General features: G+C 42.0%; 1 protein-coding gene across 1 annotated transcript; it reads right to left on the minus strand.

Moving 5' to 3' along the window:
• Positions 1-7,589: 7,589 nt before the first annotated feature.
• Positions 7,590-50,803, minus strand: LOC102097842 (Golgi phosphoprotein 3). The gene is made up of 4 exons (XM_065044899.1): positions 50,313-50,803; positions 32,483-32,614; positions 17,147-17,261; positions 7,590-11,348 (listed from the first exon to the last, which is right to left on the minus strand). Exons 1-4 carry the CDS (start codon positions 50,523-50,525, stop codon positions 10,924-10,926), a joined length of 885 nt encoding a protein of 294 aa, XP_064900971.1. The 5' UTR covers positions 50,526-50,803; the 3' UTR covers positions 7,590-10,923.
• Between the last annotated feature and the right edge of the window lie 21,286 nt (positions 50,804-72,089).

The raw sequence follows: 72,089 nt of genomic DNA on the forward strand, positions 1-72,089 counted from the left end.
AGGTTTAACAAGGCCAAGTGCCGGGTCCTGCACTTGGGTCATAACAACCCCAGGCAGCACTACAGGCTCGGGGAACAGTGGCTGGAAAGCTGCCTAGCAGAAAAGGATCTGGGGGTGTTGATTGACAACCAGCTGAATATGAGCCAGCAGTGTGCCCAGGTGGCCAAAAAGGCCAACAGCATCCTGGATTGTATCAGGCATAGTGTGGCCAGCAGGACTAGGGAAGTGATTGTGGCACTGTATTCGGCACTGGTGAGGCCCCACCTTGAATACTGTGTTCAGTTTTGGTCCCCTCATCATAAGAAGGACATTGAAATACTAGAGAGAGTGCAGAGGAGGGCGATGAAGCTGGTGAGGGGCCTGGAGCACAAGTGATATGAGGAGCGGTTGAGGGAACTGGGGATGTTTAGCCTGGAGAAAAGGAGGCTGAGGGGAGACCTTATTCCTGTCTACAGCTACCTGAAAGGAGGTGTTGGTGTCTTTTCCTGAGTAGCAAGTGATAGGAAGAGAGGAAATGACCTTACGTTGTGCCAGGGGAGGTTCAGATTAGGAAACTTTTCTTCAGGGAAAGGGTCGTGAAGCAGTGGAACAGGCTGCCCAGGGAAGTGGTGGAGTCAACACCCTGGTGATGTTTAAAAGGCATATACATTAGGTTCTTAGGGACATGATTAGTGCTAGATTTAGGTCTTGATGGGACTCGATGATCCTGAGGGTCTCTTCCAACTAAAATGATTCTATGATTCTATGATTCTACTAATCATCAGCATTTCTTTCCCTAGTCTTTTCTGCTGTTTTAGGAACCAGCTTTTCTTGTTACTGTTTCCGCAGAAGCTCTTTCTCCTTCTGAGTCAGAAGGCATTTCTTACCATCAGATTTTCACAGGCTTTGTGCTGCTGCTTTGTAGGTAGGAGAAAAAAAAGACCCAATGGGGTCTGCACATCTTATTCAGGGATTAAAATGGGCTGTAGCTCTGATCATATGTTACCATTTAGAGCAGTGCCAGATGCTCTCTATGTAACCCCCTGCCTTCCCATGGAAGAGAAAGGGAGGACAAGGAAGAGAGACTTATGAGTTGGAAAATTAAAACTAATAATACTAAGAGGAAATGCAAAATATACAAAACCAATATTGAATCTCGCAGATGATCACAGAATTGGATGATCACAGAACTGCATGCTGCAGGGACTGCAAAATAGACACCAGGAAGTCCTGGACTGGACTCAGCAGTAGACAGGAACTGGATTCAAGAACGCACAGACTGGACTGGGGAAATCAGATCGCAGGCAGGACAACAGGCAGGATCCCCTTCAGAAGCCATCCATAGACCAAGAGAGTGAGACCCTCACTGTTGTCATTACCACTTAAAAGAATGAATCCTGTCTGCAATTGCTAACCTAAAGATATGTAAATCCTTTCAGTTTTAGGTTAGTCTGACAAAGTTAAGAGTGACTTGCAAAACATCTAGTCAGAGAGACTGACCTTGGAGTTTTAGACATTTTGAAGTCTGCACAATTAGTTGAGTCTTGCTTTAACATGTATCTTGAGACTGTTGGATAAAGTGTCCTCTAGCTGAACATTGCTCATTATATGATAAAAGGATTATGTAATGCAATATGCAAATGCCTAACCAATTGGCTCCCCAAGTAGTGATAAAATTTTGTATATAATGGCTGTTACTTTTCTTTCTGGTATGCTGGCTTTATTCCAGCATCCAGGTTTGCACAACTCTGTAATAATATCTCATCTCTGTGTGCTACAATTTGGGTTTTTTTGCACACCAGGTGACAAAACCCTGTTTTTGGAACAGCATAATGATCCCCTAGCTTTAAAGTGAGTATGATGTGTATGGCATGGAATACCTCATTGGTCAATTTGGCTGACCTGTTTTATCTGCATCTCCCTGCAAGTACAACCCTTTTACAACCCATCATTTGTGGAACATAAGAGGTTTATCAGTATCACGGAGGCACCCCGAGGTTAGTTTAAGGGACAACAAGGTCCAAAACAACTTTTATTAAACCGGTGAGAAACAGGGTTTTAGCACTCCAAAAGTGACTTAAATACAGGTTCAGATATCAGTTGATGAAAATTATTAAGGGGCAGCAAGTAATACAACAGGCGGCCCACAGAGTGCATGCACGTGGCTTCACCAAAACAATGCCGGAGCCGTCTCTGAGTCCGGGAGGAGTACACACTTGCCTGTACAAGGTGTGGGATTATTTTAAAGAGATACACGTACTCGTAGTGAGCACGGAAAGTGTACACTCGCGATTCTGCGAGGGTAAATTTATAATACACTCACAATCCTGCGAGAAGTTTTACACGTGCAAATGTGCACAGAAAGTTACATGTGCTTATGTGGAAGCACGGGAGGAAATACACCCGCAATTATGCGAGGAAATAATTTATACACGTGCTCATACTGAGCACGAAAAGGTACATGTGAATATGTGCACGGAAAGTATAAATATACTCGCAAACCTGCGAGGAAATAATTTTACTCACACACGTGTCGGCAAGGCAAGCGGAATCTCCATCCCGGGGAGGGGGGCTCTCGGCGGCAGCATCTTGCTCGTGCTCCGAGAGACCCGTGACAATGGGTGGAGTCTCGACGAGAGTCCCGTTTTTTATTGGCTGATCAGATCTGACTGTAGGCATTCTAGAAGCTTCTCTGCACCCCCACACTGGCTGTGGGGTGCCCCTGAAGCTTCCAAACATCCCCCACACTGGCTGCGGGCGCCCAGCGGCTCCCTGGTGCCTTGGCACTCCCTTCTCCTAATGGCCCTGGCCAGGGTGCTCTGGGGCCAAACAAAAGAAGCTGTTAGCCTCGAACAGCAGAGAGAGAGAGGGAGATGTGTCTACTCCTTCCATATCGAAGGAGGAAGGGGGAGAGAGGGGGGTTTGCATCCTGCCACAATCAGTGACCTTGGCTGCTATGATAATAAGTGTAAACATGCGTCTTTTCTGCATACCATTTCTACCATTAGCTCAGTAAAACTGCAAACAGCAGGTGTTATCAGTCCTGGAAGCAGACACTGTCTGAAAAACATGCAGCCAACTTCAAAAAGGTGGAATTGCTTAGAAGAAACTTAGCTAACAGGAAAGTTCACTAAAATAGAATTGGTCCTGTTTTAGCCCAAACCAGGACACAATGTGTCTTGCTTGTGGCTGGCACAGAGTTAATTTTCTTCCTAGTAGGTGGTATAGTGCTGCATTTTAGATTTAGGATGAGAATACTGTTGATAACACACTGACATTTTAGTTATTGCCAAGCAGTGCTTGCACAGAGTCAAGGCCTTTTCTGCTTCTCACACCATCCCACCAGCAAGTAGGCTGGGAGTGCACGAGAAGATGGGAAGGGACACGGCTGGGACAGCTGACCCCAACTGACAAAAGTGATATTCCATACCATATGATGTCATGAAGGATGATTGTAATAGGAAATTCCCTTCTGAAAGGAACAGAGGGCCCAATATGCAGGGTTGACCCTCATCTTAGGGAAGTTTGTAGTCTACCTGGAGCCCAGATCAAGGATATCGCTAGAGAGCTCCCCAAACTGGTGCACCCGACAGACTACTACCCGCTGCTGGTCTTCCAGACAGATGGGGAGGAAGCTGCTTCCTGTAGTCTGAGGGGAATGAAGAATGATTTCAAGGTCTTGGGAAGGATGGTGAAAGACTCAGGGGCTCAAGTGATCTTCTCTTCACTCCTTCCATCTTCAAGGGATGATGTGGGATGGAATAGGAAAATTCAGTCTCTAAATGGTTGGCTCCAGGACTGGTGCTACAGGCAGGGCTTTGGATTTTTTGATAATGGTTGGTTTTATAAGACTCCAGTCCGGACAGTGTCACGCGGGAAAGGTTTATCTCGCAGGGGCAAAAGTATGCTGGGGCAGGAATTAGCTGGGCTCATTTGGAAAGCTTTAAACTAGGCTCGAAGGGGGATAGGGTTGTAGCTGGGCTTGTCCCAGTGGGGCAGCATTCTAAAACTGATGAGGACCGGGTGGCCTCCTATGCCCCTAGGGAGAAATTGGTGTGCTCTGCTCGCTCCCTGAAATGCCTGTACACCAACGTGCGCAGCATGGGGAATAAGCAGGAGGAGTTAGAATCCTATGTTCGGTCGGGAGATTATGATCTGGTGGCAATTACAGAGACATGGTGGGACAGTTCACATGACTGGAATGTGGTCATGGATGGCTATGCCCTTTTCAGGAAAGACAGGCCAGCCAGGCGTGGTGGTGGAGTTGCTCTCTATGTGAGAGAGCAACTACAATGTACTAAATTCTGCCCAGGAGTGGATGACGAGCGAGTTGAGAGTGTATGGGTCAGGATCAAGGGGCAGGCTGGCAGGAGTGACACTGTTGTGGGCGTCTATTACAGGCCACCAGATCAGGCTGAGGAAGTTGATGAGGTCTTCTATGGGCAGCTGAGAGTGGCCTCACAGTCACAGGCCCTGGTTGTTGTGGGTGATTTTAACTTCCCTGATGTTTGCTGGAAGGACCATTCAGCCAGCCAGCCACAGTCCAGGAGGTTCCTCCAGTGCATTGATGATAACTTCCTCATGCAGATGGTGGAGGAGCCAACTAGGAGAGGTGCACTGCTGGATCTCATCCTCACTAACAAGGAGGGTCTGGTTGAAGCAGTAAAGGTTGAGGGCTGCCTGAGTTGCAGTGACCACGAGATGATGGAGTTCAGCATCTTGTGTGGCAGGAACAGAATAGCAAGTAGTATTGCAACCCTGGACTTTAGCAAGGCTAACTTTGGCCTTTTCAAGCAATTGCTGGGGGAAATCCCATGGGCAAAACTGCTTGAAGGAAAAGGGGCCCAAGATAGCTGGATTGCATTCAGAGATTGCTTCTTCCACGCTCAGGATCAGAGCATCCCCACACGAAGGAAGTCAAGGAAGGGAGCCAGGAGGCCTGCGTGGTTGAATAGGGATCTGTTGGGTATGCTCAAGCAGAAGAGGAGAGTTTACAGGTCATGGAAGCAGGGGCTGGCCACGTGGGAGGAATATAAGGCTGCTGTTAGAGGATGTAGGAAGGCAGCTAGGATAGCCAAGGCCTCATTAGAATTCCACCTGGCGAGGGGGGTCAAGGACAGCAAAAAGAGCTTTTTCAAATACATAGCAGATAAAACTAATACCAGAGGCAATGTAGGCCCACTGATGAATGGGGTGGGTGCCCTGGTGACAGAAGATATAGAGAAGGCAGAATTACTGAATGCCTTCTTTGTCTCTGTCTACTCTGCCGGAGGCTGTCCTGGGGAGCCCTGTACCCCTGAGACCCCAGATGAAGCCAGGTCAATGGAGGAGTTTGCTTTATTTGATGAGGACTGGGTTAGGGAGCAATTAAATAGTCTGGACATCCAAAAATCCATGGGTCCAGATGGGATGCATCCGCGGGTGCTGAGGGAGCTGGCTGAAGTCATTGCTAGACCGCTCTCCATCATCTTTGCCAAGTCTTGGGAAACGGGAGAGGTGCCCAAGGACTGGAGGAAAGCAAATGTCACTCCAGTCTTCAAAAAGGGCAAGAAGAAGGACCCGGGTAATTATAGACCAGTCAGCCTCACCTCTGTTCCTGGGAAAGTAATGGAACAGCTTATCCTTGGTGCCATCTCAAGGCATATCAAGGATAAGAGGGTTATTAGGGGCAGTCAGCATGGATTTACCAAGGGTAAGTCATGCTTGAACCAACCTCATAGCCTTTTATGAGAATGTAACAAGGTGGATGGATGATGGCAGAGTGGTGGATGTGGTCTGCCTTGAGTTCAGTAAAGTCTCCCACATCATCCTCACAGCTAAGTTGAAGAGGTGTGGTCTAGACAATACAGCAGTGAGGTGGGTTGCAAACTGGCTTAAGGAGAGAAGCCAGAGAGTGGTAGTCAATGGTGCGGAGTCTAGTTGGAGGCCAGTATCTAGTGAAGTGCCTCAGGGGTCAGTACTGGGGCCCATATTATTCAATATATCCATTAACAATTTGTGTACTATCAGCAAGTTTGCTGATGACACCAAGCTGGGAGGAGTGGCTAACACGCCAGAAGGCTGTGCTGCCATCCAGCGGGACCTGGACAGGCTGGAGAGTTGGGCAGGGAATAACCTAATGAAATTTAACAAGGGAAAGTGTAGAGTCCTGCATCTGGGCAGGAACAACCCCAGGTTCCAGTATAGGTTGGGAAATTACATATTAGAGAGCAGTGTAGGGGAAAGGGACCTGGGGGTCCTGGTGGACAACAGGATGACCATGAGCCAGCACTGTGCCCTTGTGGCCAGGAAGGCCAATGGCATCCTGGGGTGTATTACAAGGGGGGTGGTTAGTAGATCGAGAGAGGTCCTCCTTCCCCTCTACTCCTCCCTGGTGAGACCCCATCTGGAATATTGTGTCCAGTTCTGGGCCCCTCAGTTCAAGAAGGACAGGGAACTGCTGGAGAGGGTCCAGCGTAGGGCAACAAAGATGATTAAGGGAGTGGAGCACCTCCCTCATGAAGAAAGGCTGAGGGAGCTGGGTCTCTTTAGTTTGGAGATGAGGAGACTGAGGGGTGACCTTATTAATGCTTATAAATATATAAAGGGTGAGTGCCACGAGGACGAAGACAGGCTCTTCTCAGTGGCAAACAATGATAGGACAAGGAGTAATGGGATCAAGCTGGAACACAAGAGGTTCCACTTAAAGTTGAGAAAAAACTTATTTTCAGTGAGGGTGACAGAGCACTGGAACAGGCTGCCCAGGGGGTTTGTGGAGTCGCCTTCGCTGGAGACATTCAAAACTCGCCTGGACATGTTCCTGTGCAACCTCAACTAGGCATTCCTGCTCCAGCAGGGGGATTGGACTAGATGATCTTTTGAGGTCCCTTCCAATCCCAAACATATTGTGATATAAACTAGGGGGAATGCTGGCTGGGAGTGGGGGCCACTGCTCAGGGACAGGCTAGGCATCGGTTGGCAGATGGTAAGCAATTCCATTGTGCATCACTTGTTTTGAATATTATTTTATCATTATCATTATTATTATTATTATTTTCCCTTCCTTTTCTGTCCTATTAAACTGTCTTTATCTCAACCATTAATTTTACCTATTTTTTTTCTCCCCGATTCTCTTCCCCATCCAACTGGCAGGGAGAGTGAATGGCTATGCGGTGGTTTGCTCCCTGCTGGGTTAAACCACACCATGCTTCTTCCCCATCTGAAGATCCTCCCTTCCTGTACAAGAAGGCTACCTCTTACACGCACCTGAAATCACATTTTGTATTTGACACTTAGAAAGCACTTGACAGGAAATAAGATGCTAAGTAATTAAACTGTTGTATACATTAAGTATTACCACAGAATAAATGAGTTACTTTTTCAATAAATTTGTACTTTGCATCTGGAAACCCCCTTCTATATAGAAAAATAGATGGACATAATATAGGAAACTAGGACATAAACAGACTTTGACTACCCAAAGTGCCTGAAGCCCGGTTTAGGCAGAACTGAGGCTTTGATCTTAAAGTTCTGTTTCCCAACCTCAGGAGAAATTGGAAATTACTTAGAAAATGAAAAAAAATCCTTTAAATATTGCATGCATGTGATGCACAGTAACCATTTGCAGCTCATAGCTTGAAAGGGTGCTTTATTTTGTTTCGGTACAGATTAAGTCCAGTTCACAGAGAAAACATTAGTTAATACATATCTTCACTTTGTAGGAGAAATTGGCATGAACACATGAGCACTCAGTCACCAGCCTTTTATAGCTAATTTATGCAAACTTTGCCTCTAAAGCAACATGTATGGCACATAGATTTCACTAACATCCCATATAGGAGCATTGTAACATCATCTCTAGAAACACAGGAGGATGTAAATCTCAAGGACCATAAAATTATATATAGATATTGCTTGTGGATTTATTTTTTAGAATAATATTTTTGACATTAACTTGAAAGTTTATTTTAAAAGAATGAGTCCCTGAATATATGTTCTTCCTTGAGGCACAGGTTCAAGTTCAGCCTATGATAGCAATCTTCACTTTAAGCAGCCATTGAGAACTGAGGATTCAGACCAGCCAAAACTGTCTTAAAACCAGGTCTCCAGGTCTCTGTGAGCTGCAGTAGCAGCTAACAGGAAGAAGGGTACCTGAATCTCAGTAGAACAAAGCAGTCTTTCATGTTTAATCATTTTATTAGAACTTGAAATAGCAATGAAGGCAAGGATATTTTCTAAATAGTCTCAACCTACTAAACTTACCTTCATTGTTAGATATAAGGTCTAGTAGCACTCATGAGGCTTTGGGTTTTTAAAATACAACATAGGAGTTGACTCCAAAAGCTCATCTATCTTCCCCGCACATCCAGTCTTATGCCAGGAGGTCTAGCAAAATATAGTCACTCTTCACAAACCCTTTGTTACTTACATCAAAGTTCTTTGATATACCCAATACAAACTCTCCCCATCACAGAGGTTCTATCTTTAAGTGAAATAAAGGTGATAAATACTGTAGGCAGTACATGAAAAAGAAAAAAACCCCAAAACAAAACCAAAAAACCCCTAAAAAACCCCACAAACAAACAAAAAACCAAAAAAACAAACAACAAACCCTCTCTCTGGAAGGGATTAAAGAAAGCTGACTTATTTTTAAACCATGTTGGCTGCTGTAAGGGTGACAAAAACCCAATATCCTCCTCAGTGTAACATAAGCAGGAACATGAAAAATACTGACTGAATGAAGATGAGAGGACAGTCTGAAGCATGTTTCAAGTAGCTTAAATTTTCAAAGCCATTTTAAAAGTTTAGTGCACTCAACTTGCTCCTGAATACTCCACTATTTTTCTGACTTTTCCACCTAATTACTTTTCTCTCCTCTCAAAGAGCAACAGAAAATTAAAAAACAGATCACAGGAGAGAGTGACAATGAAAGCAGTGAGTTAGCATATACTATCAATTACAGAAAGTATTCTGTAAGCTGTCAAATATAAGAGCAACACAGCAACTTTTATTTTTCCTCCACTTCAAGTAATCACATTTTGAAAATGTTTAAAAGAAAATGTCCAAAGTTCATGCCCAAGTTCCTCAAAGTTTTAAACACAGCATCATACAACTGGGAGAACACCATTTATATTTTTATTTGTAAACCAAAGTTTGAAATACCTTACAATATACTTTTAATCTTTCTAAAGAAACATAATTTAAGAAGAACAGTGTGTCACTAAATGTTAAGGACCATATTTTAAAAATCTTTATTAAAAAAGGTTATATAGGTATGATGAATTTAAGTTGTATTTTAAAGTCAACTACTTAAGCATCGAAATGATTTTAAATGAAGTGCAAAATTGGAAGTTCAGTCACAGATGAGGTTGTAGAGTTGTGCTCAAGATAGAAGAGGTCTATCCATGGCAGGTACAGCTGCAAACTCATAAGCTAACCCAGTCTGTCTCAGCTGTGAATCCTGCAGATCTGAACGACACCACTGATTAGGTCAGTTTGATCTACTTAATATAAACTCTCCCTTTCTAATAAGAAGGATATTAACTAAAGCTTACAGCTAAGCAATAAAACCTTTCTAATTAGCAACAAAAAATAAAAATGACATGCTTGCTCTTTTTCAGGCACTTTTAAGAACATAATTTACTGTAGGTAAAAAGCTAGTATACAGATTAAGAGATCCCTTAAATTTCAACTCTACAGTTATACACCATCTAGTATTCTTGCTCTGAATATTAACCAAAAAAGTTTCTAAACACCTGTAAGCCCCACTTTAAATCTTCATTGTTATAAGGAAAAAAAAATTGTATGTAAATCAATGCTTAATTTGTTCAATGCACAATATTTACACTGTGAAACCAATGAGAGATAACAAGCAATGGCAAAGAGGCAATAAATTTTAAAAAGCCAAAGTTTATACATATATATATATATTCTTTTACAATAGTGTGCTAATCAGCATAATCGTATATAAAAAATAAAACATAACAGAGCATCCAATTACAGAAATTTTAATAATCTAAACTGCAGTCATTACTTGCTAACCATTTACATGCAACACCTGCTAGGACTGACTTAGTTTTTGAAGTGTAAAATAGACTACAAGGCTTAAGAGACAAACATTAATTTGTGTACAAACAAAATTAAAAACTGCACTCAAGAACTGTACTGGTCACGAGCCTCTTCCATACAGGAGGGAGAAAAAAAAAGTACAAACTATGATAGAAACTGGTCTCTTTCTATACACTATCAAAAGCAATGCATAACCTGAGAATATCTAGATGGCAAACTCTGTAGACACTGAAAATAAATAGATTTCACATACATGCTCTTTATAGGAGGCCTTTCCATCAAATGGCAATGAAAAGTAAAATTTAAGGGGCATTTTACAGGAACTATTGACAAAGCTGCTTAAAGTAATTTTAAATTTTAAAGTAATTTTAAAGAGTAATTCTGTTAGATATAATTGAAACAACATCTGTGTATAAAATGTCCTGACAGACACTTCATCGTGGAGCTCTGGTGATTTTAAAAGGCCCTTTTTTGATCTGTTATGAATTGTACTGAAGAGGTATTGATGCATGCACACATCTGTGTCAGCTGAGACTAGTGATCCAACTGCATGCAAATTTCCTCCTTGAGGTACCTTCCATGTTAAACCACTTCAATAACAGTAAGATGAAAAATAGATTAAACAAAGTATTTCAGATAACTCAAACTGAATAGCAAACAGAATGTCAATATGGCAGTAAAACCTTTTTCTGTTGTTTTTAAACAGGAAGGTCTCTTGTACCAGCAGAATCTTGTATACAGATACACAGAGGAGGGAATACGCCACTTATAATTCCCGTTAAACAAGAGCTGATTCATCATGTGAGAAGGTACAAATTACAGAAAACATGAATAGTAGATAGAAGAGAAACAACTGTTTTACATGAAAGAAGAGAGAACACTTCAGTCTGAATGCAGTTATTTTGTGAAAGCTGCTACAACAGCCCACAGAACCTCATTTGTGTTGGCTTTCGTACATTCAACTTCAGGGTCTAAATCCAGAAGCTGCCGTACTCTCTTCGTGGCTAAATCATACTGCTCATCCAAAAGCGGGGCAAAAGCGTTCTCCAGAACATCTGAAGCATGGGCTAAATAAACAAGTGCCAGCAAGCGCTTGTCCATGCGGTGAGGGTCATTCACCCATTTGTCAAGAACTGCTTCTTGAACCTTCTTGATGAGGCGCTGTTTGATATTGTTGTTGGTGAGAGGGTGGGTAGTCATGTCAAAAAGAAGGAAGTTCTGTTTCTCTGTCGTCAGTACACCTTTTTCCACCAGATTTTTAGCTAACCGTTCACGGACATTTCGCAACTGGTAGTGCAACTTCAGTGGGTTCCATGTTTCACCTAAAAAAAACAAGCAAAAAAGCCAAGAGTCAGGGAAAGTTTAAGCTGCACTATTACAGTAATTCTCCCCCCCCCGCTGCAGAATGAGTCATCAAATTCATATAGCTGACTATTACACTAAAATATTGTGTTCGTGTCAGCATTCTCTGATCTTTGACCTACCCAGATATATGCATAGAGACAGAGACCACGAGAGCCTTTTTGAGGAGTTTCAGTATATATTTAAAGTTTGGACAAAATGCTAGCTAAACCATGTCTTGATTAGGGAGATGACAAATAAGCACTCTTATACTGAAGGAAAAGGAAAGAAAAAAAAAAAAAGGGGAAAAAAAACCCACAACAAAACAGCCCCCCAAAAAAACCCCAAAACAAACCACTAAACCAAACTCCACACACAGTCCTCAAGAAAGAGTTAATAAAAATTCTTCCAACCTTTTATCAATTCAGAATCTGGAAGAAGTGTCATTGCCATTTTGCCACAGACAAGCTAATGCACATATAACCTATATGTCCTCCTAATTTCTCTATTTCTTAAGGTTTACATTCTTCTCTCCCTTCCTGCCCCCATCAGGTGAAACAGTGACATGCACTGTATGAGCGTGGGTGTGTGCATTACACAAGGACACATGTTGGGCAGGGGCTTTGATGTTTCTATAAAAATTATTTCCAATGGTTTTTTGTTAAGGCAGGAGAACTGGGCACTTCCGAGTGTGTGTGTATGCACTTAGAGGAGGGAATTTTAAAAGCACAAAATCAGTATCAACAGCTACTGAGAAAACTAAAGTTGCTAAGCGCTGAGAAATCCATCTTTGCTTGAGAGTTTACTTAAGAAGCTAAAAGTTTAGGTCCAGCCTGCCTAAGTATTTATTGTAAGTATTAAAACCCCCTCCTGATATAAAAGAGCCTATGCATTTTGAGAGATGAGGAAAGAAACAGCATAAAGTATTTCTTACACAGATGGGGATTTTCCCAAAAGTGATGCGAGAATTTCTATATCAAAAAGCTTTTTAAAAAATCATTGGTTAAGTAATAGTACTTTAAGGTTTGTCCCATTGTGATGGAAGGTGACGTATACTGTATCCAAGTAACAGACAAGTAAACAAATGAGGTGACACCAACTGCATAGTGAAAAGTACAGATATCACCCAGGCCTGAACTCCACACTTCCCTGGAATAATCACATTCTCACTGAATGTGATTCCCCAGCTTGACTATGAATGAAGCTATCACACACCAAAAAAAAAAAAACAAAACACCCTCACCCGCCAAAAAAACCCAAACCAAAAAGCAAACCAAAACAAACACACACACACACACAAAAAAACACAACAAAAGAAATAAACAACCCAAAACAAACAAAAGAAAACCCCACACCAGAGTCATCTCCTGACAGCGTTTCACATGGAAAAGATAATTTCCTAAGATGTTTCCAAAGCTGTTAGGTGAATGTGGCTATATAATAATAAAAATCAGTACTATGGTGACACAGAATCACAGAATGGTTAGAGTTGGAAGGGACCTCTGGAGATCATCTAGTCCAACTCACCTGCTAAAGCAGGTTCACCTAGAGCAGACTGCACAGCAATGTGTCCAGGCGGGTCTTGAATGTCTCCAGAGAAAGAGACTCCACAACCTCTCTGGACAGCCTATTCCAGTGCTCTGGCAGCCTCAAAGTAAAGTTTTTCCTCACATTCAGATGGAACCTCCTATGCTTCAGTGTGTATCCATTGCCCCTCATCCTATCGGTGGGCACCACTGAAAGGAGTCTGGTCCCATCCTCTTGACATCCACCCTTGAGATATTTATACACAGAAATGAGATCCCCTCTCAGCCTTCTCCAGGCTGAACAGACCCAGTTGTCTCACTCTCTTCACATAAGAAAGGTGCTCTAGGCCCCTAATCATATTCGTAGCCCACCGCTGGACTCTCTCCAGTAATTCCTTATCCTTCTTAAACTGGGGAGCCCAGAGCTGGACACAGTACTCCAGATACAGCCTCACCAGGGCAGAGGGTAACCTCCTTGGACCTGCTGCTCACACTTTTTAATGCACCCCAGGATACTGTTGGCCTTCTTGGCCACAAGGGCACATTGTCGACTCATGGTCAACCTGTTGTTGACCAGAACTCCCAGGTCCTTCTCTGTGGTGCTGCTTTCCAGAAGATCCACCCCTAACCTGTACTGGTGCCTGGGGTTGTTCCTCCCCAGGTGCAGGACCCGACACTTGCCCTTGTTAAACTTCATTAGGATCTTCTATGCCCAGTCATGCAGCCTGTCTAGGTCTCACTGAATGGCAGCACAGTGTTCTGGTGTGTCAGCCCTTCCTCCCACTTTGGTATAATCAGCAAACTTGCTGAGGGTGCACTCAGTCTCTTCATCCAGGTCACTGATGAACAGGTTGAACAGGACTGGACCTAACAATGACCCCTGGGGAACCTCACTAACTACAGGCCTCCAACCAGACACTGCACTGTTGGTCACAACCCTCTGAGCTCTGCCATCCAACCAGTTCATGATCCATCTCACCATGCATACATCCAGCCTGCACTATGTGAGCTTGCTTATAAGGAGATTGTGAGACAGTGTTGAAAGGCCTTGCTGAAGGTAGACAACATCCACTGCTCTCCCCTTGTCTACACAGGCAGTCATACCATCATAGAAGGCTATCAGGTTGGTCAAACATGATTTCCCTTTAGTGAACTCGTGCTGACTACTCCTGATAACCTTCTTTTACTCCACATGCTTGGAGATGAATTCCAGAATGAGCTGTTCCATCACCTTTCCAGGGATGGAGGTGAGGCTGACTGGCTTGTAGTTTCCTGGGTCGTTCTTCTTGCTCTTTTTGAAGTCTGGAGTGACATTGGCTTTCCTCCAGTCCTCAGGCACCTCTCCTGTTCTCTAAGACCTTTCAAAGTTAATGGAGAGTGGCTTAGCAATAACATCTGTCAGCTCTCTCAGCACTCATGGGTGCATCCCATCAGGGCCCATGGATTTGTGGATGTCCAGTTTGTGTAGACAATCTCTAACCTGTTCTTCCTGAACCAAGGGAAAGTCTTCCTTTTGCCAGACTTTCTCTCCTATCTCTAGGGTCTGGAATACCTGAGGGCCAGTTTTAGCAGTAAAGATGGAAGTGAAGGAGGCATTCAGTAACTTTGCCTTCTCTGTATCATCCATCACCAGGGCACTCTCCTTATTCAGCAGCAGACCTACATTTTCCCTAGTCTTCCTTTTGCTGCTGATATACTTGAAGAAGCCCTTCTTGTTGTCTTTGACATCCCTGGCCAGATTTAATTCCAAGTGAAGCTTGGCTTTCCTCACCACATCCTTGCATACTCTAACAGCCTCCTTGTGTTCCTCCCAGGTGGTCTGTCCCTTTTTCCACATTTCATAAACATCCTTCTGCCTGAGATTTGACTGGAGTTCCTTACTCATCCATGCTGGCCTCTTACTCACTTCCTCATAGGGATGCATCGGTCTTGGGCTTGGAAGAAGTGATGTTTGAATATTAGCCAGCTCTCTTGGACTCCCCTAGCTTCTAGAGTCCTAACCCATGGGATTCTTCCAAGCAGGACCCTGAAGAGGCCAAAGTTTGCTCTGCTGAAGTCCATGGTTTTAGTCCTACTTATTTTTCTACTTCCTCCATACAGGTTCCTGAACTCCACTATCTCATGGTCACTACAACCGAGGCCACTCCCTGCTGTGACATCTCCAATGAGTTCTTCTTGGTTTCTTAGGACAAGGTCCAGCAGTACGCCTCTCCTCATTGGCTCCTCCACCATCTGTGTCAAAAAGTTGTCACCAATGATCTATAGGAACCTCCTGGACTGTATGTGCTTAGCTGTGTTGCCCACTCAGCAGATGTCAGGAGGATTGTAGTCTCCCATGAGAACCAGGGCATGTAATAGTCAGGCTACTTCCAGCTGTCTGTAGAAAGCCTCATCAACTTCCTCCTCCTGATCAGGTGGCCTGTAGCAAACACCCACAACAGTGTCACCCTTGTTAAGCTGTCCTTTAATTTTTACCCATAAGGATTCAACTCGCTCGTCATTGCCCCCTAGGCAGGGTACAAGACATTCGAGTTGCTGTCTCACATCAAGTGCAACTCCTCCAGCTTGCCTTGCTGACCTGTCTTTCCTGAAAAGTACATAGCCCTCCATGACAACATTCCAGTCATGTGAGCTGTCCCACCATGTCTCCGTAATAGCAATGAGATCATGGCCCTGAATTACCATTGACAAAACAGTGGGCTTTTTTTCCTGCACTGTTTGCACAACTAAATACAGCTCTGATCTATTCCAGGTGTTGCAGAATAAGTTTAAGCAAATTAACGTTTTAATTGTATTCTATTCTTTTAGCAGTATTATTTTGTTTGAACAACCTGTTTTAGCATGAGTAGCCAAACTTGGCTTGAGTGGCCAGACCTGCTGGAATTCCAGGCTGCATACTGTGAACTTATCTTAACCTGGTTGCTTGGTGATGGGGGAGGATGTGAAAACTGGTACCAGGAGACAGAGGCAACACTGTCAGCAGAGGCTGCAAACCATCAAGATAAGAACAGTAAAAAGCTGCCTAGAAGACCAAGAAAACAGAATCCAATAAGAAACAAAGAAGCCCCAGACCCAGAATTACCATTGAACTAAAAGGCGCCATGGACAGCGTGTAAAGGACATGTGAAGATGGGGTGCATAGATTGTGAGGGTTTAAAAGCCCAAGCCTATTTTGTCTTGGGGTCCCTCCCTTTGAGAGGCACCCAGTCCAGACTGTTTCTTTGCTGTAACTTTCAATTTGTTTATTTATTTATTTTTAAATAAATTATTTTTTTTAGCACAGACATCTGAGACTGCTACAGGAAACCTAGGGTCAAGAACATTTCTTTAACACAGGAAAGCTGCATTTTGTGTATTTTGTAAAAACAAACAAACCGTATTGATGAATTTTAGCTACAAAAAAAACCAAAACAAAATACAACAACAAAAAACAAACAAACAACCCAAAATGCACACACAAAAACAACAAACGAAAAAAAACCCCAAACCAACCAAACAAAACCCAATAAAAGCACTACATATTAAAAGATGGTCATTGTTAATTTCAGTTTAATTTATGCAGTCTGAGAGTACAAATGTTGGCAAGGTATATGAAAAGTGTTAACTGCAATTGTAAAGATGAAATCTAACTGACATTTTATTTTTTTGGCAATAATTTATTAGCTTTACAGGAAGAGCTGTGTGCAAAGTACTCATCTTGAAGACTTTGCTCTGAACAAATAGAAGTAACTAATATTTGAAAATAATTGTTACATTTCTCCAGTTAATGGAAAAATAGAAAGAACTCCTGACTCTCTGTTGTTTCTTTATGATTAATGGCCAAATCACCCTCAGTTTTTACATCTGAACAGTCAGCTCCTTATCTCCTTTCTTTATCAAAAGATCTGAATACTGAATCCATATGGCTATACTCCAAACTTCTGCTAGCCCTCATTTTCAATGACAAAGAAGGGCAGTTATATCTCCAGGGTGAAGTCCTGATTTACTTCAGAGTCAGTGGAAGACACCTCTTCCACAGAGTAGAGATATCCTCTGACACTTCCATCTAGATCCTTTCTGTACCAAGTTAAGTCAAAAGCAACAGTTACTTGTATTTGATTAAAGGCTACAATCAACAAGAACGTACTCTAGAGGACAAATTAACTTTTTTGCATATTATCTCCTCAAAAAACTTACAGTGTAATCTCCAGTGATGCCAGATAATTAGCTTTATTGGGGGGGGGGAAAGCAAATACATTATGTTCAAGGCTTACCACTAAGCAGTTCAATCCAATTTTGAACTGTTTCAGGAGACTGGGTCTCTTTTATGTGTTTCAGAGCTTCATCAAGCAGAACGTCCCCTGTAGGAGCATCTGATTTGCAAATCACCTAGGACAAAATAAAACACAGTCAGTATTTTGACTTAATTCATATATCATAAACATCCAACAATAAAAACTGGAAATATCTACCTTTTATCAGAACCAAGGAAAAATTCAAGGAGTGAGGAATCTCTTAATATGCAAGTTTAAGAAGTACCTAGTTAAAAAAACTATTTAGGATTTTAATTACAAAGCTATGTTAAGTCTTAAGTTATCTATAACCTAAATTAAAATTAACCTTCATTAACTAAAACTATAGTATTAATAAAAAATTAGGTATTAAGTATGTTAAGGAAGATAATCCACTAACCTGGCCAGGTCCTTCGCTTCCTCCTCAAAACAAAGTATACTACAGTGTTAAATTGCTCTCTGATGGCAGTCACTTTTACTGCATCAAGTTAATTTATTCAGAATACTGCAGTTAAACAATTAGGCCACATGAAAATGAGAAGTCAATTAGAAAGTGAAAAAGTAGGAAAGCTGGTTTTCTTCTTCCATATATTAATGGATAAAAATAGGTTCTAGACAACATCTGTAAGTTTTACAGCTCTGAAGAACATGTTGACCAGCAACACTATGTTCCATTCACTAACAGTTAAAATACACATATTAGGCAAAATATGTATGTACCAATAAACCTCTTAATATGCAATAATAAATGCAATATCACTTAAGTTTGTTATTTAATAACTTCTAAAATTATTTGAGTTCTTCACCCAAGAGAACACGGGAGAGAGAAAAAAATCATTCACAGTAACATAACAAAATTTAAGAATGTAATTGCTTGTTTACCAGTATAAGTAATTATATAAACCATGTACAAATATAATTTTTTCTGGTTAGAAGAACATGAGCATCAAATTAAAACATACAGATTTAACTAGCCCAAGTCAATATAATTGGATAAAAACAATAACAAAATGCTGTCTTTCTTTAGGAAAAGAAGAATTACTACTGTTTCAAAGCTATTTATGAAAATAATTATTAAATCTGACAATTTAAATAGTTTTACAAGCGAGCACTTTATAAGTATCAGGTAAAAAGATAACAGGCAATAGACAGAAAAATAACACATCAAAACAATTCCACATATGCAAGAGAAGAATAGGGTGAAAGATTTTATTTTTTAGTAAAGTTTCACAGTAGTCAGAAAGGTGTTCTGGAAAAGTTTTGTGTCCTATTGAAATATATCCCAAGTTCAGTTCTGTTCCATAGTTCTAATAATCCTTACTACAAACAATAGAGGAGTACAATACATTTTCATAGGGTCTGTAGATGACACTGAAATGAGTTGCAATGGTAAGACAGCTTCAATACTGGCAAGATGATCCCAAACTGGAGATGTGTACAAAGTCAATGACATGAAATGAAAAGAAATGCAAAGTAGTATAGTCAGGATGAAAAAACAGATGATAAATATAAAAGATATAATAAATAACTATATAGTTCAGAATGGCAAAAAAAAAATCTATTAATAGTAATTCTAGCAGTAGACTATGAATCAAATTAATCAACAAAAGCCAAGTCTTTTGACAAAGTAAAATTTAATTTTAAGCTGTATTAACAGGAAATTGCTGGAGAGATCTTTGTGAATACCTAACAGGTCATAGCTGGAATAACATGTCAAATTCAGATGGTGTCTATAAAACACAGAAACTAAGATTTTAATAAAAATCAGCAAGAATGAACCAGTCCACAATACCAGGATAAAAAGAATGATCTTTGTATAAATATAAAAAAGAAGCATGTAAGATATTTTTACAAAGAGGGTATCGGTAGTAGTACTAGTACTACTAGTAGTTTAGTGTCTACTTTGGGAAAAATAAAAGATACCACCTTATTCTGGATATATGGAAGATGCAGGATGTATTGTCAAAAACTTCAACAAGCAAATTAAATATCCAGAAAGGATGTTAAATTGCATACAGTGGAAAATTTTAAGACTAAATATCTCCCAGGGAAGGATCAGAGAAACTTGATTTTCTGTTACTGCATCAAGATTAAATGGTCTCTTGAGATACTGTCCAGATCTCCACTTTTGGAAGCTGGAGATCACTCCAACCATAAATCTCAGATATTTGGTTTTAAGAACACAACTATATTTTAATCCAGACAATCTATATTTGAAACTAAACACACAATGCATATTTATATTTCAGATTTACAAGCTTGCACCATAGTGTCACTCAAAAACTTTATTAACCACATATTATATTACATGTTTTCTAGATTTATATCAAGACTAAATTTTTGGAAGTTTCTCTTATTTAATTATACAGGATCATACTTTAAATTGGGTTTTTGAGCTGCTAGATTGTGGCTATTAATAGACAGCCTTCTGATACACCTTTAATAATTAGCCTAAAACCACCCAACTTATTTATCTTTACTTCTTTTAAAAAATTACTTTCCAACAGTATTTTAGTTTATTTGATGTATCCCATATGATTTGTTTCACAGTAACCTTAGTTAGACTAGATCACTCCAGACTGCTGCAGTTGGTAACCTACTACTCACCATCTCACTTTAACAGGTGAGATGTGAAGTCATCTTTTTGACCTGTTTTATTAAACAAACAAACAAAAACAAACCTCACTGAACAGATATATCCCAGACTTTAAAGCATTTTTAAAACTAAGCTGCTTTTTTTTAAAAAAAAAAAAAAGTGTAGAAAACAGCTTTTCTTGCTTATTTGGCGTTAAGACAATTTTTTCTACCGCTGCAAAGAAGTTTAAGAAGCTAGTCTGAATATAAAGGAAATAAAGGAAAAAGCTGTAAGGAGCATAGAATCTCCCATTCAACTCAGTCAGGGTTCCATAAGCTCTTGGGAAGCCACAATACACAGCGATTTTGTTTCTAAGTTGACCGTTCTGCAGCCAGGCATACAGCACTGTTTCTTCTCACTTCTCTGCTACATTACATATTCATGGCACAGATTCTTCTGATTACACTTCTCCTCAAAGAAAAGTATTTTGATGTACAGGTCCACAGTATTTCTCTTCCCCTCCCTTTCCCAGCACATGCAGACAGGCAACAAGGGAAGCCCAGCCACTTCTCTCCTTAAGCAATTGGGACATCAATAAATCCATGGGTTCTGATGGGATACATGTGTGGGTGCTGAGGGAGCTGGCTGAAGTCACTGCTAGGCCACTCTCCATCATCTTTGCTAAATCATAGGAAACAGGAGGACTCCTGAGGACTGGAAGAAAGCAAATGTCACTCCATTCTTCAAAAAGGGCAAGAAGGAGGACCTGGGTAACTATAGACGGGTCAGCCTCACCTCTATCCCAGAAAGGTGATGGAATAACTTATCCTTGGCACCATCTCAAGGCATATCAAGAATAAGAAGATCATTAGGGGCAGTCAACACGGCTTCACCAAGGGGAAGTCATGCTTAACCAACCTCATAGTCTTTTATGAAGACATAACCAGGTGAACAGATGATGGTAAAGCAGTGGATGTGGTCTATCTTGATTTCAGTAAAACATTTGACACAGTCTCCTACAGCATCCTTGCTGCTAAACTGAGGAAGTGTGGTCTGGAGGATCGGGTAGTGAGGTGAACTGGGAACTGGCTGAAGGAAAGAAGCCAGAGAGTTGTGGTCAATGAGGCAGAGTCTAGTTGGAGGCCTGTATCTAATGGAGTCCCTCAAGGGTCAGTACTGGGACCAGTACTATTCAATGTATTTATCAACTATTTGGATGAGGGAATAAAGTGCACTGTCAGCAAGTTTGCTGATGACACCAAACTGGGAGGAGTGGCTGACATGCCAGAAGGCTGTGCTGCCATCCAGTGAGACCTAGACAGGCTGGAGAGCTAGGCAGGGAAAAATGTAATGAAATATAACAAGGACAAGCGTAGAGTCTTGCATTTGGGAAAGAACAACCCCAGGTTCCAGTATAAGTTGGGGAAAGACCTGTTGGAGAGCAGTGTAGGGGAAAGGGACCTGGGGATCCTGGTGGACAGCAGGATGACCATGAGCCAGCACTGTGCCTTTGTGGTCAAGAAAGCCAAGGGCATCCTGGGTGTCCCGGTTCTGTTAAAAACAAGACCAGTTCTCTTTTAGTAATTTTTTCCTTTCAGCTAAGTTCTTCTGGGTGGCTGTACTCTTCTGAGTTTTTGCCTGCATATTTTTCCTTGGATGCTGTACTCGGTGCTGATAAGAAGACCAACAGAATGCAGAAGCAGCTCATGTTTAGATTTATTACTATGGTAGCCAAGAAAGACTGATAAGTTTTCCCATGTTCTGTTGTGAGAGGGGCATATTTAAGGAGGGGTAGATGGAACAGGTGACTTAAACTGACCAACTGAGTATTCCATCCCATAATCGTCATACCCCCTATATAAAAGGGTGATCACAAGGGTCTGTTGGCTCTTTGACCATGCCTGGCATCTAGAGAAGACTTTGTCTATCTGCCTGTGATCTACAGGCCTCAGGCCCTGCATCCCTGCAACCAGTATCTGATTTGCTGTAAAGTCCTGCCCATGACTTCCAGGGGCCTGACCTGCAGCTGCTGGAGCCACGCCAGCCCCACCCACCCAGCTCCTGCTGCTGGAGTGATGCCAACTCCACATCGAGCACTCAAGATTGGTTTTGTATGTTTTGTATATATATATTCTCTATTCATTAGTAGCATTAGTAAAACCCTTTAAAACTCTCCAATTTGAAGTCTAAGTCTCTCTTCCCTCTTATCTTCCCTGTCATCTTTCCGATCTAAAGGAAGGGGGTGGCGGGAGATAGGACGGTAACAGGGAGCGTCTGCCGTGGTTTATTGCCGCCTTGCCGTAAACCTTGACACTGGGGTGTGTTAGAAGGGGTGTAGTTAGTAGGGCGAGAGGGGTTCTCCTCCCCCTCTACTCTGCCCTGGTGAGACTGCATCTGGAATATTGTGTCCAGTTCTGGACCCCTCAGTTCAAGGACAGGGAACTGCTGGAGAGAGTCTAGCACAGAGCCACAAAGACGATCAAGGGAGTGGAGCATCTCCCTTATGAGGAAAGGCTGAGGAAGCTGGGTCTCTTTAGCTTGGAAGAGACTAAGGGGTGACCTCATTAATGTTTATAAATATGTAAAGGGTGAGTGTCACAAGGATGGAGCCAGGCTCTTCTCAGTGACAACCCGTGATAACACAAGGGGCAATGGGTGCAAACAGGAACATAGGAGGTTCCATTTAAATATGAGAAGAAACTTCTTCACAGTGAGGGTGACAGAACAGTGGAACAGGCTGCCCAGGGAGGTTGTGGAGTCTCCTTCTCTGGAGACATTCAAAGCCTGCCTGGACACATTCCTGTGTAGCCTCATCTAGGTGTTCGTACTCTGGCAGGGGCATTGGAGTAGATGATCTTTCGAGGTACCTTCCAATCCCTAACATACTGTGATATAAACTAGGGGGAATGCTGTGATTCCGTGATTGTATGCTCATGAATCTGCTCTTTCTTGAAAGAAGATTTATTTACCAATGCTTCTTGGTTAACTCTCTCCAGAGTCATAACAGCACAAGAACTGTTAGCAGAACTGCTACCTTGGACTTCTGGAGGACAGACTTTGGCCTGTTTAGGAGACTGGTTCACAGAGTCCCTTCAGAGGCAGTCCTGAAGGGCAAAGGAGTCCAGGAAGGCTGAACATTCTCCAAGAAGGAAATCTTAAAGGCACAAGAGCAGGCTGCTCCCATGTGCTGAAAGACTAACTGGTAGGGAAGAAGACCAGCCTAGCTGAACAGTGCTTTGGCTGGAAATCAGGAAAAAAAGAAAAGAGAGTTTATGACCTTTGGAAGAAGGGGCAGACAACTGAAGGACTAGAAGGATGATGTGAGGTTATGCAGGGACAAAATTAGAAGTGTCAAAACCCAACTAGAACTTAATCTGGCTACTAGAGGCCTGTAGTTAGTGAGGTTCCCCAGGGGTCATTGTTAGGTCCAGTCCTGTTCAACCTGTTCATCAGTGACCTGGATGAAGAGACTGAGTGCACCCTCAGCAAGTTTGCTGATTATACCAAAGTGGGAGGAAGGGCTGACACACCAGAACACTGTGCTGCCATTCAGTGAGACCTGGACAGGCTGCATGACTGGGCAGAGAAGGTCCTAATGAAGTTTAACAAGGGCAAGTGTCGGGTCCTGCACCTGGGGAGGAACAACCCCAGGCACCAGTACAGGTTAGGGGAAGACCTGCTGGAAAGCAGCATTGCAGAGAAGGACTTGGGAGTTCTGGTCAACAACAGGTTGACCTTGAGTCAACAATGTGCCCTTGTGGCCAAGAAGGCCAACAGTATCCTGGGGTGCATTAAAAAGTGTGAGCAGCAGGTCCAAGGAGGTTACCCTCTGCCCTGGTGAGGCTGTATCTGGAGTACTGTGTCCAGCTCTGGGCTCCCCAGTTTAAGAAGGATAAGGAATTACTGGAGAGAGTCCAGCGGTGGGCTACGAATATGATTAGGGGCCTAGAGCACCTTTCTTATGTGAAGAGAGTGAGACAACTGGGTCTGTTCAGCCTGGAGAAGGCTGAGAGGGGATCTCATTTCTGTGTATAAATATCTCAAGGGTGGATGTCAAGAGGATGGGACCAGACTCCTTTCAGTGGTGCCCACCGATAGGATGAGGGGCAATGGATACACACTGAAGCATAGGAGGTTCCATCTGAATGTGAGGAAAAACTTCTTTGAGGCTGCCAGAGCACTGGAATAGGCTGCCCAGAGAGGTTGTGGAGTCTCTTTCTCTGGAGACATTCAAGACCTGCCTGGACACATTCCTGTGCTCTAGGTGTAGCTGCTTTAGCAGGTCAGTTGGACTAGATGATCTCCAGAGGTCCTTTCCAACCCTAACCATTCTGTGATTCTGCTATAAAAGACAATAAAAAAATGTTTCTATAAATACATGAGCAACAGAGGAGGGCCAAAGAAAATTTCAATCTGTTTTTGGATGCAGGGAGAAACATAGTAACAAAGGATGAAGAAAAGCCCTTCTTTGCCTCAGTCTTTAGTAGTAAGACCAGTTGTTCTCTGGGTACCCAGCCCCCTGAGCTGGAAGACAGAGACAGGGAGCAGAATAAAGCCCACATAATCCAAGGGGAAATAGTTAGCAACCTGCTACAACACTTAGACACACGCAAGTCCATGGGACTGAATAGGATCCACCCAAGGGCACTGAGGGAGCTAGTGGATGTGCTCACCAAGCCACTTTCCATCATTTATCAGCGTTCCTGGCTAACCAGGGAGGTCCCAGTTGACTGGAGGTTAGCAAATATGACACCCATCTACAACAAGGGAGAGAAGGACGATCCAGGGAATTACAGGTCTGTCAGTCTGACCTTGGTGCTGGGGAAGATTATGGAGCAGATAATCTTGAGTGCCATCATGCAGCATGTACAGGATAGCCAGGTGATCAGCATGGGTTTATGAAAGGCACATCCTGATTGACTAACCTGATCTCCTATGAAAAGGTGACCTGGTTATTCGATGAGGGAAAGGCTGTGGATGTGTTCTACCTGGACTTTACTAAAGCCTTCAACATCATTTCCCACAGCATTCTCCTGGAGAAACTGCCAACTGCTCATGGCTTGAACAGGCATGCTCTTCACTGGATTAAAAACTGGTTGGATGGCTGAGCTCAAAGAGTGGTGGTGAATGGAGTCAAATCCAGTTGGCAGCTGGTCACAAGTGGTGTTCCCCAGGGCTCGGTACTGGAGCCAGTTCTGTTTAATATCTTGTGCTGGGTTAGCTGAATCGAGGTAATTTTCCATGCCTGCTGTTGATCTCTGCCTTTTACCGGACTAGCTGTATTTGCAGTGTCCACCCTATGGTGTTCATTGCTGGGAGCACGTGTTCCAGTGGCTAAGTATTGCCCTTTTCTTTCATTACTGTTCAACTAAATCTGTTTCTATTTGTCCTGCTTTTGTTAAAAAAAAACAAGTTTTTCTTTTAGTGAATTTGCCTGTCAGCTAAAGCCTTCATATTAGCTGCATTTTCCTGGAGAACAAGATACATGTTTTGGTAAACATAGCAATGGAATGCGAAGTTATTGATAAGGACAGATTCACATCTCACGAGAGGGGCAACAAGAAACAAGTGACCAAGAAACTGACCAACTGTGTATAACATTCCATCCACGTGAATACTTCATATAAAAGTGGGAGATCGCGAGGATCTCGGCCCTTCCCTTTTGCTTCCTTTTCCCTTCTGCTTATGGCCGACATTAGAAGAGGACCTTGCTAGTCGTCCCTGCGAACTGAGGCCTAGTGAGAGACTGAATCCAGCTCCGGTTGGCTGCAGAGTCCAATCCAGGACTTTGCGTGCTGGCTCTGCTGTTGCTGAGACTTTCAAGATTGGTTTTGTATATTTTGTATTATTTTCTCTATTCTTATTAGTAGCATTAGTAAAACATTTTTAATTTTTCCACCTCTCTTCTCTCTGTCCTTCTTTCCCTCCCAATCGCCTGTCCTTAGTGGGAAGGAGGGAGAGGGAGGGGCATAAGGGGGAAGTGGGGGAGAGAGGAGGTTAACAATACATCTGCCAGGGTTTTATTGTCACCCCGCAATCTAAACCCTCAACACTATTTCAACTCATGAGTCTTTCTTCCTTTTCCCTTCCCCCTGGGCAAGGAAAGGCAAGAGACAGTGGCTGTTTGCTGTTTGGCTGCTGGCCCAGGGCTAAATGGTAACATATCTTTATCAACACCACCTTCAGTAAGTTTGCAAATGACACCAAGTTGGGTCAGAGTGTTGATCTGCTTGAGGGTAGGAAGGCTCTACAGAGGGATCTGGACAGGCTGGGTCAACGGGCCAAAGCCAATTGTATGAGATTCAACAGGGCTAAGTGCCATGCCCTGCACTTGGATCACAACAACCCCATGCAATGCTACAGGCTCAGGGAACAATGACTGGAAAGCTGCCTGGGGGAAAAGAACCTGGGAGTGTTGATTAACAGCCAACTGAATATGAGACAGCAGTGTGCCCAGGTAGCCAAGAAGGCCAACAGCATCCTGGCTTATATCAGGAATAGTGTAGCCAGCAGGACTAGAGAAGCGATTGCCCCTCTGTATTCAGCACTGGTGAGACTGCATCTCAAATACCGTGTTCACTTTTGGGCCCCTCACTACAAGACAGTGCTGGAGTGTGCCCAAACAAGGGCAATGAAGCTGGTGAAGGGTCTAGACGGCACGTCTTATGAGGAGAGGCTGAGGGAACTGGGGTTGTTTAGCCTGGAAAAAAGGAGGCTCAGGGGAGACCTTACCAGTTGCTACAAATACCTGAAAGGAAGTTGTAGCGAGGAGAGTGTCAATCTCTTCTCCCAAGTAACAAGTGATAGGACAAGAGGAAATGGCCTCAGGTTACACCACGGGAGGTTTAGATTGGATATTAGGAAAAGTTTCTTCACCAAAAGGGTTATCAAGCATTGGAACAGGCTGCCCAGGGAAGTGGTTGATTCACCATCCCTGGAAGTATTTAAAAGACATGTAGACGTGGTGCTTAGGGACATAATTTAGTGGTGGACTCAGCAGCGTTAGGTTTACAGTTGGACTTGATGGTGTTTTCCAGCCTAAATGATTCTATGATTCTAAGAAGAGCGGGAAATCGAGTGGGTTGGGGATCTTGTGAATTGAATCATCACAGAAGATTAATCACCTGCAAGGGGGTATTTTTTCTCTGTCATTAATAAATGAGCTAAGGTCCTGGTTCTTCAGAGACTATGGTCCTTAGCCTTATTGCAAATAATATTTCTTTATTACAGTTTTTCAGTGATTTATCATGTACTAGATTTGCCCTGTATGCAATTGCTGGGGACATTTCTATTATACAGAATATTTATTTTTCATTTTCCACAATGCAGCTTTGCGAATAAGCAATGCTAAAGATGGAGCACCTCTTGCATTGATTTTTACATAAACTTCATTATTTAGTTTTAATACAAAACTTCACTCATGCATTCATCACTTAGAATTGTCAGCTATGAAATACTGAAGGTAATCCACCAAGGATGTGTTGGGATGTCTTTTAAGAACTGTAATTATTTGCTTTGCTTTCAGAGACTGTAAAGCAGCATAGAGTACCATTTTCTATCTTCTATAACCACTAGTCTTAGCAATAACTTTATTTATACATAAACCTCAACATTCACATATTTGTTTTAAAAACAAGTTATACCAGCAGATAGAACTACAAAATTATGCAATGATTATATGCTCTGAAGCTAAATTTACAAGGATGTTGCAACATAGAATCACAGAATGTCAGGGATTGGAAGGGACCTCGAAAGATCAGCTCGTCCAATCCCCCTGCCAGAGCAGAAACACCTAGATGAGGTTACACAGGAAGGCAGCCTTGCCTCCCGGAGGCTTTTTCAAGAGAAGGGGCGGGGGAATGATGGCCCTTGCTGTGGTAATGCCCACTCCACATCAGCTGCTCTCACAAGGGCTGCCAGGAGCTTCCGGGTCTCTCGAGAACGAAAGTGCCCGATTGAGAGAAAAAAAAAACCCAAAAAAGGCTTCTCTGTACCTCGAAGATTTCGCTTAATCAGGACCTGCCAAACTGCCTCCAATTAGCTGATCTCAGGAACTTTCAGAAGTTTTGCTAATGTTCATTGAGTCCTTATCTGCCTGTTTCTCAGTCTCATTTGTCTCTCTATGGCATTCAAGCATGGATTTCATGCATCTTGATCACTTCTGAAGTTGTGTCTTAGAAACTGCAAAAAATAATCAGCCAAGATCCACCTGATTTAATGCTTGAATTAGAAAACTTTGTAGCTAGCAATCTTTTCAGTCAGCTGTGTGACCAAGGCCACCATTAGCTGGTTATAAATCTGTACTACTGCCCAAAGAACTAATTCTACCCTCTTCTTATTTTCATCTTATCTCTTGTGCCAGCAGTCTCACTTGTGCCACATCTGATGACAAGATGAAGAAAGTTATTCAAATACAACCTAAACTGATCAAAGAAGTGAACTAGTTTTCAATCAGAGTGGTTACCTGATAAGGTTGCACAAACACTAGTAACAACCTAAGAGACTCCAATAATAAACCTCTTTGCAAAGACAGGACTACCCTTCTCAGCTGCAGCACAAGTGACTAAAGCCTAAATTCCTCCCTTCAGACCATGGCTTGAAGATACAGGGTTTTGAGTCACAAATCAAAGCTTTAGTTTTAATGAGATTTTACCTTTCCACAAAGTCACAGAATGGGGGAGGGAGAAGGGCTAGCCTGAGAGGCAGAAACTATATAAAAATGGTATTGCCACTGAAACTCCACCTTGCTGAATCACGATCTTGGATGTTCATTCCACTCATTAAGCATAATATTTAATTCACAGAGAAAGCTGAGGGCAAGGGGAGCAAAGCCTGCAAAAGGGAAACAAGGGGGACACTTGGTAGAGTTGAGACAATTAAATCTAGCAAACACAGAAATGAGACCGAAATTTAGTGTTAATGCAAGACTTCAAATATGGTATAAAACAACACAAGTCATTCATGAGAAGGATTTCTAAATTGAGATAACTGGGGCAAGGGGAAAAGAAACATCATATATATCAGTAGTATGGGATTTTATTTGCAAGAAATTCCTTAAGCAGAAATCAATCTTCATTTGAATTTTATATTAAGTCTTTTTCATAGAACCCTCCTGCCTACAAAAATAAATCTCTTAATTGCCCTAAAACAGCAAAAAGAACAAAGCATTTAATATTAGGTAGCTTTTAGCTCTCCTTAAACCATGGGGGAAAAAAAAAAAAAAAAAAAAAAGAAAAAGAAACAAACCCACCAACCCACCACCAAAAATCACATGATATTAGGTTGGTGCAAAAGTAATTGTGGTTTTTGCATTGCTGAAATTTGCCGTTTGATATTGGAATACACTCTTAAATAAATGTGGTTACGTTATACTGATACAGCAATTAGTAATAAAATAAATCTATATGAATAAGGGTCATAGATTTTAGGCATTTATAAGTTAATAAGAATAAGGGTCACAGATGTTAGATTTTAGGCACTTATTAGGCATTCAGTCACAAGAATGGTATTTGTTAAAATAAGCAGGAGAAGGTTAGGAGACAATGCCCTTGCTCTCAGAAGATAAGGTGGCGACACCAGCACTAGCAGGTTACAAGCCGAGTAACAAAGGAATGTAATGCGTGTGCAATGGATTTCTTGGAAATGTAATGGATATGTATGATCTGCGTGGATATAACCTGTGCCTGGAGCTTCTTCTGCCCCCCACTATGAGGATGGATCCCCTGGGGTTGGTCACCCACCAATAAAGGATGGTTGCTTTTAAAACTGCAAATTTTGGGTTTAGAAGATTTTTTTATTACGCCGATTTACAGTAAAACCACATCATTTTAATGCGCTTTTCTTGATTTCTGGTGTTTTGGTTTTTTTTTTTTTTTTTAATACTGGCTTATTACTTGCTGTTGATTTTATATTTTTATTTTATGTTTAAACTATGGAAATCACGTTAGACAAAAAACAAATTCAAGCAATTTTATTATTTGAGTTCAAAATGGGTCATAAAGCAGCACAGACAATGCGCAATATCAACAATGCATTTGGCCCAGGAACTACTAACAAACATACAATGCAGTAGTGGTTCAAGTTTTGCAAGGGAGATGAGAGCCTGGAAGATGAGGAGCATAGTGGCCGGCCATCGGAAGTTGAGAACAACCAATTGAGAGCAATCACAGAAGCTGATCCTCTTACAACTACACAAGAAGTTGCTGAAGAACTCAACGTCAAACATTCTACAGTTGTTCGGCATTTGAAGCAAACTGGAAAGGTGAAAAAGCTCGATAAGCGTGTGCCTCAAGAGCTGACCGAAAATCAAAAAAACCTATCATTTTGAAGTGTTGTCTTCTCTTATTCTACACAAAAACAATGAACCATTTCTTGACTGGATTGTGACATGCGACAAAAAGTGGATTTTACATGACAACCAGCAACAACCAGCTCGGTGGTTGGACCGAGAAGAACCTCCAAAGCACTTCCCAAAGCCAAACTTGCACCAAAAAAAGGTCATGGTCACTGTTTGGTGATCTGCTGCCAGTCTGATCCACTACAGCTTTCTGAATCCCAGCAAAACCATTCCATCTGAGAAGTATGCTCAGCAAATCAATGAGATGCACTGAAAACTGCAATGCCTACAGCCGGCATCGGTCAACAGAAAGGGCCCAATTCTTCTCCAAGACAATGACTGACCACACATCACACAACCAATGCTTCAAAAGTTGAATGAATTGGGCTACAAAGTTTTGCCTCATCTGCCATATTCACATGACCTCTCGCTAACTGACTACCACTTCTTCAAGCATCTTGACAACTTTTTGCAGGGAAAATACTTCCACAACCAGCAGGATGCAGAAAATGCTTTCCAAGAGTTTGTTGAATCCTGAAGCACAGATTTTTATGCCGCAGGAATAAACAAACTTATTTCTCATTGTCAAAACTGTGTTGACTGTAATGATTCTTATTTTGATTAATAAAGATGTGTTTAAAACTAGTTATAATGATTTAAAATCCACGGTCCAAAACCATAATTACTTTTGTATCAACCTAATAAAATTCAATAAAGGAAAACAATAATTTTGCTTCTATTTTTTATTGAAGTTATTTTTCCATTTTCTAAAAAAAATACACAGTTAAAATTTCAGTTAGAGCAAGCTGACAAGGTTTGTGTAGAATGAAAATAACTGCTAAAGAACATTCCTGAATGCCTAAGGAGCCAAAAGCTTTGGAGGACAAAGAAATTTTGCAAACTAATCAATGCTGAATATGCTTAAATGAAGCTGAAAGTAGGACCTGTATGTCTGAACAGAGGTTCAATTCTTCAGAAGAGGAGGAAGCTGGGAGAAGGTTGGGGAATTTGTAAGGTTTCCTTTAAAAAATTTAACAAGCGACAGGGAAATGTGCCATAAAATATAATTTATTTGTGACAGACAACATTTGACCATGTTTTCAATAAACTTATTTTACAAGTCTCCTCTAATGCTGATGAAGTAAAAATTCTTCAGTGTGACTTGCACATTTTCTATTAAGGAAAAAAATCCAGTAGCAAAAGTAATAAATTAAGGCACCTCAAACCTTCAGCCTAATTCCATAAACAACCTTAAAAAATTATCCATCTTAAAGGTCAGTGAGTACAGCTGTTGTCCAAACTTTGTAAAATATGTGCACAGAGTTTGGGTTAAGCTGATCTTGTAGAAGCTGTTAGCCTTAAGAAAAGCAGAACAAGGATAAGAGCGATTGGGGGAACTCCTTATCAGAAATTCCTGTCCTTGTAGCTTAGACATCCTGGAACCTGTAAAATTAGTGGAGTCTTGTTTTAACATACATCTCAAGACTGTTGGATAAAGGCTGTTGAACTTTGCTCATTATAATACTAAAAATCACACCCCCAGGAGGGAAGACCCAGGCCCAGCCTGAGACCCCCTCCTCAGGGAGTATGTATAGTGGTAAAATGATTGTGTAACCAATATGCAAATGTGTAACCAATCAGCCCTTCAGGACTGCCCTGAGGGTGTGTATGTACTGTTAAGATTTTGTATAAAACGACTGTAACATTGTGTTGATGTATGCTGTCTTTGTTCCAGCATCCAGACTTGTGCAACTCTGTAATAAACAATATCTCATCTCTGTGTATAAGATTGGCTCATTGCATACCGGGAATGAACTCACATTTTTAGCAACAACACAACAAATTTAACACACTAGACACATGCTTTAACTAGATACAGTTCTGTGTTCTCAGGGGCCCAAGGTACAAGGATCCTTTCCTTCTCATGCACTGCAAGCACTAACTGCAATACTGTGTACACCAGAACTAAACTGGTGACTTGCAGGATACATCTGGCAGGCCGTCAGTTAGCCATCCCACTCAGCCCCAACTCACATCTCACCAACACTGCAAAACCCATTTCCTTCAGGAGATTACAACTGGTGCTACTGACTCTCAGCAGCAATCGCTGCCACCACATCCTGGTCAGAACCACTGCCAACTGTTTGTGCAAGGTTTCCAACAGCAGCAGGAACACATCACAAGAACAAACAGGAGCAGAAAACAAGTACAGATTTTACAGGACACTTCAGCTCATTGTTTAAACTCTTTGGGTAATAACTCTCTCCATCTTAAGTCACTACTCAGAATCTCTATCCCCATATAAAGAAAAAAAAATGTCTTTTTCTTACAATCAGTTGTAGTTTACAGCTACTGTATTGCCTGAAGCATGACAAAAAAGTAAACGTGACCATTTTCCTTCACTTACCTTTCTCGTTAATAGACTTTTGCGCCTCATTCCATAAGCTTCTAACTGAAGACGCCCTCGCAATGCCAATTCGATTAACATACAGCCACGCAATCCTGAGGAGATGCAATCGTTCCAGAATGATGTGTAACCCTGTGAAGAATGAGACAGTAAGATGTTTCCATCTCCACCCAAAAGCAAATAGAAAAAGAGACTTACTGCATTCTCTAAGCAGTTCTCTGGCCCTCATATACTTTTGAAGTAGCATAACCAGTCAACTACCATTCCTGTATTGAAAACATGAAAGAGAAAACAGACTCATCCCCTATTAGTTTCGACATTTAGTCTCTGCTCTTTGAAGAGCAGAAAAACTTCAGGAAAGTGAAACAAAACAAAACAGCAAGATATCAAGAACTTCGAGATATATAGCTTATATGGAGTCAAAATAAACATATCATTATTAAGACATCAGGCATTTGGCATTTGTGATGGACATGGTATGCACCTTGTTACACTGTATGGGGATATAGCAGAAGATTTGGCAAGGAGATTAGTTAAATGTAAATATGCTCAAGTGACTTGCACCTGTCTGTAGAAAAAGCACACACATCACACTAATTGTTTTACTGACCTTGTGTGCTTGATGAGTAGAACCTCTGTGTTAGATAACATAGGCCTGTGAGAAACTCTAGGCACCTTATCACTATGTCTGAGATTCCTGCTTTGTTGTGAGAAAGAGCGGGAGGCTGCGCCTGCCTGAAGCCTTGAAATACAGGCAAGCTCAGCAGGCCCAGTGATCTTCCAGCAGGGTTGAATTTACCAGCACCTGCATCCCCGCTGGTGTCACCTCCACCTGGGAGCTTAGGTGTGGCTTCAGAGATCCCCCAGTAGAGAGGTAACTAAAATAAAACTTGCTCTTTGCAATGCATTCGTGGCCTCTGGCTCTTCTTGCGACATGCCTGCGTATGTGTACACATACGCCTTAAACAGCTGTTTTTTGCAACTTCTGGCAGGAAGGAAGAGATAAGTGCTGTGGAGGCAGGACTGTATCTCTTCCTTGAGGCCTACCTCATTAATTGGGCTTGAACAAAAGCAGGGTCATTCAGATATGACCACCAGCTAAGAGGAAATCATGAATCACCAGCTAGCCCTAGAGGTCCAACAGACTCACTTCTGGGACAATCTCCTTAATTGGCATGAGGAGTGAGCAGAGGGAGGAGATGAGCTGCCCTCTCCTATTTCACGTGCAAATGAACTGAAGTATAAAAAACTCCTCACTCGGGACACTGTGTTTTGTGTTGCATTGTGTGGTACCCACCACCCCAAGAAAAATGCAGAGATTGTCGCTGGATGGACTGACCTCCAGAGTAGTGAAATCTTACCTCTCTTCTGATATCTTTATCTCTTTTCTCTCTCTTTCTCAATTTATTCTGGGCACATAAGGGTAATATTGTTGTGAGTTTTGTTGTTGAAGTCTTGTTAAGTTTTATGATATAGTTACAAGTTTTTGCCAAGCCACATTTCGCTGTAATTCCACTGAGTTTTAAGTAAATTTGTGATCTAATTAAACCTCTTGAGTAATTGTTGTTACTCCCAGTTACCACACAGAGTATTTAAAAGTTAACTCTGCCTTTACCCCACTGAGTTGGATGGGATAGCATTACTGACATCACACATGTTTATTTGAGTTTCCTGAGAAATATTAACATGATTTTACATCCATAAACAATACGGCACCAATTAAATAATAATAACCTGAAAAATCTATATTACATAAAATATGGAGTATATTGGAAATTTAAAGTCCAAACACAAATGTGGCAATCGGTACAAACCACAGAACAGATTTTTCAGCTTGAATACAGTAAACCGAAGGACAAAAGTTTTCAAGCAAATATTTGGAACAGATGCTATTTTGTCATTTAAATCCTTTGAAAACATATATTTCTAAAACTTGATGTATGTTGTGGTGGGTTGACCCTGGCGAGACACCAGGTGCCCACCAAAGCTGCTCTGTCACTCCCTCAGCTCGACAGGGGAGAGAAAACATGACAAAAGGCTTGTGGTTCAAGATAAGGACAGGGAGAGATCACTTACTAATTACCATCATGGGCAAAACAGACTTGACTTGGGGAAAAAAAAAAAATAAATTAATTTATTGCAAATCAAATCAGAGCAGGAAAATTAGAAATAATAATTAGATCTTAAAAACACCTTCCTCCCACCCCTTCCCTTCTTCCCAGGCTTAATTTTACTCTGGAATTCCCTACCTCCTCCCCCCAAGTGGCACAAGGGGATGGAACAGGGAATAGTGGTTGCTGTCAGGTCATGACACATTGTCTCTGCTGTTCCTTCCTCCTCAGGGGGAGTACTCCTCATACTCTTCCTCTGCTCCAGCATAGGGCCCCTCCCACAGGAGACACTCCTACACAAACTTCTAAAACGTGAGTCCGTCCCACAGGCTACAGTTCTTCACAAACTGCTTCAGCGTGGCTCCCCTTCCATGGGGTGCAGTCCTTCAAGAACAGACTGCTCCAGTGTGAGTCCCCCCAGGGTCACAAGTCCTGCCAGCAAACCTGCTCCGGCAAGGCTTCCTTTCTCCACAGGGCCACAGGTCCTGCCAGGAGCCTGCTCCAGTGCGGGCTTCGCATGTGATCACAGTCTCCTTCGGATGCATCCATCTGCTCCTGCGTGGGGGTCCTCCATGGGCTGCAGGTGGATATCTGCTCCACCATGGACCTCAAAGGGCTGCATGGGGACAGCCTGCTTCACTATGGTCTTCACCACAGGCTGCAGAGGAATCTTTGCTCTGGCACCTGGAGCACCTCCTGCACCCCCTCCTTCACTGACCTTGGTGCCTACAGAGTTGTTTCTCTCACATATTCTCACTCCTCTCTCTGGCTGCAGTTGCTGTTGCATGGTTCCACCCCCCACACACACACACTTCTTATTAGTTTGGTGCAAAAGGAATTGCAATTTTTGCACTGTTGAAATTTGCTGTTTGGTATTGGAATACATTCTTAAATAAATGTGGTTGTTATACATCATTCTAATGTGCTTTTCTTGCTTTAAGTTTTTTTGATACTGATGTCTTACTTGCCGTTTATTTTATATTTAATTTAGACTATGGAAATGACGTTAAACCAAAAGCAAATTCAAGCGATTTTCTTATTTGAGTTCAAAATGGGTCGTAAAGCAGCACAGACAATGCGCAATATCAACAATGCATTTGGCCCAGGAACTGCTAACAAACATACAATGCAGTAGTGGTTCAAGAAGTTTTGCAAAGTAGACAAGTGCCTGAAAGATGAGGAGCATAACGGAAGTTGACAATGACGAATTGAGAGCAATCATGTAAGATGATCATCTTACAACTACACAAGAAGTTGCTGAAGAACACAACCTCGACCATTCTACAGTCATTCGGTATTTGAAGCAAACTGGAAAGGTGAAAAAACTCGATAAGTGTGTGCTTCAAGAGCTGACCGAAAAAATAAAAAAAAAATCATCATTTTTAAGTGTCGTCTTATTCTACATAACAACAACGAACCATTTCTAGATTGGACTGTGAAGTGGCACAAAAAGTGGATTTTACACAACAACTGGTGACGACCAGCTCAGTGGTTGGACCGAGAAGAACCTCCAAAGCACTTCCCAAAGCCAAACTTGCACCAAAAAAAGGTCATGGTCACTGTTTGGTGATCTGCTGCCAGTCTGATCCACTACAGCTTTCTGAATCCCAGCAAAACCATTTCATCTGAGAAGTATGCTCAGCAAATCAATGAGATGCACTGAAAACTGCAATGCCTACAGCCGGCATCGGTCAACAGAAAGGGCTCAATTCTTCTCCAAGACAATGCCCAACCGCACGTCACACAACCAATGCTTCAAAAGTTGAATGAATTGGGCTACAAAGTTTTGCCTCATCTGACATATCCACCTGACCTCTCGCCAACTGACTTCCACTTCAAGTATCTTGACAACTTTTTGCAGGGAAAATGCTTCCACAACCAGCAGGATGCAGAAAATGCTTTCCAAGAGTTTGTTGAATCCTGAAGCACAGATTTTTATGCCGCAGGAATAAACAAACTTATTTCTCATTGTCAAACTGTGTTGACTGTAATGGCTCCTATTTTGCTTAATAAAGGTGTGTTTGAGCCTAATTATAAGGATTTAAAATTCATGGTCTGAAACCACAATTACTTTTGTGCCAACCTAATATTTGTAAGAGCTGTATTATATAGTTCATCAATACTTCCTAAAATTTTACAAGAGCTCTGAATCTCTGGAAAGTAATTACTGAAATATGTCACAGACATTTATTTTAAAGGACATAAAAACAAGTTTGGAAAGGCATTTGAGAAGTTATCTAATCAGCCTTCTACTCAGAGCTGATACTTTGAGAATATCAGTTACTCTAAGTCAGCCATTCTGTAAATTAAGATTTTGGTTGGGACCAGACATTTGCCAAAAAACATGCACAATACTGAGTAGTATTTGCTTGATGGAAAACGAAAAGACACCACCCCCCCCCCCCCCCCCAAAAAAAAACACCAAACCAAAAAAAAACAAAAACACACATACAAAAAAACCCCAACTCCTACATTCTACTATTTTCAATCAAATAGTGTCTTTACATAAAAATAATTTTTGAAATCAAACAACACATACACAAACTAAAAATCTATTGAACAAACTTACAGCTGTGGCATGACAAATATCGACTTCTTTTTATTCACAAGAAGTGTTATTGTGCAAGCAATTCAAGCGCTAGAAATTTTTTCCCTTGTTTAGTAATGAAAACCAAAATTTATTTTTGAAGTGAGCATTTTTTAATGAAGTGACTGTGCTAGTTTGACTGAAAATGAATTAATTTTCTTCATGTAGCTGAAAACCTTTCTTTTTCATAGCTAGCATGGTCATTATTTGGACTTAGTTTGAGAACAACAAGATAACACCCATGGACAGAGTTAATGTTTTTAATTGCTCTGGTCTGAGAGCCAAGGACATTCTGAGTCCTCTGCCCGCAGGTGCGATATATCAAGGAAGGAAGGCATGGATGGGACAGACCTTGACTGACATCCAGACTGATCAATAAGAGTATTCCATCCCATTAATGTCATGCTTCATATTTAAGGAGAGTTGAGATCTTCCAGTCCCTCTCTTCATCTCGCGTTCTCTTTGTAAGAGACCGGACAAAATTGTGTTCAGGACTTTCTTTTGTTTGGCCTTTTGCCATCTTGCCATTTGCAGAGGCCTCTGGGCCTTTCTGCCTTTTTCCTCTTTTCTCTCTCTGGGGTCAGCTGTTTGGGACCAGGGTGCTGTGACCAGCTGTTCAGTACAGATGGAATTCATAAGGAATTGCACTGAGTATCTTTACATTCTATTTCTATTTTATCTATATATTTACTAGTAGTGTATTACTATTTTCTTATTTTATTAAACTGTGTTTATCTCAATCCAAGTTTCTCCCTCTCTTTTGATTCTCTCCTCTATTTGGGGGAGGTGGGGGGGGGGAAGTGAGCGACCAGCTATCATGGTTATATTGCTATATTGCTAGCTCAAGTTAAACCACGACAGTGACATTAACTACACTACTCCCAGCAGCAATTACCAGATGTAAACTTCTCTGCTTCAGCAGTAATTCAACATATATGGCCTCAGGCTGTGGGTTGCAGAGAAATACAGGATCATAAGATAAATCAGGTTGGAAGGGACCACATGAGATCTCTAGTCCAACCTCCTGCTCAAAGCAGGTTCAGCTATGATGTGAGATCAAGTTCCTCAGGGTTCTATAATGTCATGAAAAACCTCCAAGGATAGAGACTGCACAACCATCTAACAGTTTTTAATTAAGTGATCCTGAAAGTCAGATCAAAGAGATTATGGTCTTTATAAATGGAACTGATTGCTCTAATGGGCTAGATGACATTAAAGTAATAAAACATATACTGCCTCACCTTCTGGTTTGGGTTTTTTGTGTTTGTCAAGTTTTTTTATTTGTGGTTCATTTTTGTGTGTGTGTGTGTTTGTTTTGGGTTTTTTTTGATTGTTTTTTTTCTTTTCACAGGCTCAGAGTTTGCAGGTGATCCACAAGATAAGGGACATCATATTTCAACATACAGAGATTATACTGCAATTAAACAGTGAGGAAAAAAATATTTTATAACAGTCAGTATCATCCTGAACATTTTTCATTAAACTGATCTTTCCAGATAGTCCAGGCAGATAGACTGATCGTTTTTGGCACTTACTACAAAGACCTCAGACAACTGAAGGAACCTTCACAGAAGGTCAGTTTAGCACACAGTCTAATTAAATAATCCTTTAAATTAACTCAAACTTCCTGGTGTACCTGAAGCAGAGTAGAAGTAGACATTTATCTTCAACATTGCAAACAGTTCCTTGACACCTACTTTAAATGGCACACAGCGTAACTAGAAAAAGGTGCACAAAGGAGAAACAATAAAACTCAGCATCATAGAACTACTGCCTATTAAAGAGACTATAAATGGACAGTGAAGAAAAGGGGTGGAGAGAATAATAATGTACATAGTGGTAGAACAGCAATATAGAATAATGTACTATTTGCACAGGAAACAATTTTTTTTTCTTTTTCCACAGACAAGAACTAGAAGCTGGTAAATGGAGCTAGCTTACAGGTTGGAAAAGTCAAAGACCAACTTCTTTTCTATGTTTCTATTAAACTGTTTTTATAGGAAGGCAAAAGTTTAAAAAACAAAACAAAAACACACCTTTTTTTAAAAAATAGTTAAATTCATAGGAGATAATGAAGTTTGACAGACAGCAATTGATCTGTAAGCTAGGCATGGCCTGGGAAGCCCCACCCAGTTGAAGTCAGTGTACACTGGAGCAAGTCATTCCATGTTCTCTGAATATGGCCTGACCATTGCCAGTTACAGGTTATGAAACAAGAATTTGGTTAGAACTTGTAACATTGTTCTTGTAATATATTCCAAACACCTAACAGTCTCAGAACACTTCAACTGAAGATCAAAGGTCACTATTTATAGATGCAAGTCATTCCACTATTTAATGCTCTTAAATAGCACCAGCATTCTCACAAATAAACCACCAAATATTTTTGCTTTAGCTGTCTTCCTACAAGTCTTTAATAATTTTATAAACACCCTAACTCAATGAAATACTTATTTCATTAAAGTTGCTAAGCAGGGAATTACTTTTATCTGACAGCAATCACACTAGAACAGCACTTTAAACTATGAATAGCTCACATGACCAAATTTTAAATCTATATTGATTCAAAGATCAAATGAATGTTTACAACTGTCATGTTTATTTACACAAAGACAGCACAAAAGCATTTTTTGTCAGAGTTAACCTAGAAATTTTCAAGTAAAAACTAGTTTTGCTAGACAAGCATAAAGGGAAATGAAAATAAAGTTTATAACAAAAACTTGTTACCATATTAACTTTGAAAGCTCAAACTTCCCACTCAGGTATGGCAAAGCACAGAGCTAAGACTAAGATCCCCTTTCTGGTTAAAGCAGTTATCCAAAATCCACGTTCATTAGACCATTTCTCTCCCACCACCTCTTGTAGCATTTATTCACTTTCTCCTCTTCCCATGCCCCTTACTAATTCCCAAGCTCACATGTCTTCCTGTTCAGTTAGCCATTAATCACTTGAAACTCTCACTTATTAAATACTGTCTATCTCCTAAAGATAGCCCTTTGCCTCGGTGTTATCCAACCTACCTTACCTTCCAACTCCCTGTTTTTACCTTGCCTCTTCAGCTGCACTTCCCCACCACCAAACTGTGACACTCACTATCCTACTCCAGCCCCCTTCCCCATGTCATTTTACCATGACATGTAATACATTAACTTTTCACTTCCATGTTTATAAAGATATGAATTTCTATGATCCTCATGGATTTCCTTAGACCCGTTCACACAAATGGTGTGGACAAGATAGTAAAACACGTACGCTACATGTTGTGAGCAGGCATCTTATTCTTGTTTCTGCTCCAAGAGGGAGGGAAAAGCCACACGATTATATTAGCATACGACAAGCAAGTAAGCCTTACCGATATCGTAGATTCATAGAATGGTTTGGATTGGAAGGGACCTTAAAGATCATCTAGTTCCAATCCCTCCTGCCATGGGCAGGGAAACCTTCCACTAGATCAGGTTGCTCAAAGCCTCATTCAACCTGGCCTTGAACACTTCCAATGCTGGGGCATCCACAACTTCTCTGGGCAACCTGTTCCAGTGCCTCACCACCCTCATGGTAAAACATTTCTGCCTTGTATCTAATCTAAATCTATCCCCTTTGTGTTTAAAACCCCGTGTCCTATCACTACATGCCCTTGTAAAAAGTCCCTCTCCAGCTTTCTTGTAGGTCCCCTTTAGGTACTGGAAGGCTGCTATAAGGTCTCCCCAGAGCCTTCTTCAGGCTGCACAAACCCAACTCTCTCAGCCTTTCCTCATAGGAGGTGCTCCCGGCCCTCCAATCATCTTTGCGACCCTCCTCCGGACTCACTCCAGTCCATATCCTTCTTATGTTGGGGGCCGCAGAGCTGAATGCAGTACTCCAGGTAGGGTCTCATGCGAGCAGAGTAGAGGAGAAGAATCACCTCCTTCAACCTGGTCACACTTCCTTTGATGCAGCCCAGGATACGGTTGGCTTTCTGGGCTGCATGCACACATTGCCAGGTCATGTTGAGCTTCTCATCAACCATCCTTCTCCTCAGAGCTACTCTCAGTCCATTCTCTACCCAGCCTATATTTGTGCTTAGGATTGCCCTGACCCATGTGCAGGACCTCGTACTTAGCCTTGTTGAACCTTATGAGGTTCACACAGGCCCGCATCTCAAGCCCGTCAAGGTCCTTCTGGATGGCATCCCTTCCCTCCAGCATGTTGACCACACCACACAGCTTGGTGTCACTGGCAAACTTGCTGAGGGTGCGCTCAATCCCACCGTCCATGTCCCCGACAAATATGTTGAATAATACCGGTCTCAATGCCAACCCCTAAGGAATGCCACTCATCACTGGTCTCCACTTGGACATTGAGCCATTGACCGCAACACTTGAAGTGCGACCATCCAGCCAATTCCTTATCCACCGAGTGGTCCATCTGTCAAATCCATGTCTCTCCCATTTAGAGACAAGGATGTAGCGCGGGACAGTGTCAAATGCTTTGCACAAGTCCAGGTAGATTATGTCAGTTACTCTTCCCTTATCCACCAACACCATAACCCTGTCATAGAAAGCCACCAAATTTATCAGGCACAATTTGCCCTTAGTGAATACATGTTGGCTATCACCAATCACCTCTTTACTTTCCATATGCCTTAGCATAGTGTCCAGGAGGATCTGCTCCATGATTTTTCTGAGTACAGAGGTAAGATTTGACTGGCCTGTAGTTCCCCAGGTATTACTTTTTTCCCTTTGTAAAAATGCTGCATCTAGTTTTACTGAGCAAAGCACAGGCTCCTGCAGCTTCTTCCTGCTTACTGTAGGAATACCCCAGCTCAGATCTGCATACAAAAATGTGTAAACAATATACTAGGACCCAGTCTCCTACAGATGCTGGCATGCAGGGTGCAATAGGAAGCAGGGTTCATACACACAGCCTGCAGGAAAGGAAGGGGCAGAGAAGAGATCCTGAATGGAAATGCCCTACTATGGCAGATGCACTCAACCTCCCCCCCCTGCCCAAGCCCAACAGCAGTTTGGTCCAGGCTCCAGAAGAGGTAAGGGCCTGAGCCATAGCCAGGCCAAGAACTTCCAGGAGACCCACAAGGAAGCAGAACTGCCAGGCAGTAATTTGTGGGCACAGGGAGTCTCGTGCATACTTTTCCTACTGTATGCAATTTGACTATGAGTCAACCACTTCATTCTATAAATACGACAGCCTGGATGAGCCTACTTTGAGCTCTCCCTGCTTAATAAGTGAGCTGTATGGCAATGGTTTTACTACTCACAGGTCAGTGGATGAGCCCAATTTAATATTAATAATTTAGCTTAAGTAGATGCACACTAAATATAATAAACTATTTAGAGATATAAAGTTGTATGATTTTCAATATACTCTTTGATTCACGTTACTTGGTAAGCACAATCTGCTCAGAAAACACAAAGGACATAATGCTTAAGGTATCATGCAGTATATTCATCATTACCTTGTTCTCCCCATTTTGAACCCCAGCAATGATTACCCTAATCATCATAAATTTGAAGTTTTATTATTTAAATCTGACAGGAAGGCATTAGCACCCCTTTCTGATTCTCTGAAGCAACAGCAAGTTCTTTCAGAGGTGTCTATTACCTTATTGTTAGCCAGCACAAAGCACAGACAGAATATAATAATCCAAAATGATCATTTGCCACCCATTTGAAACCCACTGCAAAAGACCAGGCAGAGACAATTTCTCTCGAAACATGGGCTGTGGCAAGTTGTATTTCATAATGGATTTGATCACAATTGTGACAGAACTCTCACTTTTTTTAGACAAGGAGTTCCTGTCTGAAGTAGTAATTTTAGGATCTACAGAAAGACAGCTAGGAAGGGCAGAGAGGAAAGGCATAACAGCATACGCTGCACATTGCAACAGGTTAAAAGTTAATAGGAATTTTGAGCTGCCACAGTTTTTAAGTCAAAAATGGCTGTTTTCTTTCCCTTGCATCCTATCTCCAACATAAGAATCTGCTGCAAACAATTCTACAACTTTAATCTGCTTCATAGCTATGATTGTTGCTGACAAACACTGTTAAGTATTTTGATTTTAATAAAGAATACTAGCAGACTGAGGAGCATGGGACTATCATATTCTCAAAAAAAGATGAGAACCATCTTAATATACTGTTTCCTTTACATAGTCTTTCTACAGTTACTAATATTTTGATTTTTTTCAAAGCAACTGGAATGACCTGAAGAACTTTTACAACACATCTCCTTCAAACTGTTCCCAAATCCAAAGAGATAAAAATACAAAATACAAGAAGTATGTATATACAAAGGATAATGAAAGTACCTGGTTTATTATAAATGTATGTTTTAGCACAGAATTTCAATCCTTTCTGTTGATCCAAAAGCTTCATTTTATGAATTCCAAATTCATCTATCATCAGTATTCTACAACAGAAACAGTACATCCTCCTGGATATTCAGGTCAAGTCATACAATAAAATGGAGGTGCTAGCAGACGGGTAGGAGAGGACAAAAGAATAAGTGAATGTCAGCTTCTGACACCTTTACACGATTCTGTGATTCCTGTTCTTTCAGCTGAAAGTAAAATTACTGATTAGAAAGAAACATTGCATGCTATTGTTGCAGGTAAGTAAATCTCTTATTTGTGATAATGTAAATATAAGCGGATATCTCAGGCAGATCAAAGTCAATAACTGAGTTACTGTAACAAGTTTATGGATTATTTAGATGAGAAAAAAAAAATCTTAAAAGCTAGCATTTTATTTAGGAACATCATCATTCTATAAGGAATATCTAACATGATTTCTGAATCTCTTAAACGGGGTAGAAAAATCAGCAAGGTGGATACTATATATGCTTAATTTAATATTGAGCATATTTTACAAAGTCTTCGGTCCAACAGATCTGATACCTGACCTTTCAAGTCAATCCTAAAAACTTCAACTATATCCTTTTCAAAACAATAAATAATTATATTAGAAATAAGGTACACTTTTTAAAAGTTTACCTAAGTTCATTCTTCCAGCAAGAAGCTTCTCAACGTAAAAATAAGCAAACCTGTCTGGTAAAAACGAACACAAAATTTTTTAAAAAAGAAAAGCAATAAAAACCACCAACCCCCCCCCCCCCCCCAAAAAAAAAAAAAACGACAACCCACAATCTATTCCAAATTCTCAATGACAAACAGAACAGGTGGTCAATACCAGAACTGCATATTTATTCTAATAATCTGAAACCCGTAGATCCTGTTGTGCAGCCAGACAGCATTTGTTCCTCCTTATCTATTATGTTGGTGCAAAAGTAATTGAAGCTTTGGACCATGAATTTTGAATCATTATAACTAGGCTCAAACACATCTTTATTAAGCAAAATAGGAACCATTACAGTCAACACAGTTTTGACAATGAGAAATAAGTTTGTTTATTCCTGTAGTGTAAAAATCCATGCTTCGGGATTCAATGAACTCTTGGAAAGCATTTTCTGCATCCTGCTGGTTGTAGAAGCATTTTCCCTGATTGAAGAAGTGGTAGTGGGTTGGTGAGAGGTCAAGTGAATATGGTGAATGAGGCAAAACTTGGTAGCCCAATTCGTTCAACTTAGAAAGCATTGGTTATGTGACGTACAGTTGAGCATTGTTGTGGAGAAGAATCAGGCCCTTCCTGTTGACCGATGCCAGCTGTAGGCATTGCAGTTTTTGGTGCATCTCATTGATTTGCTGAGCATACTTCTCAGATAGAATGGTTTTGCTGGGATTCAGAAAGCTATAGTGCATCAGTGTGGCAGCAGACCACCAAACACTGACCATGACCTTTTTTGGTGCATGTTTGGCTTTGGGAAGTGCTTTGGAGGTTCTTCTCAGTGCCATTACTGCGCTGGTCATCACCGGTTGTTGCATAAAATCCACTTTTTGTTGCACATCACGATCCAGTCAAGAAATGGTTTGTTGTTGTGTAGAATAAGAGAAGACGACACTTCAAAATGATTTTTTTTTTTTATTTTCAGTCAGCTCCTGAGGGACACACTTATTGAGCTTTTCACCTTTCTAATTTGCTTCAAATGCCAAACGACTGTAGAACGGTTGATGTTGAGTTCTTCAGCAACTTCTCATGTAGTTGTAAGAGGATCAGCTTCTATGATTCCTCTCAGTTGGTCATTGTCAACTTCCGATGGTCGGCCACTATGTTCCTCATCTTCAAGGCTCTCATCTCCTTTGTGAAACGTCTTGAACCACCACTGCACTGTGCATTCTTTAGCCTTTCCTGGGATAAATGCGTTGTTGATGTTGCGCATTGTCTCCACTGCTTTACGACCCATTTTGAACTCAAGTAAGAAAAATGCTTGAATTTGCTTTTTGTCTAATATAATTTCCATAGTCTAAAATAAATATAAAACAGCAAGTAAGAAGTCAGTAGCAAAAAAACAAAGAACATTAAAATTACGTATAACATAACCACGTTTATTTAACAATGTATTCCAATATCAAATGACAAATTTCAACAATGCAAAAACTAAAATTCCTTTTGCACCAACCTAATAGGTCCTTATACAGATTTTTATAAAGCTGTGATTCAGCTATTCAAGTAACCTTAAAGAGACTGTAAACATATAAAGCACCTTAAATTCCAGTGAGAACCAATTAAAATCTTTTTACCAGCATAACTAACCATACTCATAAGAAGTTGGGAAAAAATGCAAACAACAGAAAATAATGATGGAAGAGGAGAAAAAGGAAAAGCTTTATTGCAACATTCATTGAAGACAGGTTGGAGCATCCAAAATTATTTGAACCCTCAACTTAATATTAGGCTGCTCTCACCACAGGTATCTTATTGTATGAACTGATCCATTATCACCTTCAGGGGATCAAAAATATCCATTCTTTTCTTTCCAATGCAGGTTATTATAATTTTATCTACCTGAAGATGAATGTAAACACAGCACAGAAGCTGCAGCTGAAAGTGAATAAATCTCAAACAAGAAAAGCTGACATGGTCAAATTCTGCATGTGTTTTAATGACATATAAATTCTCAGTTACTTTCCAATATACATTCAATGCACATATATTAATCTATTTATCTAATAATTATAGATTACCTCTACAAAAATCTTATACTCCCAGATGCTACAGTACTGCACAATGCCAGACAGATTAAAACACTAAACCAAATTCAGTTTCTGTAGCAGCATTCTCTGACAAGACCCAAATCAATTTCCTTTGACAAGGAATTGTGTGGTCTTACCCCAACTCATTCATACTCAGCTGACTCAGGGTTCGGGTTCTGGTTAAATAATTCTTCAGCAGAGACAACATGTGATGAAGTGACCACAACCCCCATTCCCTGTCCCCCTGCACCGCTCAGGGGAAGGATGTAGAGAAAACTGGGAGTGAAGTTGAGTCCAAGAAGAAGGGAGAGGTGGGAGGAAAATGTTTTAAGATTTGGATTTATTTCTCATTATCCTACTCTCATTTGATTTGTAATAAATTAAATTAAGCATGTACACAGGCATGCATTACAGAAACATTTCACTAAAATGAAGTTAATAAAAAGCTAAAATAAATAAATTAAATAAATAAAGTGACTTTGCTGAAGAGGAGGCAACTAACACATGCAGAATGCTGAACCCTTAAGAGACCCCTGAACAAATCAACACTTAAGAGTCTGACTGTTCATTTAGAAATGAAAAGACAAACTTAGAAGCCTTTCACCATTGTTAAGTGCATACATGTGCAGATAATGATTTCAAATATTTGTGTGGCTCTTGCAAAGACACCTTCCATCATGGTCCAATCTCTATTCTCCATACTTTGTGCAAAATAAAAGATGTAGTTAATTTGTTCCATAACCTGCAAATTGATTTCTACACTACCAGCTACTGTTACTGAACATAAAATCTGACATTTATTTGAAATAACTGGTCCTTAAATCCTCCACGTTAGATATTTCATTCAAAGAAAAAAAAAAAAACAAACAAGGCTTCCCACAGCAGTAAGCAAATATAGCAGGATCAGAAAAATAGCTCACATCCTGCCTAGATACAACAACCAGAAGTTTACAACACAAACCTTGCACACATTTAGTGTCTCCTAGTGGTAGGTTGACCCTGGCTGGCAACTAAGTCCCACACAACTGTTCTCCCAATTCCCCCCAGTGAGATGAGGGGGGAGAACAGGAAGAACGAGAGTGAGAAAAACAAACAAACTACAAAAAAACCCCACAGGATGCAAAGACATTCACTCACCACTCCCACATGCAGACTCATGCTGAGACAGTACCCAGGCAATAACCACCTTTACCAATCACTCCCCCTCCTGCCTTGCTGACCATGACACTATACAGCATATATCCCTTTGGTCAGTTGGGGTGAGCTGTCCTGGCTGTCCCTCCTCCCTGCTTCTTTCATACCTCAAGCCTACTCACTGGGAGCAGAGTGAGAAACTGATGCAGTTTTGACACTGTGCAAACACTGTTCAGCAACATTTAAAACATGGGTGTGTTTTCCACACTGCTTTATGTTATCAATATGGTTTTAGCTTTTTTTTTTTTTTATTTTAAACCAAAACATAGCACCATACTGACTACTATGAAAAAAATGAACTCTATTCCATCCCAGCCAGACCCAGTACAGTCCTCTTAAAAACAGTAAGAAACCCCAAATCTGATATGCCCTTCTAATGCAGACAAAGTAGGTCTAATATTGGCTGCTTTTCTCTGCTTGCTGTCATGACAAAATCTCACACAAATGCATTTCCAGATGCATAAAGTATCTAAGCTTTGCTTACTTATCATTAGAAAAATAGAGAACTAAAAAAAAAAGAAAAAAAAATCAAAAATGCATCTATAGGGTTTTTTAGCTTTTTAGAGTTTTTTTTTTTACAGTTTTAAAAGGGGAAAAACTGTGGAGTCAAAGCAGTTTACATAGTATAAGAGAGAAGGGTACAAGCAAATACAAACCCTAGTGATTCATGTCTAACAAAGCTCAGAAACTGTGTATGCTGCACTTTGTGCACATAAGCCACCTACTCTAGAGATGACATTACCATTCTTTTTGTCTGATGTCTCAACTGCAAAATCCCAAGGGAGTTGTGAATAACTGGGCTACTGTAATCACTAAGTTCCTTTATCCATACAAAGAAATATTAGATTATCTGCAGTGTTTGCCACTGTAGTACTTAGCAAAGTTAGATGATTTACAATTTTGATGTACATCAGTGCAAAGCTAGATTTTTAGGCCCAATGTTAATAATTAACTTTTGATATACTAAGAATACTTGCACCGTATATTATTTTTAGGCAGATAGAATGTTCCCTGCCTTTAAATCTTTATAGCCTAATGCCCACAAATTCAGAAGATTTAGCAAACAATCATGGGGAAAATAAAAAGACTGAAAAATCACCCAGTCTATCCCACCATCCTCAAGGCAAGACCTCCTAGGCAATCCTGCCAGATATCTGTCATGCCTCATTTGCTTTCCTACAACTATTCAGGTATGTAGAAAGAGGAACATGCAAACACACAAGTTTTCAGATTCAACAGGTGGAAGAACACAACACTGTGAATAGCTAACTTTATTAGGATGCCATGGCAAGGTCCATCTGAAAAAAAAAAAATGGGATTAGAAGAATATAGCCCAAAACACACAATCTGAAGAAGAAATATGTTATGGCAGCAGGTATACATACAGATATAGACACATGCATTAAAAAACAAATGTTAACTAGGAAAACTACTCTTTAACCTATTCATTATCAACCAACAAATTTATTTTAGATGCAACATATAGTCAAAGAGCATATAATTTAGCAGCTCCCCCCCATTATTCTGTGCTCATGAACACACAGTTTTAAGAGACTTCCACCCAAATCAATGAAGTGGCTTCATTAGTTTACTTATCACTATGAAAAAAAAGGCAGGTTGCTTAATTAAATTCATATAACTCATATCTAAAATAAAGGCATATTATGCTTCGCCATACACCACATCAAACTAAACTAACAGGACTGTCTTTCTGCAGCGTGCAAGCTTTTTATATTGACTACCTCTTTCAAATTAAACAAAGTATACTTTCCTCAATGACCGTTATTCACAATATCATGACACTCAAGTTATAAATTCAGCAAAACCACAAAATTACAGAATCACAGAACAGTTGGAGTTTAAAGAGACCTCTGGAGATCATCTAGTCCAACCCACCTGCTAAAGCAGGTTCACCTAGAGTAGACTGCACAGGAATGCGTCCAGGCAGGTCTTGAATGTCTCCAGAGAAGGAGACTCCACAACCTCTCTGGACAGCCTGTTCCAGTGCTCTATCACCCTCAAAGTAAAGAAGTTTCTCCTCATATTCAGATGGAACCTCCTATGTTTCAGTCTGTGCCCATTGCCCCTCATCCTGTTGCTGGGCATCACTGACAATGCCATTTCCTCATTTTGACACACTGCTCATTCAAGGCCTATTTTTGTCAAACATATCTTCACAAAGTTTAAGACATTTTTAACATGTGTTAGTCTGGAAAGCCTTATTAAAAAGGGTTGCTAAGCATCCTAAAGCATCCAAGAACCCCAAAACTACCATATAGTTGTGTCTGACAATAATACATAGTAGACAAGGCTCCTACATTAGAGTTACTGGCAAGTATGAGTATAAATATCACGGGTCTAACCAGGGCCTCTAAATCAACCACCAATGCTGTCAGAGGCTCCAGGTCCACACCTTCCCCCAAGCCCTACACTGCGGTCCTTGAGATACTACAAATATCAGAGTCCTCCTGCAAACCCTGCATCCAAAGGGCAATCCGAAATCTCTGCCAGGTTCCCTTTTGCCCAACATCCAAGTACCTTCCCCACCTCCTCCAAAATCCCGAGCTTGTTTCAGCATGCGTCCCTAGCCCTAGCAACATCACAGTCCCGGCCCCAGCAACGCCTCTGCCCCAAACCAACACTCACCCAGCAGCGTCCTTGCCCCCATCCCACCGGCACCCTATCTCCACTTAGGCTTCCCTTCCCCATCAACAACCTCCATAATCCCCCGAATAACCGGTGTCCCTTCAGGCACCCCCTCCCCAAACCCCCCAGCACCACTAGGACTCCTCAGCCCCCCCCTGCCCAGCGCCCCTCACCTCAGCCTGCCCCAGCCCCGCCACCCCGCCGTACCTCGCGGTCCTTGAGGCCCAGGAGCAGCACCTCTTCCATGAGGGTGAGCCGCGTTTCCTTGGAGTCGCCCTTCTCGTCGTCGCTGGGCTCGTCCCGGCGGCCTTCATCCTCCGGGCCGCCCCCCACCCCCCGCTCCTTGTCGGCGGCGGCGCTGCGGGAGGCCTCAATCCGACGCTGCACCAGGCCGGAACTACGCTGGGTCAGAGAAGTCATAGCTAGAGGCGGCAGGAGGGTAAAGGCCCGCCACGGGAAGAAGGGCTTGGCGACAGCTCGGAAGGAGGGAGAAAAAGGGACGGGAACCGCTCCTGCCTCCGCCCTATCCGCACCGGGACAGCGGCCGACCGCGGGTAGTCATGGGGAGCAGAGCTCAGCCGCAGCAAGGGAGACGGAGGCAGTGGCAATAGGAGCAGGCGTCCCCCTCCTCCTACAGCGGCCGAGCTGGCGGAGGTAGCTTCTCCTCCAATATGGCGGCGCGGGCTGATGTCAGCGGAGGATGTGGCAAGAGCAGGCAGGGGGAGGAGCCCCCTGCGGGGCAGGAGGTGGGGACGAGGCGCCCCGGGGATGCGGTCCCTCGGCCTCAGGGAGTCCAGGCTGTTACTAACTGTTACCTGGGGCTGTGGAGGACAGTTAATCCAACACTCTGGGCAGAGGGAGGGGGACGGCCGTGCCCGCTGTGGCATAACCTAGGGGCTGAGTAGTACGCTCTCTTAAATTAATATTTTTTCCTTAAGAAGTGCCTTATTTACAACCTTAAGTCTGCTTGATTTCATTTTTAGCTGCAAGACCATGTCTGATTGCTAGTGCAGCCCCCCAGGAAAATATTTTCATATATATATACATACTCATCAACTAAGCTCAGGTGAGCAGGTGGAGCTCTCAACAGTCTTGACTTTAAATTGAGTAAACTGAGTCCTTTGGCTCTGCTGTCAATGAGGCATCTTTTCAAACCTTTAACCCTTTTGAGCATGGCACACCAAAACCACAAAACTACTTATCAAGGCTAAATTTCATAAATGTTTCCAGGTAGCATATTTTATTAAAGAATAAAGGTGCTTAAGATGCAAGGATGGCCTATACTTTTTAGTCCACAATTAGGATGTTGCATTTGGCCACATTGGAATATATGTAGGTTTTTTTAAAATAATGTATATAATATGTATCTAAGCTATAAATACAGTATTTATATATATATATATATTTAGGTGCACTCTGTTTACCAAGAGCTCTGAGTTACTTTGTAAGTCACTCCATTATTTCCCACGCCCCCGATTCTTGCATAATCTGCTGTTACAGAAGCACTCCAAAAATCAATTTAGGCAGGTGATAAGCTCCAAACAGACTTTATTCTAACAGAACCAACTAGAAACGGGGTTTATCCAAAATCATTCAGCACTCCAACAACATTATAAAACACAGATTCAGATACCAGCAGGGAGTTCAAATACTACACAGCCAATTCAGACTCAGGGGATCCCAGAACTTTGGAATGATGATTCAAAATACACATCTACCCACTCTCAAAAAATGAGGACTCCCAAGGGTAACCCAGAAGATATAATCACTCACCAGTAAGGCAAGGTTTCTCAATCCTCAGGGAAGTTTCCTTAGGCAGCAACCCAGACCTAAGGAGGAGAGTCTTCAACTGCAGATCTGCTGCTCCCAGGAAGACCAACTCAAAGAGAGTCTCCAGCAAGCTCCATTTGTACCGTAGTTGAATCTGAGCTTGTGGTCATTTATGGTAGTGGTCTAGAAACTTCTCTCAGCTGAGGCGTTTCATTGTCAAAGGCCGTCTGTTGACCAAAGGGTGTGTACATGACCATAATGGTCCATGGGTCTAGAAGCTTCTGGTGCTTTCCAGGGGGGAGAAGTGCTCCTGCCACATCTGCTAATGTGGTTTGGTGGTAATTCAGTATAGCTTCTTCAAGATCACTGATAAAAAAGAATAGCAGATGGACAAAACTCATCCCCAGAGGATCTGAATCACTCACATAAGTGTTTGCCAATTGTTCTTCTGTATTTTGAGGCCTGCCAATTATTCACAGTCCACTTATTGTGTGACATTCTGATTTTTTTTATCTTTCTAGTTTTTTTAATTAAAATGTTTTGCTGTACCAAGTCAAATGCCAAAACAAAGCTTAAGGATATAACATCTCTGTTACTTTTATCAAATAAGCATTTGAATGAAAAAGAGATACCACAATAGCATTACAACATCTGTTTTCTGGAAATGTCTTTTCTGAGTAATACAACCATCAATAGAACTAGACCATTTTTTATTAAATCCTTAATCTATCCTGTAACACCCCAACCATTCAACCATTTATCTAAACCCCAATCTTCATGGGTTAATTTCTTGGTCATATCATCTACATATCATCTAACCTTCTGATTGCTTTGTGAATTGATTCAGAATGATCAGACAAGTTCATGCAACACATCCCCTCAAAATCTTCACAACCATGTCCTTGCACTAACAACAAAACATCTATGGCAGCACGATTTTGAAGCGTAGCATGTCTAATTGAATCGACATCTGCTAAAAGCCTGGACAATGCTAAGGAGGTGGCCTTAGTCTGTTTTGCTAACCAACATCCTAATTTGTTAAGCATATTCAAAGCATTTGCTGCTGCAACTCCGGACGCAAAAATGGAGGTCAATACAGTTTCGCCTGTTCCCCAAAATTCTATATTATCCTTACAATCTTTGTCAAAGGTGTGAATACTTCTTTTTCCTCTTTTATGCATTAAAATGGTTGATGTGTTTGGAGATAATAAGGTTAACCTCCCTAATGACCATGGCCCTCCTTTTATGTGGGAAGGAATCCCTTGCCAGGCTCTTTCACCACAAATTAAAAATATTCCTGGGAGTAATTTCAAAGGGGTGTTGGTGGCCTTAGATACATTGGGACTGGTAATACCCACTGGTAATACCCACTGGTAATACCCACAAGATCATTGACATGCTGTACAGATGATCAGAGAGGCTATGTTACGTAGTCCCAAAGGGTTGGGACTAGTCAATTGTGGATCACCCTCGTTGTTGTCATCTAGCTGTATGTCGGGTAGCAAATTGGTTTCACCATCAGGTGCCGCTTCTGCTTCTTCAACTGTTGGCTTGAGCTTCTTCAGGAACGCTCTGAAGCAATGTGCAGGCACCCACTGCGAACCTTGTTCTATAACGACACAAGCGTAACCTCGACCCCATGTTATCAATTGATGTGACCCTTCCCATTGACCATTAACTAGTGATTTGACCATAACTAATGTAGGTTCTTTCTAATTTAGCATGTTTTGGGTCATACTCGTAAAGTGTTTCACCAGAGGGGGAATTTGGGCTGCACCATTTAAATATAAGTGATTCATCACATACAATGCTTTTGCCAATCGGTTTTGTGGTATGAGAGTGTATATAAATAACAAACAATGGGTGTCTGCAAAGCTGTAATACAGTTTACAATTATACAAACCTTTCAAAGTGCTGCTGTTGTGAGATTTCTTCCTTGTAGCAAACAGATCTGCACCTTCCAAGCACCTTCTTATGGGACGTGCAACTAAACAGAATTCTCAGAAAATGTTATTTGAGCTTACAAATTACTTAACAAATCTTGACCTAAAAGAGGTATAAGGCTTTCTGGCAAATACAAGAATTCATCTGTTAAAACTTAGTTCCAAATTTGGCAGTCCATTGGTTTCAAAAAATGGCCTTTCTTGCTTTCTTTCCCATGACCTCAAAAATTAGCACGGTGAATTTGCTAAGAAGTCTCTTACAACCAGTTATCCCTTTCTATTTTTGGTTTGTTTTTTTTTTTTGTTTTGTTTTGTTTAATTTCCCAGCTTCATTAGAACTACGGATCCGCTGAAGATACCTTTAAATTTCACCCTCAGACTCCTTCATTCAGTATTACAGGTCTCCAGCAGCAACATTGCTGGGGAAGGGGGGAGGGGGAAAGCCCCTCTTTTGCTGCTTTAGCAGCTGACATACAGGTTTTTCTATTTTTTATTTCTTTCTCTTCTTGCTGCAGTTTAGATACAGGCAAGGCCACGCAGGGGGTGTAATTGCTGGTGCTAAGTTTGAGATGCCAGGACCTGGCAGACTGCTGGGTTACAATGAGCTGAGTTTATCTTGCAGCTTGACACAGGCCTGAAATTTATATTCAAGCTGTACAGCACAGGCCTGGGATATTTTGCTTTTTTGTTTTCCCATTTCATTTTAGCCATAATACACTTTATATGCAATTCCGATTAGCTCAGCAATAGTTACATTCCTTAACCCCATTTACCTTTTGCAATTTCTTACAGATATCAAAAACCAGCTTATTAATCCATTATTTCCATTTTCCTAGATCCAAATCAGGTCATATTCTAGCAGCTTTTAAATACAACCTCCTCCGAGTTCACATCCGTCATAGCATTTAGTTTCCTTTCCCATATCTCCAACTAGCACATAAATTCAATGTGAATCAGAGTTTAAGAACTTAAATTCTCTTCTGGTCTCAAAATTATTAGATAACAATAAGAGTTACTGTAATGTGTAAGGATGCATCCTAAGGGGGAGCAAGGTGGTATTTTAGTAGCGGAACCAGTTCCCATTTTGTAATTATCTCCCCAAACAAAATTCTTTTGGTACCAAATATATATATATACAAACTAAAATACTGAGCTCAGATATAGAAACCAAATATCAAGTTCAAATATGCAAATGGATCACAATTGCACTAATTCAAGACAATATCTTGATCTTTGAAGCGCTTACTCCTCAGCCAGGTAGAGGTGCCGCTGGGTCTCCCTGACAAAATAGGTCCGTGCGCGCTGGAGCCCAATCAGCAACCGCCCCCCTGCTGCCCTAGCAAGCTGGACTGGGCAAGGCTTTTATTAGTGTCTCATCTGGGGTGCTACAACTGTTATCCCAAAAACAGGATTCTTTATCCGGTGTGCATACAAAAGAGACAAATTAGTATGCCAAGATGAGACACAGCTTATCACAGAGTTGCGCAAGTCTGGATACTATAATAAAGCTAGCATGCTAGAAAGAAAAGCAACAACCATCACACACAAAATCTCACCACCACATTCACATACACTCATAGTCTTCTGTATTATCACAAAATGTACATTTTGAGTCCATGGATTCTCATAATTTAACAGTCTGTGAACTTACTGTACCATATAACAGGCAAAGACTTATGAAACTGCAATACATTTAAACAGAAACCTACAAAGAAAACAGGTTAATAATGAAAAGCATCTTGCAGATTATTCTGCAAGTTTTCTGTAACTCCTTTGTTATCAATTAATTCTCTCTCAGCTTGTTGAAAAACCATTCCATCTGTTAAACTGTCTGCGGTGATTTAATGATCTCTTGTAGAGATTTTTTTTCTTTTACTCTTTTTTCTTTTTTTTTTCTCTTCTCGCTTTAAAAACATTAATTGCAACAAAGTGTTATTCTCCAGCCAGTTTTCCCATTCATCTAACTTATACAGCAGCTACCACTGATTACAATATTTCACAAGATCCTCTTTCTTCATATTTCCAAGTGCTTTCCTATGTTTTAAAACACCTCCCAATACTGATTTCTTAGGAAACATGACTCAAAACAGATGTTCCCGACCTCATCTCGTAAGTAAAAACCATGAGAAGAGGGAGGGATGAGGGGGAAGCACAGAGCTGCTTGCAGTGTGAGTGGGTGTCACGGTTGAGACGGACAAACGACACAAAGTTCCTTTTACGTACAAACAGCAGTCTCCATTTATTGAAACAAATGCCTTTTTATATAGTCTTTACCAGCTCATGTGTCTTTTTCCTATTGGTTACAGGCTGCAATAGTGACATAGCATGGGCTAATTTTGCTAACGTCAGTGTTACTCTTTTACTCCCTTCTTTCTCACAAGTACACCTTAATATCTTCAGATACTTCTCTACTCCCATCTTTCTCCCAGTTAGACCTTAATATATTCAAGGCTAATCTTTGTTGCCATACCCTCTGTCAGGGAATCCACAGACCCACCACAGTCCCCCAAGAACCTCGCCTAAACACCTTTTAAACACCTCCAGAGATGGTGACTCCATCACTTCCCTGGGCAGCCTTCTCCAATGCCTGACAACCCTTTCCGTGAATGATTTTTTCCTAATATCCAATGTAAACCTCCCCTGGTGCAACTTGAGGCCATTTCCTCTTGTCCTATCACTTGCTACTTGGGAGAAGAGACAAACACCCTCCTCATTACGACCTCCTTTCAGGTAGATATAGACAGGAATAAGGTCTCCCCTCAGCCTCCTTTTTTCAAGGCTAAACAGCCCCAGCTCCCTCAACTGCTCCTCAGAAGAGTTGTGCTCCAGACCCTTCACCAGCTTCACTGACCTCCATTGTACTCTCTCTAGTACTTCAATGGCCTTCTTATGATGAGGGGCCCAAAACTGAACACAGTATTCAAGGTGAAGCCTCACCAGCGCCGAGTGCAGTGGCACAATTACTTCTCTAGTCCTGCTCGCCACAATATTCCTGATACAAGCCAGGATGCTGTTGACCTTTTTGGCCACCTGGGCACACTGCTGGCTCATATACAGCTGGCTGTCAGTCAACACCCCAAGATCCCTTTCTGCCACGCAGCTTTCCAGCCACTCTTCCCCAGGCCCGTAGTGCTGCCTAGAGTTGTTATGACCCAAGTGCAGGACCTGGCAGTTGGCCTTGTTAAACCTCATAAAATTGGCCTCAGCCCAATGATCCAGATGGTCCAGATCCCTCTATATGGCCTTCCTACCCTCCAACAGATCAACGCTCCCATCCAATTTGGTGTCATCTGCAAACTTAATAAAGGTGCACTCAATCCTTTCATCCAGACCATTAATAAGGAGATTAAACAGAACTGGCCCCAATACAGAGCTCTGGGGAATACCACTCATGACTGACCGCCAACTGGATTTGGCTCCATTCACCACTACTCTCTGGGCCCGGTCATTCAGCCAGTTCTTTATCCATCAAAGAGTACACCCATCCAGGCCACGAGCTGCCAGTTTCTCCAGGAAAATACTGTGGGATACGATGTCAAAGGCTTTACTGAAGTCTAAGTACACAACATCCACAGCCTTTCCCTCATCTACTAGGTGGGTCACCTTGTCGTAGAAGGAGATTAGGTTGGTCAAACAGGACCTACCTTTCATAAATCCATGTTGACTGGGCCTGATCACATGGTTCTCTTGTATGTGCCGTGTGATGTTACTCAAGATTATCTGCTCCATGACCTTCCCCAGCACTGTGGTCAGACTGACAAGTCTATAGTTCCCTGGATTGTCACAGTATCACAGTATGTTTGGGATTGGAAGGGACCTCAAAAGATCATCTAGTCCAATCCCCCTGCTGGAGCAGAAATGCCGAGGTGAGGTCGCACAGGAACATGTCCAGGCGGGTTTTGAATGTCTCCAGAGAAGGAGACTCCACAACCTCCCTGGGCAGCCTGTTCCAGTGCTCTGTCACCCTCACTGAGAAGAAGTTTCTTCTCAAATTTAAGTGGAACCTCTTGTGTTCCAGCTTGATCCCATTACCCCTTGTCCTATCATTGTTTGCCACCGAGAAGAGCCTGGCTCCATCCTTATGGCACTCACCCTTTATATATTTATAAACATTAATAAGGTCACCCCTCAGTCTCCTCCAAACTAAAGAGACCCAGCTCCCTCAGCCTTTCTTCATGAGGGAGGTGCTCCACTCCCTTAATCATCTTTGTTGCCCTATGCTGGACCCTCTCCAGCAGTTCCCTGTCCTTCTTGAACTGAGGGGCCCAGAACTAGACACAATATTCCAGATGGGGTCTCACCAGGGTGGAATAGAGGGGAAGGAGGACCTCTCTCGATCTACTAACCACTCCCCTTGTAATACATCCCAGGATGCCATTGGCCTTCCTGGCCACAAGGGCACAGCGCTGGCTCATGGTCATCCTGTTGTCCACCAGGACCCCCAGGTCCCTTTCTCTTACACTGCTCTCTAATATGTAATTTCCCAACCTATACTGGAACCTGGGGTTGTTCCTGCCCAGATGCAGGACTCTACACTTTCCCTTGTTAAATTTCATTAGGTTATTCCCCGCCCAACTCTCCAGCCTGTCCAGGTCCCGCTGGATGGCAGCACAGCCTTTTGGCATGTCAGCCACCCCTCCCAGCTTAGCGTCATCAGCAAACCTGCTGATAGTACACTCTATTCCCTCGTCTAAATCATTAATGAATATATTGAATAATATTGACCCCAGTACTGACCCCTGAGGCACTCCACTAGATACTGGCCTCCAACTAGACTCCGCACCATTGACTACCACTCTCTGGCTTCTCTCCTTAAGCCAGTTTGACAACCCACCTCACTACTCTATTGTCCAGACCACACCTCCTCAACTTAGCTGTGAGGATGCTGTGGGAGACTATGTCAAAGGCTTTACTGAAGTCAAGGTAGACCACATCCACCGCTCTGCCATCATCCATCCACCTTGTTACATTCTCATAAAAGGCTATGAGGTTGGTCAAGCATGACTTACCCTTGGTAAAGCCATGCTGACTGCCCCTAATAACCCTCTTATCCTTGATATGCCTTGAGATGGCACCAAGGATAAGCTGTTCCATTACTTTCCCAGGGACAGAGGTGAGGCTGTCCTTCCGGCCCTTTTTGTAAATGGGCGTCACATGAGCCAACTTGCAGTCAACTGGGACCTCCCCAGTTAGCCAAGATTGATCATAGATAATGGAAAGTTGTTTAGTGATCACCTCTGCCAGCATCTTCAGCACCCTTGGGTGTATCCCATCTGGCCTTATAGACTTGCGCGTGTCCAAGTGGTGTACCAAGTCACTAACCATTTCCCCTTGGATTATTGGGGCTTCATTCTGCTCCCCATCCCTGTGTTCTGGCTCAGGGGGCTGGGTACCTGGAGCACAACTGTTCTGACTATTAAAGATGGAGGCAAAGATGGCATTTAGTACCTCAGCCTTTCCCTCATCTTCTGTCACTATGTTTCCCTCCGCATCCGTCAGGGGATGGAGATTCTCCCTAGCCCTCCTCTTGTTGCTAATATATTTATAGAAACATTTCTTGTTGCCTTTTACAACGGTGGCCAGGCTCAGCTCTAGTTAGGCTTTGGCCCTTCTGATTTTCTCCCTGCGTAACCTCACAGAATTCTTGTATTTCTCCTGAGTGGCCTGCCCCTCCTTCCAAAGGTTATAAATTCTCTTTTTGTTCCTAAGTTCCAGCCGCAGCTCTCTATTCAGTCAGGCCAGCCTTCTTCCTCACCAGCTCGCCTTCCAGTACACGGGGGCAGCTTGCTCCTGCGACTCTAAGATAACCTTCTTGAAGAGAGACCAGCCTTCCTGGACTCCTTTGTCTTTCAGGACTGCCTCCCAAGGGACTCTGCCAACCAGCCTTCTGAACAGGCCTAAGTCTGTCCAAAGTATCAGTTCTGCTGACCACCCTTCTAACTTCTCCAAGGATAGTAAACTCAATCGTTTCATGATTGCTATACCCAAGGCAACCTCCAACCGGCATGTTGCCCATGAATCCTTCTCTATTTACAAACAACAGATCCAATGTGGCTCCTTCCCTGGTAGGCTCACTAACCAGCTGTGTCAGGAAGTTGTCTTCCATGCACTCCAGGAGCCTCCTAGACTGCTTCCTCTCTGCTGTGTTGTACTTCCAGCAGACATCTGGTAGGTTGAAGTCCCCCATGAGAACAAGGGCTAGCAATCAGGAGACTTCTCCCAGCTGCCTGCAAAATATTTTCTCTGTCTCTTCATCCTGGTTGGGTGGTCTGTAGCAGTCCCCAACCAGGATGTCTGCCTTGTTGCCCTTTCCCTTGATTCTCACCCACAGACACTCAACCCTATCATCACCCTCATCATGCCCCAGACTATCATAACACCACCTAAAATACATGGCTACCCCACCTCCTCTCCTTCATCTGCAGCACCTCCAACTTAGTGGAACTGCCTCCCTCAATGTTTTTGTTTGGTTCTACTTGCAAGACCTCATACCAGTTATGCAAGAGAACCTGGAAGGGTGGAGTGGTCACAGTAGGAACCCTTCTCCTTCTGCACCAGGCAGGAACTTGCTACTATTTCCCCTTCTTCCTGAAGTTGCTGCATTCCATATCCTGAGCCTCTTGCCTGTTGGACAGAGGCACCTGGGAAGGTGGGGTGGGTAGGCGGGGTGTTTCTCCTGCCACTCGGAGTGTGGACTTGCTTCTATTCATCCCTTTCCCTTGACCTGACATCTGCTGGTTGGGCAACACAGCTAAGCACACACAGTCCAGGAGGTTCCTACAGGTCATTGGCGACAACTTTTTGACAGAAAGTGGAGGAGCCAATGAGGAGAGGCATGCTGCTGGAACTTGGCCTAACAAACCAAGAAGAACTTGTTGGAGATGTGAGGGTTGGGGACAGACTTGTCTGCAGCAACCATGAGATAGTGGAGTTCAGGATCCTGAATGGAGGAAGCAGGACAATAAGTAGGACTAAAACCATGGACATCAGTAATGCAAACTTTGACTTCTTCAAGGTCTTGCTTGAAAGAATCCCATAGGATAGGGCTCTAGAAGGTAGGGGGGTTGTCCTGGTTTTGTTAAAAACAAGTTTCTCTATCGCGGCTGAGATGGACAAATGATATAGACCAAGTTCTTCCAGGATGAAAGTAGTAGATGCCATTTATTGCCACAAGTGCATTTTTATACAGTTTTACCAGTTCATGTGTCTCTTCACTATTGGTTACAAGTTACAGCACTAACATCTCATTGGCTAATTTTGCTATCATCAGTGTTACTCTTTTACTCCCTTCTCTCTCACGGGTGCATCCTTAACATCTCCAGATACTCCTTTACACCTGTCTTTCTCACAGGTAGGCCTTAATATCTTCAAGGCTAATTTCTGTTCCCATGCCCTCTGTCAGGGAATCCACGGACCCACCGTAGTCCCACAATTCCCCCTTTTTGTATTTGCACTAAAAAAATTGCCTTCATTGTCCGCTGCAGGGCCCTTTGCAGCAGAGAAATCATGCATGGCAACATTAGTAACACAATCACAGCAATTATCAAGACAATCAGTCCCATTTCCACTACTGATAACAACCACCCTGAAAGCCCCCAACCACGAAACAATTTATTTAACGAATCCCATCAAAATCTTCATACCCATGTCCTTGAGTTAATAACAAAAAATCTACTGTAGCTCTACTCTGCCGTGTGGCATGTCTTACAGAATCTACATCTAACAAAAGTCCACTTAAAGCCTTAGAATTTCTGTTAGTTTGCTTAGCTAGCCAGCATCCTAATTTTTCTAAAGTATTTTAAGCTTTAGCTGTGCCAACACCAGATACAAGAGATCCTAAAACCCTTAACCCTCATCCTCAAAAATCTACATTATCATCACATTCTGACTCATATACAAGCAAAAAGTGTTTTTCTTGTCTTGCTCTTCTGTGATCTATTATCATAGATACATTGGGCATTAAGAGAGTTAATAGTCCCAAAATACACAGTCCCCCAACAGCATTAGAAGGAATTCCTGGCCAGGCTCTATCTCCACAGATCAAGAATACATCATGCAGGAGGTTTTGGGGTCCCTGTCCCACATTATCAATGACACCCCTTGGATTCTTCTGCGAGGCATTACACCATCGAGTTTCATTTCTATAGTCACCAATGGTAGCATTAACATTTTGCAATTTTATCCATTCATATTCTTGTATATTGTTCTGACACTTTTCACAAAACAGCTGGATACAAGCGTCCACGGGCATAGATGCCAGCAATTCCAGTTCCTGTGGTTCAATATCTGCTTCTGGGAGGCAATTAATCCAAAGTGCCATGTTGGTATTATTACAGTTCATTGCAATGCCTTTGCACTAACCACTATTTTGAAACAGTTGTGTGATACTGCTGTAGTCATCAAGGGGGATGCCAACTGAGCATGTGTGGAACGGGTTTTCCAGAGATGCTATAGCTACGCATATAGAGTCCTGGTCAGTCATGTTGGCTAAAGTAATCCACGTGTTAGTCTTTGTCTGTGCAGGCATCCAAAATGCAGCAGCTGCAGCAATCATTCTCAGGAAGATAACACAGTTTTCACATTTTGTGCCGGCAAACACTGCGAAGGTTGTTCTATAACAACACAAGCATAACCTCTCCCTCAGGTTATCAATTGATGTGGACTTGACCATTGACCATTAACTAGTGATTTGACCATAACTAATGTAGGTTCTTTCAGATTTAGCATGGTTTTGGGTCATACTTGCAAAGTGTTTCATCACAGGGCAAATTCGGGTAACACCACTTCGATATAAGTGATTCATCACATACAATGCTTTTGACACTTGATTTTGTGGTGTTTCCCCTACTTCTCCCCCCTTTTTGTTTTTGAAAAAAAAAACAGCAAACAGTTCAGAATCAGATACGTGTGTTGGACATTGACTACATACTCAGAATCACAAATCAAATGCAGAGGTTCCTCCTTAAAAAGCTTTAAGGAATTTAAAGCTGTGCCAAGTTCTGCTAATTGGGTTGAACCTTCAATAATTTTTACAGAATTATGCCAATTGTTATCTTCACGCCAGACCACTACAGCTTTATGAGACTTCCCAGAACCATCAACAAAAACTGTGCAAGTATGTAGGATCAGACCAAATACACGTATGGTCGGTGACCTGATGTGAAAGACTTGCAGGTTCTGCAGCAATTTACATTTATGCATGCCAAAAGCTGTGCTGTTAAGAAAACCAGCTAGTGCAATTTACAGGGACATAGATTGCAAATAAAAAAATCAAAATTAAATTTCACAAACAGTACATATATAACAAAAGGATCATGGCCTATTAAAACTTAAATTCATTCCCTGCATTTTCTTGATTAGAGTGACAATTGGTATATCAGTCTGTTAGCAATCTCATCATACTGTCCCACAACAGCCGCAGGTTGTTTCTATGTTGTAGCTATAAATAGACTCATCTGCAAGTCCAGTCGAATGCAGTCAGCCTGTAAGGTTGTCATAAATTTATTCCTCAAAGTTTCTAACTCCATTTTGGCTGTCATATTTATTGGATATTGTTTTCCCTTACCGGATCGAAGTCCTGTTTCAGTTCTATCAGTGTAGTGTTTGCTTTATTGAAACATTTGCTGTTAATACAGGTGGAAATACAGCATTCAAAATTTCCTTGGAGATTTCTCACTTGAAGCAAGCAGATCTGCAGCGTCCAAGCAGCTTCTTGAAGGACATGCAACTGAACAGAATTTTCAGAAAATGTTATTTGAGCTTACAATTTACTTAACAAATCTTGACCCAAGAGAGGTATAGGGCTTTTTGGCAACTACAAGAATGTATATGGTGAAACTTTGTTCCAAATTTGGCATTCCATTGGTCTCTAAAAATGGCCTTTCTTTAATTCTCTTCCATGACCTCAAAAACTAGCACGGTGAATTTACTAAGAAGTCTTTTACAAATAGTTACCACAGAATAAGTCTATTAAAAAACATTTTTGCTTTAATTTCCCAGCTTCATTAGAACTATGGATCCACTGGCGATGCCTTTAAATTTCACCCTCAGACTCCTTCATGCAGTATTACACTTCTCTAGCAGTAACATTGGTTGGGGGGGGTGGGGGCGGGGGGGGGGAATAAAACCTCCCAATCGCCCCCATCTGAGATGGCAAGATCTCCAGCCCAGCATGAAAACAAATTATTTCGAACTCCACGTGAAACTAGCCTGGCTCCCCTCCGCACCCAAGTTAGTACCAGTCTGACCCAGAGAAGCACTGAGCACTCTGACTTTCCAAAGCTGACCAGTGTGAAAAGACTGACTTCAGCAAGGAGGAAAAATGATGAGCTCTTTCCCCAGATGTGCCAGAACCTAAGAAACAAGACTGAAGCAAAAAGAAACAGCACCAACAACCCCTGATTCAAAGCCGAGAAGCAACACAGTGCCACAACAAGGATGGATGAGAACACTTCAGGAAAAAAAAAGACAGAGCAGGGGGAATAAAGTCCCCCTTTCTCCACTTAGCAGCGGGCAACCAGATTTTCACTTTTTTTTTTTTCTTTCTTTCTCTTCTTGCTGCAGTTTAGATATAGTCAAGGCCACGCAGGTGGCGTGATCACTGGTATGAAGTGGGAGTCTCTGGCAAACTCCTCAGTTACAATGAGCTGCGTTTATCTTGCAGCTTGACACAGGCCTGAAATTTATATTCAAACTGTCTAACACAGGCCTGGGATATTTTGCTTTTTTGTTTTCCCATTTCATTCCAAACATAATACACTTTATATGCAATTCCAAGTAGCTCAGCAATAGTTACATTCCATAGCTTCATCTACCTTTTAAAATTTACAAATGTCAAAAACCAGCATATTAAACATCAATCCATTATTCCATTTTCCTAGATCCAAATCAGTTCATATTCTAGCAACTTTTAAATGCAACTTCATACAATACCAAGTTCACATCTATCATAGCATTTAGGGTTTGTTTTGTTTCTGGTTTTGGTTTTTGGTGGGTTTTGGTTTTTTTTGTTTCGTTTGGTTTGTTTGTGTGTGTGTGTGTGTTTTGTTTGTTTGTTTTGTTGTTTTGTTTTGTTTTTTTCAATGCAAATCAGAGTTAAACAATTTAAATTCTTTTCTGGTCTCAAAATTAGCAAATTACCTTACAGTACCGTACTTCACGCAATTTTTTCCAAAGTTCTGCAGAACAACATTAATTGCAATACAGCACTAAAACCAAGAATTCCACATTTAAGCCACATTTGAGTACAGTATCGTTTCAAGGTTTCTTTTATCAGAGTATTTCCCCAAAAGTTACTCAAATGTGTAAGTCTGCATCCTAAGGGGGAGCACGGTGGTATTTTAGCAGCGGAAACGGTTCCCATTTTGTAATTATCTCCCCAAACAAAATACTTTTGGTACCAAATATATATATATATGCAAACTAAAATACTGAGCTCAGATATGAAAACCAAATACCAAGTTCAAATATGCAGATGGATCACAGTTACACTTACTCAAGACAATATCTCAATTTTTGCATTGCACCTTTCAACTGCTTACTGCTCAGCCAGGTGGAGGCGCTGCTGTGTCTCCCTGACAAAACAGGTCAGTGCACACTGGAGCCCAATCGGCACCCGCCCCCCTGCCACCGCAGCAAGCTGGATTGGGCAAGGCTTTTATTAGTGTCTCATCTGGGGTGCTACAACTGTTATCCCCAAAAAAGGATTCTTTATTTGGTGTGCAGACAAAAGAACCAAATATAGTACATCGAGATGAGACACAGCCTATCACAGAGTTGCATGAGTCTGAATGCCGTAATAAAGCTAGCATGCTAGAAAGAAAAGTAACAGCTACTACACACAAAATTTTACCATCACAATAATGCAGTAAAGAACTAAATTACTCATGATCTTCTGTATTATCACAAAACGCACATTTTGAGTCCATGGATTCTCATTATTTAACAGTCTGTGAACTCACCGTACCACACAACAAAGACCTACTAAAACTGCAACATGCTTAAACAGATACCCACAAAGAAAACAGGTTAATGAGGAAAGCATCTTGTAGACTTCAGCAAGTTTACTCTGACCTGTGGATTATCAGTTAATTCTCTCTCAGCTTGTTGAAGTTCAAACCGTTCCACCTGTAAAACTGTCTGTAATGATCTAATGATCTCTTGTAGAGATTTATTTTGTCCTGCTCTTCTCACCTTAAAAACAACATTAATTGCAACAAAGTGTTAGATTTCAAGGTTCTATCCTCCAGCCACTTTTCCCATTCATCTAACTTACACAGCAGCCACCGTTGATTATAATATTTCACAAGATCTTCCTTCCTCATATTTCCAAGTGCTTTCCTATGTTTTAAAACACTTCCCAATACTGATTTCTTAGGAACACAACTGAAAAAAGTCATTTCCGACCCCATCTCATAAGTGAAAACCATGAGAAGACAGAGGGAGGGAGAGGAAGCACAGGGCTGCTTGCAGCGTGAGTGGGAAAAGTGGGGAGAAGGTTTCACCGTGTATTTATACGACAGAGAAACAATTCAAACAACAACCAGTAAAACAATTAACTCACATTCCTGACAAGCTGCTTGATTTTCAGAGAGGCAATACACAGAAGCACGTAATATGTACCGTAAAACTCGCAGATAACACGTTGATAGCAAACATTAGCATTCTCTACTGCTAATTTCAACACCAGTGCTTCCTTAACTTCTAAGTTTTCAACCTGCTTATTGATGGCCTCTTGAAGATGGTCAATAAATTGCATGTAATTCTCATTGGGACCCTGATTAACAGCTGTAAATTATTTGGCTACTTTGTTGGTTTCAGGCACCTCTCTCATAGCTTGATACGCAAAGTCTGTTGACTGCCTCAGGATTTCAGAAACTAATCGTGCCTGTAATTGTGGCATCTCAATTAGTGTCTGTTCCAAGAGTTGGGGGATACTCGCCCCTTTCAACGAGTCCCCATCATTCCATCCTAAATGATCTATAGCTGTTACATTGCATAAGTCTAATTTTGCTTGAGTCTTTCATGGTTTTTATGTGACCTCGGGGCAACACATGTACATACTCCTTTTCCTTTTAACTTTTCAAGAAAATGCTGCAGACCCTCATCCTCATCCGAGTCATCAGATAGCGCGGACTTGAACGGTGCTTGAGAATCATTAGTAACAGGGGGATTCGGGGTTTGGAACAGTGCACTTTTTTTTTTTTTTTTCCAAATCTAGTCCAGGGAAGCCACCCCTCTCTGCTGTCTCTGCAAGTTCCTGTTGCTCTTGTAATCCTCTCAAAGTTTCTAGCAACAAGTGCCATGTTGTTAACAGTTCAGTTGTTTCTTTGGATCTTTCAGTAGTGCTTTGTCCCATAGTAACATCCTTCGTAAAGTCAATTTCAGAAGGCTAATACCCCACTTCTTCAGAAACAATTTCCATGTAGATAATATAATACCCTCTTCTTTAGATAAGTTCCACCCTGCCCCGTTCCCGGTAGCTCACCAACTCTTGGCGTGGTGTCTTTTCAAGGATCTGGATCTTCGGCAGCTCCCCCCTGCTGCTCTATCAGCTGTACCAGGCTCCATCTCCACAGCTTGTCTTCGGCTTTCACAGTTTCACCGCTGTCTCTTCTTCATGCGAGATCCTTCTTCATACAGGATCACGTCAGGGTCACCAGATACTCCTTTACTCCCATCTTTCTCACGGATAGGCCTTAATATCTTCAAGGCTAATTTCTGTTCCCATGCCCTCTGTCAGGGAATCCATGGACCCACCATAGTCCCACATTTCTCTTTTAGTGAATTTGCCTGTCAGCTAAAGCTTTCATATTAGCTGCATTTTCCTGGAAAACCAGATACATGTTTTGGTAAACATAGCAATGGAATGCAAAGTTATTGATAAGCACAGATGCACATCTCGCGAGAGGGGCAACAAGAAACAGGTGACCAAGAAACTGACCAACTGAGTATAACATCCCATTCACGTGAATACTTCATACAAAAGTGGGAGATCACGAGGATCTCCTCCCTTTTCCTTATGGCCGACATTAGGAGAGGACCTTGCTAGTCGTCCCTGTGAACTGAGGCCTAGTGAGAGACTGAATCCAGCTCCGGTTGGCTGCAGAGTCCAATCCAGGACTTTGGGTGCCGGCTCTGCTGTTGCTGAGACTTTCAAGATTGGTTTTGTATATTTTGTATTATTTTCTCTATTCTTATTAGTAGCATTAGTAAAACATTTTTAATTTTTCCAACTCTCTTCTCTCTGTCCTTCTTTCCCTCCCGATCGCCTGTCCTTAGTGTGAAAGGGGGGAGAGGGAGGGGCTGAAGGGGGAAGAGGAGGTTAACAATACATCTGCCACAGTTTTATTGTCACCCCATAATCAAAATCTATAACAGATAATTGGTGCCCAACGTGGGGCTGAGAAAGGTTTAAAATTTGGCACTAAAAAGGGGTAAATTTGGAGATTTTTGGCTTTTCTACTGCTCTGAGGTACCTTTCAATTTTCTTGGCACGTTGCCAACTCATACAGTTGTGATACTCGCAAATCTGTTTTGAACATTAATTAGTGGTATTAAGGCAGCATGAATTACATTGGTTTTAAGATGTTGTGGCATAAGTTTTATCAGTTATTTTCTACACTGTGCTCAGTAGTACCATACCTCTGTTGGCCATTCTTTGTGAATCAAAGTATTCATTATATAACAACAAGAAACTGGATTATAGTTATGACTATACTGTGTGGTTTGGCACTGGTTTATTTCATTATACTGCAGCTGCTAATGAATTTCTACTCGTTTCTGCTTTATCTTGAAAAACCTCTGGGTGAGATAAAAGACCAATACGGCTAAGTTGAGGAGGTGTGGTCTGGACAATAGAGTAGTGAGGTGGGTTGCAAATTGGCTTAAGGAGAGAAGCCAGAGAGTGGTAGTCAATGGTGCGGAGTCTAGTTGGAGGCCAGTATCTAGTGGAGTGCCTCAGGGGTCAGTACTGGAGCCAATATTATTCAATATATTCATTAACGATTTAGACGAGGGAATAGAGTGTACTATCAGCAAGTTTGCTGATGACGCTAAGCTGGGAGGGGTGGCTGACACGCCAGAAGGCTGTGCTGCCATCCAGCGGGACCTGGACAGGCTGGAGAGTTGGGCAGGAAATAACCTAATGAAATTTAACAAGGGAAAGTGTAGAGTCCTGCATCTGGGCAGGAACAACCCCAGGTTCCAGTATAGATTGGGAAATTACATATTAGAGAGCAGTGTAGGGGAAAGGGACCTGGGGGTCCTGGTGGACAACAGGATGACCATGAGCCAGCACTGTGCCCTTGTGGCCAGGAAGGCCAATGGCATCCTTGGGTGAATTACAAGGGGAGTGGTTAGTAGATCGAGAGAGGTCCTCCTTCCCCTCTACTCCGCCCTGGTGAGACCACATCTGGAATATTGTGTCCAGTTCTGGGCCCCTCAGTTCAAGAAGGACAGGGAACTGCTGGAGAGGGTCCAGCGTAGGGCAACAAAGATGATTAAGGGAGTGGAGCACCTCCCTCATGAAGAAAGGCCGAGGGAGCTGAGTCTCTTTAGTTTGGAGAAGAGGAGACTGAGGGGTGACCTTATTAATGTTTATAAATACATAAAGGGTGAGTGCCATGAGGATGGAGCCAGGCTCTTCTCGGTGACTACCTCAGGAGAGGGTATTTTAAGGACCCAAAAGGGTATAGGTGGGCATTTGGTATAGCAGCTGTGGACACTGAGAAAATTGAACAGCTGTCTGATTTGCCTGGTCTTTCAGATGACCCTTCTGTTGTAGGACTGCTGATGGTTGACAATCAGCAGGTGCCAATTGCTACCACGACGGTGCATTGCTGGCAATATCGCACCAATCGAGACTCTTTGATTCCTATCCAGAAGTTGATCTGTCAATTGGAAAGCCAGGGTGTGATCAGTAAGACTCGCTCACCTTTGAACAGCCCAATTTGGCCAGTGCGTAAGTCTAGTGGAGAGTGGAGACTAGCAGTAGCCTATCGGGGCCTGAATGAAGTTACACCACCATTGAGTGCTGCTGTGCCTGACGTGCTAGAACTGCAATTTGAACTGGACTCAAAGGCAGCCAAGTGCTTTGACACAATTGATATTGCTAATGCATTTTTCTCTATTCCTTTAGCAGGCCGTGGTTTGCTTTCACCTGGATGGGTATCCAGTACACATGGAATCGCTTGCCCCAGGGGTGGAAACACAGTCCTACCATCTGCCATGGACTGATCCAGATCACGCTGGAGCAAGGTAAAGCTCCAGAACACTTGCAATATATTGACGACATCATCGTATAGGGCCACACTGCGAAAGAAGTCTTCAGGAAAGGTGAGAGAATAATTCAGATTGTTTTGGATGCTGGTTTTGCCATAAAATGAAGCAAGGTCAAGGGACCCACATGAGAGATCCAGTTTTTAGGAATAAAATGGCAAGATGTCCATCGTCAGATCCCAATGGATGTGATCAACAAAATTGCAGCAATGTCTCCACCTACTAATAAAAAGGAGACACAGACTTTCTTGGGCATTGCAGGTTTTTGGAGAATGCATATTCCTGACTACAGCCAGATTGTGAGCCCTCTCTATTGAGTGACTCGTTAAAAGAACCAGTTTGAGCGGGGCCCGGAACAATTACAAGCCTTTGAACAAATTAAGCGTGAGATAACTCATGCGGTGGCCCTTGGACCAGTTCAGACTGGACTAGATGTTAAAAATTTGCTTTACACCTCAGCCAGAGATAATGGTCCTACCTGGAGCCTCTGGCAGAAAGCATCAGGAGAAACCCGAGGTCGATCCTTAGGTTTTTGGAGTCGAGGATACAAAGGATCTGAGGCCAACTATATTCCAACTGAAAAAGAGATACTAGCAGCATATGAAGGAGTCCGAGCTGCTTCAGAAGTGATTGGTACTGAAGCACAGCTTCTCCTAGCACCTCGACTACCAGGGCTGAGTGGGATGTTCAAAGGTACGGTTCCCTTTACGCATCATGCAACCGATGTTACGTGGAGTAAATGGATTGCACTGATCACGCAACGAGCTCGAGTTGGAAGTCCCAATCGCCCAGGGATCTTAGAAGTGATTACAGACTGGCCAGAAAGCAAAGACTTTGGGATGTCTCCAGATGAGGAGGAAGTAACACGTGCTGAAGAAGCACCACCGTATAATACACTTTCAGAGACTGAAAAGCAGTATGCACTGTTCATAGATGGATCCTGTCATCTTGTAGGAAAACATTGAAGGTGGAAAGCTGCTGTGTGGAGTCCCACATGACAAGTTACAGAAGCCACTGAAGGACAAGGTGAATCTAGTCAGTTTGCAGAAGTGAGAGCCATCCACCTGGCTTTGGACACTGCTGAAAGAGAAAAGTGGCCAATACTTTATCTCTATACTGACTCATGGAGGGTAGCAAATGCCTTGTGGGGGTGGAGAAGAGGAGACTAAGGGGGGACCTCATTAATGTTTATAAATATATAAATGGTGAGTGCCATGAGGATGGAGCCAGGCTCTTCTCGGTGGCCAACAATGATAGGACAAGGGGTAATGGGATCAAGCTGGAACACAAGAGGTTCCGCTTAAATTTGAGAAAAAACTTCTTCTCAGTAAGGGTGACAGAGCACTGGAACAGGCTGCCCAGGGGGGTTGTGGAGTCTCCTTCCCTGGAGACATTCAAAACCCGCCTGGACATGTTCCTGTGCGACCTCACCTAGGTGTTCCTGCTCCAGCAGGGGGATTGGACTAGATGATCTTTTGAGGTCCCTTCCAATCCCAAACATACTGTGATACTGTGATACTGTGGCTACAGCAATGGAAGAAAAACAACTGGCAGTGCAGAGGTAAACCCACTTGGGCTGCCACACTGTGGCAAGACATTGCTGCTCGGCTAGAGAGCCTGCCTGTGAAAGTTCGGCATGTAGATGCTCATGTGCCTAAAAGTCGAGCCACCGAGGAACATCGAAACAACCAACAAGCAGATCAAGCTGCTAAGATTAAAGTAGCTGAGGTGGACTTGGACTGGCAACAGAAAGGTGAACTTTTCCTAGCTCGGTGGGCCCATGATGCTTCAGGGCATCAAGGTAAAGATGTAACATATAAATGGGCTCGCGATCGAGGGGTGGATTTAACTATGGACACTATTTCACAGGTTATTCATGAATATGAAACTTGCACCAAAATCAAACAAGCTAAACGGTTAAAGCCTGTATGGTATGGGGGGCGATGGTTAAAGTATAAGTATGGAGAAGCTTGGCAGATTGATTATATTACAC

Source organism: Columba livia, chromosome W (genome assembly GCF_036013475.1).
Source record: "Columba livia isolate bColLiv1 breed racing homer chromosome W, bColLiv1.pat.W.v2, whole genome shotgun sequence".
NCBI lineage: Eukaryota > Metazoa > Chordata > Aves > Columbiformes > Columbidae > Columba > Columba livia.

Bases quoted from the DNA above. Each gene is read 5' to 3' on its own strand.
- LOC102097842 (XM_065044899.1), bottom strand. From the start codon at position 50,525: ATGACTTCTCTGACCCAGCGTAGTTCCGGCCTGGTGCAGCGTCGGATT. The intron at 17,262-32,482 runs GTAAGTGAAGGA...ATTTTGTCCTAG, and splicing joins AAAGTCTATTAACGAGAAAG to GTGATTTGCAAATCAGATGC. The intron at 11,349-17,146 runs GTAAGCCTTGAA...TGTTTTTTTTAG, and splicing joins TTGGATTGAACTGCTTAGTG to GTGAAACATGGAACCCACTG.